Here is a 72,089-nt window from a genome sequence, read left to right as displayed (position 1 = left end):
CACACGTGATCAGGGGTTTGATTTTAAAACTTTCCCCTGTGACGTTGGACTTGAAATGTGTGATCTTCTTTTTTTCTCCCGGTTTTCGTGTGGTTTTACACGCTTTGCACCGAGTACAATGGTGAAACCCAGAACCGTCCAGAAAAGTAACAAGTTTCTTGGGTGGATCAGGCACATTAGGGGCTATTTTGTTCCTAAGCCCTGGGGCTTTTCTATAAATGAACTTAGGTACACTGGAAATGGTTGTTTTCAAATCTTTGTCTTTCATTAGAATGGGCCAGTGCCGTCTGAAAATGGCCTCAACTTGCCGGTATTGCCTATGAAACCCAGAGACAAAAGCGGCTTCACTTTTAAATTCTTTTTTTGGTTTGGAGATTAACAGAGATTGCCTGTCCAAGACCGCCACTTGATTATATACTTGTTCCAATGTTTCTGCTGCATACCCCTTTTCCAGGAATTTTTTTGTGAGATGTTCAGCTTGTGCTGAAAAATCTAAATCTGAATCACAGTTCCGTTTGAGGTGCATGTATTGCCCCTTAGGCACAGCTCCTATCCATAAAGGATGGTGACAGCTTTTGGTGGGCACAAATCCATTCCTGTCCGTTGCTTTAAAGTGTGTAATAGTCTGAAATTTGTCCTCTTTTTTACTTATTGTTAAATCTAGATAGTTTACCGTGGTCATACTGGTTTCGGCTAGAAAAGTCAGCCCATAATTGTTGTTATTCATTTCTCCAATGAAAACCTCTAAACCATCAGCTGAACCTTCCCAAAATAAAATCACGTCATCAATATAACGTCTGTAAAAACTCAAAGAATGATGTTTGTCCAAAAAAATAGTTTCATACTCCCACTTATTAAGGACAACATTAGCCACACTCGGCGCGTAGCGGGCCCCCATGGCTACTCCGCCAATTTGATTATAATATTGGTTGTTCGCCCAGAAATAGTTATTTGACATTGCTATTTCTAACCCTTTAATCAAAAAATTGATTTGGGTTTTCTTCAGTTTTGATTCACGCTTTAGGGCCCAGAGGAGTGCTACCAGAGCATATTTGTGTTGAATGTTAGTATACAGTGACTCGATGTCTACTGTTACCATTATTGTATGGTCAGTGGCTTTAAGATTCTGTAAATCTACAATTAAATCTTTACTGTCTTTGAGATATGACGGACTTTGTGACACCAACGGTTTAAAGAACCCATCCAGGTACTCTCCCATGCGTGAAAAGAGTGATCCTATGTCGCTAATTATGGGTCTCCCTGGAGGGTTTTCTTTATTTTTGTGGACTTTTGGCAAAGTATATAGGACTGGAATTTTGGGTGCGTGGAGGATCAGATAGTCTGCTTCCTTTGGATTCAGAATCTCTCGATCTAGTCCCTCATTCACCCAATCAATAAGTAAATCTTTAAGTTTTAGTGTAGGGTCCCCCCTCAAAAGTTTATATGTATTGGAATCATCAAGCTGTCTCTGCATCTCTTGATAGTAGTATTCTCTTTTTAGTATAACAAGCCCCCCCCCTTATCGGCCGGTCTGACCACTATGTTTTTATTACTCTCAATGGACTTTATTGCTTCTTTGAACTGTAAATTAGAACTGTGACGAACAAATTCCAATTCTCGTATATCATCCTGTACTAAAGTGCGAAAAACTTCAATATGATGGTTGGAACTTTTATATGGATTGAAAGTGGACTGATTTCTCAAGCCACTATGCACAAATTTTTCCGGACTTTTCTGTATAGCATCTTTAGTGTTCCCAGCAAAGTGTTTTTTAATATTTAACTTTCTAATATGTTTTTCCACGTCTATAAAGAGCTCAAATTTGTCCAGATCCTTGTTCGGGGCAAATTTGAGGCCTTGTTGGAAAACTTCCAACTCGTGATCTGAAAATTTTACTTCTGTCAAATTGTAAATCCCTTCATTTAACTTGTCCTTTTTCTTTTTCTCTCTGCCTCTCCCTCGTCGTCCTCTTCTTCTAATTGGTCTTTGTGATATTGGGGCGATTTGGGGGGGATACGATAGGTATCCTTCCACCCCCTCCCATCCCCCCCCTGGTACTGATTGTGATAAGGTGCTGGCCTTCCACGGAAATTCCCTCTAAAACCCCCTCTCGGGGGCCTGGGGGGATATTGAGGACGGTATGGTTCGTAGTATTGGTAATCCTGTCCTCTATGGTCCAAAGGACAATACCATTTATAGGTCTCAACAGGTGGGGGGTATGGATATCCACCGTGGTTTGATGGAGGATAATTGGAGGGTTTAGAATGGGAATTTGGAACTTTAGGATAGCTTTTAATGGTTGATTTTTTAGGGGTACCGGCGGTCTGTACAGTTTTTTTCTTTTCTACACTTTTAGGTGGTGGACCTGACTGCCCTCTGTCCATATTGGATTCGGGAGATTGTCCTAATTGTAGAGTATCCTGCCATTTGTACACTCTATTTTCTTCAAAGTCCTTAATGTCCCTCTGATATTTTTTCAATTTCTTTGTTTTTACTTCTCCATCATATTTGGACAAATGTACTTGTAAGAGTTTAGATTTCTCTACATAATCGCTACTGGTTTTGAATGGCTCCATTTTACTTTTTAAATCTGCAATTTTACTTTCCAAAGTTACATTTTTTGCCTTTCGCCTTCTGATCATAAATTGCATTAATTTCTGCTCACAGGCGTTAAAAAATTGATACCATTCATCGATGGACTGTAAATTGTCGGCACAATCACTAGGACCGACGTCCCATCTGAGATGTCTGGGTGTGAGGTTTTTCCCTATGTATAGTTCAAATGAGGCGATATCCCACCACAATCTGATCTGCTTTTCCATACTGAACTGTAATTCTATAAACCCCCTTTCAAGATCTATATTGGGACTTGGGGTCTCTTTAAATATTTCGTCTAGATTGATATGTCTCTCTTTCATGACATCAAACACATCCATGGCTGCGTGAACAAAATGGTTCAGAAATATCTAAAATTCTGATTCCTTAAAAAGTGAAAAAGTGAAAATTCAGCGCCAAAAATATATAAAAAAAATATAAATATAAAATAAGCTGCTCCATAAACGCAGTTGCTGTTAATGCACGTGGGCTATTTAATTGCACATAAACACAGTTGCTGTTACTGCACGTGGGCTATTTAATTGCACATAAACGCATTTGCTCTTACTGCATGTTTGCTGTTTTTTTGCCCATAAACGCAGTCGCTCTTACTGCACGTTTGTTGTTTTTTTGCCCATAAACGCAGTCGCTCTTACTGCAAGTGTGCTATTTAATTGCACATAAACGCAGTTGCTGCACGTGGGCTATTTAATTGCACATAAACGCAGTTGCTATTACTGCACGTGGGCTATTTAATTGCACATAAACGCATTTGCTCTTACTGCACGTCTGCTGTTTTTTGCCCATAAACGCAGTTGCTCTTACTGCACGTGTGTTGTTTTTTTGCCCATAAACGCAGTCGCTCTTACTGCACGTTTGCTGTTTTTTGCCCATAAACGCAGTCGCTCTTACTGCACGTTTGCTGTTTTTTGCCCATAAACGCAGTCGCTCTTACTGCACGTTTGCTGTTTTTTTGTCCATAAACGCAGTCGCTCTTACTGAACGTTTGCTGTTTTTTTAACCATAAATGCAGTCGCTCTTACTGCACGTTTGCTGTTTTTTTGCCCATAAACGCAGTTGCTGTTACTGCACGTTTGCTGTTTTTTTGCCCATAAACACAGTCGCTCTTACTGCACATGTGCTGTTTTTTTGCCCATAAACGCAGTCGCTCTTACTGCACGTTTGCTGTTTTGTTGCCCATAAACGCAGTCGCTCTTACTGCACGTGTGATGTTTTTTTGCCCATAAACGCAGTTGCTGTTACTGCACGTGGGCTATTTAATTGCACATAAACGCTGTTGCTGTTACTGCACATGGGCTATTTAATTGCACATAAACGCAGTTGCTGTTACTGCACGTGGGCTATTTAATTGCACATAAACACAGTTGCTGTTTGCTGCATGTGGGCTATTTAAGTGCACATAAACGCAGTTGCTGTTACTGCACGTGGGCTATTTAATTGCACATAAATGCATTTGCTCTTATTGCACGTGTGCTGTTTTTTTGCCCATAAACGCAGTCGCTCTTACTGCACGTATGCTGTTTTTTTGCCCATAAACACAGTCGCTCTTACTGCACGTGTGCTGTTTTTTTCCCATAAACGCATTAGCTGTTACTGCACGTGGGCTATTTAATTGCACATAAACGCAGTTGCTGTTACTGCATGTGGGCTATATAATTGCACATAAACGCAGTTGCTGTTACTGCATGTGGGCTATTTAATTGCACATAAACGCATTTGCTCTTACTGCACGTGTGCTGTTTTTTTGTCCATAAACGCAGTCGCTCTTACTGCACGTGTGCTATTTAATTGCACAAAAACGCAGTTGCTGTTATTGCACGTGGGCTATTTAATTGCACATAAACGCATTTGCTCTTACTGCACGTTTGCTGTTTTTTGGCCATAAACGCAGTCGCTCTTACTGCACGTTTGCTGTTTTTTTGCCCATAAACGCAGTCGCTCTTAATGCACATGTGCTGTTTTTTTGCCCATAAACGCAGTCGCTCTTACTGCACGTGTGCTATTTAATTGCACATAAATGCAGTTGCTCTTACTGCATGTTTGCAGTTTTTTTGCCCATAAACGCAGTCGCTCTTACTGCACGTTTGTTGTTTTTTTGCCCATAAATGCAGTCGCTCTTACTGCAAGTGTGCTATTTAATTGCACATAAATGCAGTTGCTGTTAATGCACGTGGGCTATTTAATTGCACATAAACGCAGTTGCTGTTACTGCACGTGGGCTATTTAATTGCACATAAACGCATTTGCTCTTACTGCACGTCTGCTGTTTTTTGCCCATAAACGCAGTTGCTCTTACTGCACGTGTGTTGTTTTTTTGCCCATAAACGCAGTCGCTCTTACTGCACGTTTGCTGTTTTTTGCCCATAAACGCAGTCGCTCTTACTGCACGTTTGCTGTTTTTTGCCCATAAACGCAGTCGCTCTTACTGCACGTTTGCTGTTTTTTGTCCATGAACGCAGTCGCTCTTACTGAACGTGTGCTGTTTTTTTGCCCATAAACACAGTCGCTCTTACTGCACGTGTGCTGTTTTTTGCCCATAAACACAGTCGCTCTTACTGCACGTGTGCTGTTTTTTTGCCCATAAACGCAGTCGCTCTTACTGCACGTTTGCTGTTTTGTTGCCCATAAACGCAGTCGCTCTTACTGCACGTGTGATGTTTTTTTGCCCATAAACGCAGTTGCTGTTACTGCACGTGGGCTATTTAATTGCACATAAACGCTGTTGCTGTTACTGCACGTGGGCTATTTAATTGCACATAAACGCAGTTGCTGTTACTGCACGTGGGCTATTTAATTGCACATAAACTCAGTTGCTGTTTGCTGCAGGTGGGCTATTTAATTGCACATAAACGCAGTTGCTGTTAATGCACGTGGGCTATTTAATTGCACATAAACGCAGTTGCTGTTACTGCACATGGGCTATTTAATTGCACATAAACGCATTTGCTCTTACTGCATGTTTGCTGTTTTTTTGCCCATAAACGCAGTCGCTCTTACTGCACGTTTGTTGTTTTTTTGCCCATAAATGCAGTCGCTCTTACTGCACGTGTGCTGTTTTTTCCCCATAAACGCATTAGCTGTTACTGCACGTGGGCTATTTAATTGCACATAAACGCAGTTGTTGTTACTGCATGTGGGCTATATAATTGCACATAAACGCAGTTGCTGTTACTGCATGTGGGCGATTTAATTGCACATAAACGCATTTGCTCTTACTGCACGTGTGCTGTTTTTTTGTCCATAAACGCAGTCGCTCTTACTGCACGTGTGCTATTTAATTGCACAAAAACGCAGTTGCTGTTATTGCACGTGGGCTATTTAATTGCACATAAACGCATTTGCTCTTACTGCACGTTTGCTGTTTTTTTGCCCATAAACGCAGTCGCTCTTACTGCACGTTTGCTGTTTTTTTGCCCATAAACGCAGTCGCTCTTAATGCACATGTGCTGTTTTTTTGCCCATAAACGCAGTCGCTCTTACTGCACGTGTGCTATTTAATTGCACATAAACGCAGTTGCTGTTACTGCACATGGGCTATTTAATTGCACATAAACGCAGTTGCTGTTACTGCATGTGGGCTATTTAATTGCACATAAATGCATTTGGTCTTACTGCACGTGTGCTGTTTGTCCATAAACGCAGTCGCTCTTACTGCACGTGTGCTGTTTTTTTGCCCATAAACGCAGTCGCTCTTACTGCACGTGTGCTTTTTAATTGCACATAAACGCAGTTGCTGTTAATGCACGTGGGCTATTTAATTGCACATAAACACAGTTGCTGTTACTGCACGTGGGCTATTTAATTGCACATAAACGCATTTGCTCTTACTGCATGTTTGCTGTTTTTTTGCCCATAAACGCAGTCGCTCTTACTGCACGTTTGTTGTTTTTTTGCCCATAAATGCAGTCGCTCTTACTGCAAGTGTGCTATTTAATTGCACATAAATGCAGTTGCTGTTAATGCACGTGGGCTATTTAATTGCACATAAACGCAGTTGCTGTTACTGCACGTGGGCTATTTAATTGCACATAAACGCATTTGCTCTTACTGCACGTCTGCTGTTTTTTGCCCATAAACGCAGTTGCTCTTACTGCACGTGTGTTGTTTTTTTGCCCATAAACGCAGTCGCTCTTACTGCACGTTTGCTGTTTTTTGCCCATAAACGCAGTCGCTCTTACTGCACGTTTGCTGTTTTTTGTCCATAAACACAGTCGCTCTTACTGCACGTTTGCTGTTTTTTGTCCATGAACGCAGTCGCTCTTACTGAACGTGTGCTGTTTTTTTGCCCATAAACACAGTCGCTCTTACTGCACGTGTGCTGTTTTTTGCCCATAAACACAGTCGCTCTTACTGCACGTGTGCTGTTTTTTTGCCCATAAACGCAGTCGCTCTTACTGCACGTTTGCTGTTTTGTTACCCATAAACGCAGTCGCTCTTACTGCACGTGTGATGTTTTTTTGCCCATAAACGCAGTTGCTGTTACTGCACGTGGGCTATTTAATTGCACATAAACGCTGTTGCTGTTACTGCACGTGGGCTATTTAATTGCACATAAACGCAGTTGCTGTTACTGCACGTGGGCTATTTAATTGCACATAAACTCAGTTGCTGTTTGCTGCAGGTGGGCTATTTAATTGCACATAAACGCAGTTGCTGTTAATGCACGTGGGCTATTTAATTGCACATAAACGCAGTTGCTGTTACTGCACATGGGCTATTTAATTGCACATAAACGCATTTGCTCTTACTGCATGTTTGCTGTTTTTTTGCCCATAAACGCAGTCGCTCTTACTGCACGTTTGTTGTTTTTTTGCCCATAAATGCAGTCGCTCTTACTGCAAGTGTGCTATTTAATTGCACATAAATGCAGTTGCTGTTAATGCACGTGGGCTATTTAATTGCACATAAACGCAGTTGCTGTTACTGCACGTGGGCTATTTAATTGCACATAAACGCATTTGCTCTTACTGCACATCTGCTGTTTTTTGCCCATAAACGCAGTCGCTCTTACTGCACGTTTGCTGTTTTTTGCCCATAAACGCAGTCGCTCTTACTGCACGTTTGCTGTTTTTTGCCCATAAACGCAGTCGCTCTTAATGCACATGTGCTGTTTTTTGTCCATGAACGCAGTCGCTCTCATTGAACGTGTGCTGTTTTTTTGCCCATAAACGCAGTCGCTCTTACTGCACTTTTGCTGTTTTTTTGCCCATAAACGCAGTTGCTGTTACTGCACGTTTGCTGTTTTTTTACCCATAAACACAGTCGCTCTTACTGCACGTGTGCTGTTTTTTTGCCCATAAACGCAGTCGCTCTTACTGCACGTTTGCTGTTTTGTTGCCCATAAACGCAGTCGCTCTTACTGCACGTGTGATGTTTTTTTGCCCATAAACGCAGTTGCTGTTACTGCACGTGGGCTATTTAATTGCACATAAACGCTGTTGCTGTTACTGCACGTAGGCTATTTAATTGCACATAAACGCAGTTGCTGTTACTGCACGTGGGCTATTTAATTGCACATAAACTCAGTTGCTGTTTGCTGCACGTGGGCTATTTAATTGCACATAAACGCAGTTGCTGTTACTGCACGTGGGCTATTTAATTGCACATAAACGCAGTTGCTGTTACTGCACATGGGCTATTTAATTGCACATAAATGCATTTGCTCTTATTGCACGTGTGCTGTTTTTTTTCCCATAAACGCAGTTGCTGTTACTGCACGTATGCTGTTTTTTTGCCCATAAACGCAGTCGCTCTTACTGCACGTGTGCTGTTTTTTTTCCCATAAACGCATTAGCTGTTACTGCACGTGGGCTATTTAATTGCACATAAACGCTGTTGCTGTTACTGCACGTAGGCTATTTAATTGCACATAAACGCAGTTGCTGTTACTGCACGTGGGCTATTTAATTGCACATAAACTCAGTTGCTGTTTGCTGCACGTGGGCTATTTAATTGCACATAAACGCAGTTGCTGTTACTGCACGTGGGCTATTTAATTGCACATAAACGCAGTTGCTGTTACTGCACATGGGCTATTTAATTGCACATAAATGCATTTGCTCTTATTGCACGTGTGCTGTTTTTTTCCCCATAAACGCAGTCGCTGTTACTGCACGTATGCTGTTTTTTGCCCATAAACGCAGTCGCTCTTACTGCACGTGTGCTGTTTTTTTCCCCATAAACGCATTAGCTGTTACTGCACGTGGGCTATTTAATTGCACATAAACGCAGTTGCTGTTACTGCATGTGGGCTATATAATTGCACATAAACGCAGTTGCTGTTACTGCATGTGGGCTATTTAATTGCACATAAATGCATTTGCTCTTACTGCACATGTGCTGTTTTTTTGTCCATAAACGCAGTCGCTCTTACTGCACGTGTGCTGTTTTTTTGCCCATAAACGCAGTCGCTCTTAATGCACATGTGCTGTTTTTTGCCCATAAACGCAGTCGCTCTTACTGCACGTGTGCTATTTAATTGCACATAAACGCAGTTGCTGTTATTGCACGTGGGCAATTTAATTGCACATGAACGCATTTGCTCTTACTGCACGTTTGCTGTTTTTTTGCTCATAAACACAGTCGCTCTTACTGCACGTTTGCTGTTTTTTTGCCCATAAACGCAGTCGCTCTTAATGCACATGTGCTGTTTTTTTGCCCATAAACGCAGTCGCTCTTACTGCACGTGTGCTATTTAATTGCACATAAACGCAGTTGCTGTTACTGTTACTGCACGTGGGCTATTTAATTGCACATAAACGCAGTTGCTGTTACTGCACGTGGGCTATTTAATTGCACATAAACGCATTTGCTCTTACTGCACGTCTGCTGTTTTTTTGCCCATAAACGCAGTTGCTCTTACTGCACGTGTGCTGTTTTTTTGCCCATAAACACAGTCGCTCTTACTGCACGTTTGCTGTTTTTTTGCCCATAAATGCAGTCACTCTTACTGCACGTGTGCTATTTAATTGCACATAAACGCAGTTGCTGTTACTGCACATGGGCTATTTAATTGCACATAAATGCATTTGCTCTTATTGCACGTGTGCTGTTTTTTTCCCCATAAACGCAGTCGCTGTTACTGCACGTATGCTGTTTTTTTGCCCATAAACGCAGTCGCTCTTACTGCACGTGTGCTGTTTTTTTTCCCATAAACGCATTAGCTGTTACTGCACGTGGGCTATTTAATTGCACATAAACGCAGTTGCTGTTACTGCATGTGGGCTATATAATTGCACATAAACGCAGTTGCTGTTACTGCATGTGGGCTATTTAATTGCACATAAACGTATTTGCTCTTACTGCACATGTGCTGTTTTTTTGTCCATAAACGCAGTCGCTCTTACTGCACGTGTGCTGTTTTTTTGCCCATAAACGCAGTCGCTCTTAATGCACATGTGCTGTTTTTTGCCCATAAACGCAGTCGCTCTTACTGCACGTGTGCTATTTAATTGCACATAAACGCAGTTGCTGTTATTGCACGTGGGCAATTTAATTGCACATGAACGCATTTGCTCTTACTGCACGTTTGCTGTTTATTTGCTCATAAACACAGTCGCTCTTACTGCACGTTTGCTGTTTTTTTGCCCATAAACGCAGTCGCTCTTAATGCACATGTGCTGTTTTTTTGCCCATAAACGCAGTCGCTCTTACTGCACGTGTGCTATTTAATTGCACATAAACGCAGTTGCTGTTACTGCACGTGGGCTATTTAATTGCACATAAACGCAGTTGCTGTTACTGCACGTGGGCTATTTAATTGCACATAAACTCATTTGCTCTTACTGCACGTCTGCTGTTTTTTTGCCCATAAACGCAGTTGCTCTTACTGCACGTGTGCTGTTTTTTTGCCCATAAACACAGTCGCTCTTACTGCACGTTTGCTGTTTTTTTGCCCATAAATGCAGTCACTCTTACTGCACGTGTGCTATTTAATTGCACATAAACACAGTTGCTGTTACTGCACATGGGCTATTTAATTGCACATAAACGCAGTTGCTGTTACTGCAGGTGGGCTATTTGCACATAAACTCATTTGCTCTTACTGCACGTGTGCTGTTTTTTGCCCATAAATGCAGTCACTCTTACTGCACATGTGCTGTTTTTTTGCCCATAAATGCAGTCGCTCTTACTGCACGTTTGCTGTTTTTTGCCCATAAACGCAGCCGCTCTTACTGCACGTGTGCTGTTTTTTTGCCCATAAATGTAGTTGCTGTTAGTGCACGTGTGCTATTTAATTGCACATAAACGCATTAGCTGTTACTGCACGTGTGCTTTTTATTTGCACATAAACGCAGTTGCTGTTAGTGCACGTGTGCTGTTTATTTCTGATTTTGTCCTGTGCAGGCCATTACAATGTCTGGAAGGACAACAAAGAGAGGCAGAGAGTCATGAGGGTAAGCAGGCTCTGCATCTAGAGGCAACGCTGGTGGTGGACACGGTGCATCCTCTTCAGCATGTGGCTGTCCTGACACGCTCGTCCTTCTTTTCGGGAGCTGGCCGTGTTGAGCCTCAACATGCAGAGAAATTAGTAGAGTGGATGACCAAGCCGTCCTCATCCTCCTCATCCTCTCTCACCCAGGCTGAGCTTAGTTTGTCTGGCAAAGCAGCTGCCAAGGCGTCCTCTTCCCTCTGCACAATGGCATCACACAATCCTTCCCTAGTCCCACCATGTCCTCCTGAGGAGTCCCCCGAACTGTTTCAACACAGTGTTGGGTACATGCTGCATGAAGATGCGCAGCGTTTTGAAGGCTCCGATGACGGAACACAGATAGAGGAAGGCATTGATGTGAGCCCAGAGAGAGCGGGTGCCCGAGAGGGACAGCAATCTGGCAGTCATGTTCCCCCAGCTGCAGCATACTGCCAGGTTTTCGACAGTGATGAGGAGGGAGGGGATGATAAGGTCACTGACTCTACGTGGGTGCCTGATAGGAGAGAGGAGGAGGAAGAGGAGGAGGAGAAAGAGGCACAGGCACATCTCCAAAGAGGCAGGATGCCCTCCAGGGACCAGCTTAAGGGCAGCACACCAACTGCATTACATCGCAGAGCTACGCCTGTGCAAGGCGCTGCTGTGTCTCAACGGTACTGCAAAAGTTCTTTGGTGTGGGCCTTTTTTGAGATGTGCATCAGATTGCACCGTTGCTATTTGCAACATATGTCTCAAGCGTATCTCGCGTGGCCAAAACATCACCCGCTTGGGCACCACATGCTTGACCAGACATATGTCGACCTGCCATGCAGTTCGTTGGCAAGCGTACCTGAAAGACCCACACCAAAGAACAAAGCGGACCTCCCCCTTGCCCCTCATCAGCTGGGAGCTCCAACCCCACTAGACCCTCAGTCCTCTCTGAAGCCTGCACTGATAAGACTGAAGGTGTAGAAATAGGTGTGTCACAACCTAGTAGTACATGCAGGAAATCTACTGATGGTAGCAGACAAATTTCCCTGCCCCAGCTGCTGCAGCGCCAAAAGAAGTACTCTCCCAGCCATCCACATGCCCAGCGGTTGAATGGTAGCTTAGCGAAATTGCTAGCACTTCAACTGCTACCTTTTCAGTTGGTAGATTCTGCCCCCTTCCGTGAGTTTGTGGAATGTGCGGTACCTCAGTGGCAAGTACCCAAACGCCACTTTTTCTCACGGAAGGTGATTCCCGCTCTCTACCGGCATGTGGAAGGCAATGTCCATGCCTCACTGGACAGGGCGTTCAGTGGTAAGGTGCATCTTACCGCTGACTCATGGTCCAGCAGGCATGGACAGGGACATTACCTCTCTTTCACGGCGCATTGGGTGACTCTGCTGGCAGCTGGGAAGGACGCCGGGCAATGTACAGTAGTGTTGGAGGTTGTTCCGCCACCACGCCTCCAAAACACTACTACTGGTTGTGACACACCTCTCTCCTCCACTCCCTTCTCTTCTTCTTCCTCTGTGGCCTCTTCCTGTGCTGATGTTTCCTCTGAACCAGCCGTGCTCTGTAGGCGTACAAGGGGCTACGCAGAAATGCAGGCAAAGAGATGCCGTCCGGTCCTAGAGCTGGTGTGCTTGGGAGACAGGAGCCACACTGGGGCAGAGGTTCTGTCAGCTCTACAGGGGCAGGCTCAGAGGTGGTTGACGCCACGCCAGCTTAAGCCAGGAATGGTGGTTAGCGACAATGGCACCAACCTCCTCTCTGCCCTGCGACAGGGAAAACTGACCCATGTGCCCTGTTTTGCTCATGTTCTGAATTTGGTGGCGCAGCGGTTCTTAGGCAGGTACCTGGGCTTACAGGATGTCCTGAAGCAGGCCAGGAAAGTCTGTGTGCATTTCCGAAGGTCATACAATGCTACTGCTCGGCTGACAGACCTCCAAAGGGAATACAACCTACCCAAGAACCGCCTAATCTGTGACATGCCCACTAGATGGAACTCTACATTGGCCATGCTGCAGCGGCTGCACACGCAGCAGAGGGCCATCAATGAGTACCTGTGCCAATATGGCAGCAGAACTGTGTCAGGGGAGCTTGGTTTTTTTTCCCCACGCCAGTGGGCCTTGATCAGGGGTGCATGCACTGTCCTGTCACCATTTGAGGAGGCCACGAGGATGGTGAGCAGTGACAGTGCATGCATCAGTGAGACTGTCCCTCTTATTCACCTGTTGGAGCACACGCTACGTGGAATAATGGACAGGGCCCTTGAGGCAGAACAGAGGGAGGAAGATGAGGACTTCCTTACCTCTCAAGACCCCTTTTATCCAGACAGTGGTCCTGCATGCCCGCCTAGCACACAGGAAGAGGATGAGGAGGAGGATGATTGTATCAGCAGCATGGAGGTGGAGCCTAGCACTCGGCAGCAGCAGTCTTCAAGGGATCACTTACAGTCCCAAGGAACCTGTGGACTTTTACGTGGCTGGGATGAGGTGGCTGCGGATCCTGTCGTCCTCAGTGACCCAGAGGACTGTGCCCCGAATGCCTCAGCAAACCTACGCTGCATGGCCTCCCTGATCCTTCAAAGCCTGCGTAAGGATCCTCGTGTTCGTGGTATCAAGGAGAGGGATCATTACTGGCTGGCAACTCTCCTTGATCCACGTTACAAGAGTAAGGTTGCGGAGCTTATCTTGCCGTCGCAGAGGGAGCAGAAGATGAAACATCTTCGGGAGGCCTTGCAGAAGGGTCTTTGCAACGCGTTCCCTGAACCTGGGGGATTACCAAATCCTGTTCCTGGACAACGTGTTGCTCAGGCTTCGGTGAGTCACAGAAGGAGCGGTGGAGAAGGTGGCCGTCTGACCGATGCGTTTAGACAATTTTTTAGTCCGCAGCCCCAAGGTATGACCGGTTCCAGCAACCATCGCCAGCTATTTGTTTATATGGTGCGTGAATACCTAGGGGCAAAATCAGACTTGGACACCTTCCCCACCGAAAATCCTCTGGCTTACTGGGTCTTGAGGATGGATCACTGGCCAGAGCTTGCATAGTACACAATTGAGCTACTGGCTTGCCCTGCATCCAGCGTTCTTTCAGAACGCACATTCAGTGCTGCTGGAGACTTCGTGACCGATCACAGGGTGCGCCTCTCCACCGACTCTGTCGATCGACTGACCTTCATACAAATGAATCAGGTTTGGATCAACACCAGCTACCAAGCACCTCATGCTGATGTAACTGAATATTTTTTTTAAAATGACAGATCCCTTGGAGACTGCTTATGCTGATGCTGAGTGACTGTCCTGTTATGCTGCTGACTGAATATCCTTTTCCTTCTCACTGATCTTGCTGATAGCTAGTAAGAAAACATTTTTGGGCTCCGCCACCAGTGCCTAAGGCCCAATTTTTCTGCCCCTGTTTAACAGGGGCGTCTAATAACAATTGTTGATGCAATACTTTGCATGTAGCTCTTTGCTGCGCTCCAATTACAGTATCTGTGAGGGGTTGCAGTGTTGTGCCTAAGGCCCAATTTTTCTGCCCCTGTTTAACAGGGGCGTCTAATAAAATGTTTTGATGCAATACTTTGCATGTGGCTCTTTGCTGCGCTCCAATTACAGTATCTGTGAGGGGTTGCAGTGTTGTGTTGTGCCTAAGGCCCAATTTTTCTGCCCCTGTTTAAGAGGGGTGTCTAATAACAATTTTTGATGCAATACTTTGCATGTGGCTCTTTGCTGCGCTCCAATTACAGTATCTGTGAGGGGTTGCAGTGTTGTGACACCACCACCAGTGCCTAAGGCCCAATTTTTCTGCCTCTGTTCTAGTACTTTTCTTTGTTTGATTCTTTTCTAATTTGAGTTCATTCTAGCTTTCTTCTACGTTATCATAGTGTCATGTTTATTTTCCTGTACTAAATACTCATCATTGTCAATGTAAACACCACAAATCTAGATTTGTTCTTTTAGGCAGCATTGATATAATAAGAAGCCACACATTGTTGAGTATCCAAAAATATTTATTGTATCACACTTAAAATGTGTAATTTTTATTTTTTCAAAAAATATCTTAATAGAAATTCTTTAATTTTTTTTTTTTGTCAAGAAATATATTTTTGCTTTGAAATACTTGTCTACATCTATTTTTTTTAAACCCTCCCCAGCACATCAATGAGATTCTTCAGTTTTTGGTCCACCTTTCGGTTTTTCTTTATAATCTTCTCTAAGGCGAGGTTTGTGTCCTCTATTTCTGCCCTGCAGGCATGATCTCACCAATTAGGACATGGGCACTAGATATGTGCATTCCCGTTTGTACGAATGTTGGTTTCGTACCCGCAGAATAATGTGTACACACGAAAAAATTAAAGCACCAAAATACGAAAACGACAGGATTACGAATGAGCCGCATAACTAACAACCTAAAATACGAACGAACGATCCGATGAAAATACGACAAAACGAAAACGGCAAAAGAACGAAAATTACATCTATAACAAAAGATTTGCATTCTGTATCCTGTTTGAATCCCCTCTCTGATCGTATCCTCAGCCGCATGTCCACATGACACCTACAACAAAAGATTTGCATTCTGTATTTGGTTTGAATCCCCTCTCTGCTCGTATGCTCAGCCGTATGTTCACACGACATCCACAACAAAAGATTTGCACTCTGTATCTTGTTTGAATCCCTTCTCTGTTCGCACCCTCAGTCGTATGCTCACACGACATCCACAACAAAAGACCCGCACTCTGTATTTTGAATTCCTTTTTTCTGTTCGTATTTTGCATTCAACAGAATGCAAATCTTTTGCCACAGATGTCACACGAACACACGACCGAAAACAAAAATTTTCGTTTTTTTGAATGGGCAGTGAGTGTAGTTAGTGAAGCAGCTTCTCTTTTGTGCTGAGTAGTACAGTAAAGCCAAATAAACTTTTCTGTGGATTTTCATCTGAAGGGAGATCAGTTGGCCAGACTTTTGAACCCAAAAATGGTTTTCTGATGGAGTTTAAAAACGAAAACATTTTCTGAGAACGAACGGAAAACGATCGTTTTTATGTTTGTTGTTAAAAAAGTCTGACCAAGTGTATGGGGCTTAACAATCGTTAATATGGATGAGCCGCGTGTTGAAAGTGCCGCGAACCCCGCAATATATTTACGAAAGTACAAAATGACGAAAATCCTTTTTCTGTTCGTATCTTCAGTCGCATGCCCACATGACATCCACAACAAATTGTCATAGATGTCACACGAACACACGACCGAAAACACGAACAGAAAAAGGAATCCAAAACACAGAATGCAAATCATTGACGAAAATTAATGAAAATTATTGTCTAACAAGTAACGAACATGAATTAAACAGAATAACGAACCATCCCGCATGTACGAAAATAAAACGGTAACGAAAATACAAAATGATCAGAATACGAAAAAATCTCGTCGTACGAAAAACGAACGGGAACGTACAGCAAAACGGTCGTCTTATGAAAAACAAACGGAAACGAACCCACGGAACGATACGAAACAGAACAAAAAAAACATGCACATGTCTACTGCAAAGTATTGCATCAAAAATTGCAATTACATGCCCCTGTTAAACAGGGGCAGAAAAATTGGGCCTTAGGCACTGGTGCTGGTGCCACAACACTGCAACCCCTCACAGATACTCTAGTTGGAGCGCAGGAATGAGCCCGCTGCAAAGTATTGCATCAAAAATTGTAATTACACGCCCCTGTTAAACAGGGGCAGAAAAATTGGGCCTTAGGCACTGGTGCTGGTTCCACAACACTGCAACCCCTCACAGATACTCTAGTTGGAGTGCAGCAATGACCCCGCTGCAAAGTATTGCATCAAAAATTGTAATTGCACGCCCCTGTTAAACAGGGGCAGAAAAATTGGGCCTTAGCCACTGGTGGCAGTGCCCAGAATCAACAATGTTCTTACAAGCTATCAGCAAGATCATTGAGGAGGAAAAGGATATTCACTCAGCATAACAGGATAGTCACTCAACATCAGCATAGGCAGTCTTGAAGGGATCTGACATTTCAAAAAAAATTACTCAGTTACATCAGCATCAGGTGCTTGATAGCTGGTGGTGTTCCAAGCCTGATTCATTTTTATGAAGGTCAGTCGATCGACCGAGTCGGTGGAGAGGCGCACCCTGTGATGGGTTACAAAGCCTCCAGCAGCACTGAATGTGCGTTCTGAAAGAACGCTGGATGCAGGACAAGCCAGTAGCTCAATTGCGTACTGTGCAAGCTCTGGCCAGTGATCCCTCCTCAAGACCCAGTAAGCCAGAGGATTTTCGGTGGGAAAGGTGTCCAAGTCTGATCTTGCCCCTAGGTATTCCTGCACCATGTAAAACAGACGCTGGCGATGGTTGCTGGAACCGGTCATACCTTGGGGCTGCGGACTAAAAAATTGTCTGAACGCATCGGTCAGACGGCCACTTTCTCCACCGCTCCTTCTGTGACTGACTGGAGCCTCAGCAACACGTTGTCCAGGACCAGAATTTTGTAACCCCCCAGTCTCTGGGAACGCATTGCCCAGACCTTTCTGCAAGGCCTCCAGAAGATGTTTCATCTCCTGCTCCCTCTGCGCCGGCAAGATAAGGTCCGGAACCTTATTCTTGTAATGTGGATCAAGGAGAGTTGCCAGCCAGTAATGATCCCTCTCCTTGATAACACGAATACGAGGATCCTTCCGCAGGCTTTGCAGGATCAGGGAGGCCATGCAGCGTAGGTTTGCTGAGGCATTCGGTGTGGAGTCCTCTGGATCACTGAGGACGACATGATCCGCAGCCACCTCATCCCAGCCACTTACAAGTCCATGGGTTCCTTGGGACTGTAATTGATCCCTTGAAGACTGCTGCTGATGCTGAGTGCTAGGCTCCACCTCCATGCTGACACAATCCTCCTCCTCCTCCTTTTCCTGTGTGATAGGCGGGCAAGCAGGAACACTGTCTGGATAAAGGGGGCCTTGAGAGGTAAGGAAGTCCTCCTCTTCCTCCCTCTGTTCTGCCTCAAGGGCCCTGTCCATTATTCCACGCAGCGTGTGCTCCAACATGTGAATAAAAGGGACAGTCTCACTGATGCATGCACTGTCACTGCTCACCATCCTCGTGGCCTCCTCAAATGGTGACAGGACAAAGCATGCATCCCTGGCGTGGAGAAAAAACCAAGCTCCCTGACCCAGTTCTGCTGCCATATTGGCACAGATACTCATTGATGGCCCTCTGCTGTGTGTGCAGCCGCTGCAGCATGGCCAACGTAGAGTTCCACCTGGTGGGCATGTCACAGATTAGGCGGTTCTTGGGCAGGTTGTATTCCCTTTGGAGGTCTGCCAGCCGAGCACTGGCATTATATGACCGTCGGAAATGCACACAGACTTTCCTGGCCTGTTTCAGGACATCCTGTAAGCCCGGGTACCTGCCCAAGAACCGCTGCACCACCAAATTAAGGACATGAGCAAAACAGGGCACATGGGTCAGTTGTCCCTGTCGCAGGGCGGAGAGGAGGTTGGTGCCATTTTCGCAAACCACCATTCCTGGCTTAAGCTGGAGTGGCATCAACCACCTCTGAGCCTGCTCCTGCAGAGCTGACAGAACCTCTGCTCCAGTGTGGCTCCTGTCTCCCAAGCACACCAGCTCAAGCACCGCATGGCATCTCTTTGCCTGCGTACCTGCGTAGCCCCTTGAACGCCTACGGAGCACCGCTGGTTCCAAGGACACATCAGCACAGGAAGAGAACACAGAGGAAGAAGAGGAGGGAGTGGAGGAGAGAGGTGTGTCACAACCAGTAGCAGCATTTTGGAGGCATGGTGGCGGAACAACCTCCAACACTACTGTACCTTGTCCTGCGTCCTTCCCAGCTGCCAGCAGAGTCACCCAATGCGCCGTGAAAGATAGGTAACGTCCCTGCCCATGCCTGCTGGACCATGAGTCAGTGGTAATATGCACCTTACCACTGACCGCCCTGTCCAGCGAGGCATGGACATTGCATTCCACATGGCGGTAGAGAGCCGGAATCGACTTCCGTGAGAAAAAGTGGCATTTGGAAACGTGCCACTGAGGTACCGCACATTCCACAAACTCACGTAAGGGGGCAGAATCTACCAACTGAAAAGGCAGCAGTTGAAGTGCTAGCAATTTAGCTAAGCTAGCATTCAACCGCTTGGCATGTGGATGGCTGGTAGAGAACTGGGGCAGGGAAATTTGCCTGGTACAATCTGCCATCAGTGTACCGATAGTAGGTTGCCCGCATGTACTCGTCTGTGACACACCTAATTCTACACCTTCAGACCTATCAGTGCAGGCTTCAGAGAGGACTGAGGGTATAGTTGGGTTGGAGATCCAAGCTGATGAGGGGCAAGGGGAGGTCCGCTTTGTTCTTTGGTGTGGGTCTTTGAGGTACGCTTGCCAACGAACTGCATGGCAGGTTGACATATGTCTGGTCAAGCATGTGGTGCCCAAGCAGCGAGATACGCTTGAGACATATGTTGCAAATAGCAGCGGTGCGATCTGATGCACTCGTCTCAAAGAAGGCCCACATCAAAGAACTTTTGGAATAACGCTGAGACACAGCAGCGCCCTGCACATGCGTAGCTCTGCGTTGTGATGCAGTCGGTGTGCTGCCCTTAAGCTGGCCCCTGGAGGGCATCCTGCCTCGTTGGAGATGTGCCTGTGCCTCCTCCTCCTCCTCCTCTCTCCTATCAGGCACCCACATAGAGTCAGTGACCTCATCACCCCCTCCCTCCTCATCACTGTAGAAAACCTGGCAGTATGCTGCAGCTGGGGGAACATGACTGCCAGATTGCTGTCCTTCTTGGGCACCCCCTCTCTCTGGGCTCACGTTACTGCCTTCCTCTATCTGTGTACCATCATCGGAGCCTTCAAAACGCTGCGCATCCTAATGCAGCATGTACCCAACACTGTGGTCAAACAGTTCGGGGGACTCCTCAGGAGGACATGGTGGGGCTAGGGAAGGAGTGAGTGATGCCATTGAGCAGAGGGAAGAGGATGCCTTGGCAGCTACTTTGCCAGACAAAGTACCCTGGTCCTGGGTGAGAGAGGATGAGGAGGATGAGGACGGCTTGGTCATCCACTCTACCAAGTCTTCCGCATGTTCGGCTCAACACGGCCAGCTGCTGAAAACAAGGACGAGTGTGTCCAACGGCCACGTGCTGATGAGGATGCACCGCATCCACGACCAGCACTGCTTCCTCTAGACGCAGAGCCTGCTTGCCCTCGTGACTCTCTGCCTCTCCTTGTTGTCCTTCCAGACATACTAATGGCCTGCAGAGGACAAAGGCAGTACACACACCGCCGCAACACACTACACAAGGCCGACATGCAGGCTGCCTTTTATAGTGTGGGGCGTGTACTAAACCCCCTGAGCCATAATTGGCCAAAGCCACCCTGGCTTTGGCCAATTATGTCTCCCTGTTTTTTGCGCACTGTGATTGGCCAAGCATGCGGGTCATAGTGCATGCTTGGCCAATCATCAGCCAGCAATGCCGCAGTAAATAATGGGCCGTATTGCGCCACTCGAATTTGGCGCGAGCGGCCCGTAACGTTCATATTTCGACGAACGGTCGAACATACGATGTTCCCTATTAGGCATATATTATTACCATTATGACTTTTATGGGCTTCTTTACAGGTTGCCTCTCCATTTTGTGTGACCTCAGTGTTTTTATCTGCCCTCCTTGGGGGACTGGGGAGGATTTGCTCGCTGCTGCATGCTCGATCCGGCTACAATACAGAGAATACAAACCTCTGGGGGGCCATAGAGCTTTTTCTATGACACGTAGTTTTTCTTTTATCCATACTCTATTTTTAAAATAAATTGTTATGCCATATACTTGATCTGATACAGATATATATATATATATATATATATATATATATATATATATATATATATATATATATATATATATATATATATATATATATATATATATTTGTCTGAAAAAATTATATATACTGAGTTACTGACATCTAATGTTCTCTACAATGATACAGATGTACAATTGTGTTTCCTAAAAGAACACCCCTGAAAAAAGAATCAAATTGAAATGTGTCAGTTGAAGGACCACAGTCGACAACTTGCTTAGTTACTGGTGTCTTTTTATTCAAATCTGTATACATTCCTTTTTGCTTTATTACCAAGTCTTTATAAGCTTTATATTAAATAAATACATTTGTTATACATTACATAATTTCAAGCATTTTTTTTTGTATAGATACTATTGCCTGAAGTCCACACAAGGGCAGTGTCATCTGTTCTCAAGCACTTCAACACTGGGCCAATTCTGACACCTCCACACATATGTAAAAATCTATATTTTTATATATATATATATATATATATATATATACAGGTATATATATATATATATATATATATATATATATAAATATAGATTTTTACATATGTGTGGAGGTGTCAGAATTGGCCCAGTGTTGAGGTGCTTGAGAACAGATGACACTGCCCTTGTGTGGACTTCAGGCAATAGTATCTATACAAAAAAAAAATGCTTGAAATTATGTAATGTATAACAAATTATATATATATATATAATTTTTTTTGAAGCAGAGACGCTAGAAAATAAAATGGTGGGTGTTGCAGTTTTTTATGTCACTTGGAATTTGCACAGTGGTTTTTCAAACACAACTTTTTTGGAAAAAAATAAATACACTTTTAATTCACAAAAACACAATATAATACTCAATTGTTTGCCAAAATATAAAAGATAATGTTATACCGAGTAAACAGATACTTAACATGTCACGCTTTAAGATTGTGCGCACTCGTGGAACGGCTCCAAACTACGGTACTTAAAAATCTCCATAGGCGACTCTATTTAAGTCTTTACACAGAGGTCGGGTGCTAAAATTATTGCTCTGGCTATAACGTAGGGCTGGGGAAAAAATCGTTTTGAATCGTGAATCCAGTTGCGAGGTCAAATCAATTCAGTTTTTCAGAAAATCGTTTTTTTTTCCCCAGTACCAGCGCTGAAGTTTTTAGGCGTTGCCGCGGACTAGGTCGAACCGCGACCTAGCCTAAAAAAAATTGCCCGCAGCTCCCCAGGACCGGCGCTGACACCGCGCCGATCCTCAGGAGCTGCGGGCAGGAGTTTTTAGGAGAGGCCGGATGCCGCGGACTAGGCTGAAGTGGCGGCCTCGCATAGAAACTCCTGCCCGCAGCTCCTCAGGACCGTCGTGGTGTCCATCAAAAAAAAAAACTTGATTCAAATCGTAAATCAAGTTTTTTATAAAAAAATTGCCGATTGTTTTAGGGAAAAAAATCGCCCAGCTCTACTATAACGCTTGTGGCAATACCTGACACGTGTAGTACGAACCAATCACGTAACTAGAACCTTCAGGACCCCGATGCAAGAAACCATGAAGGGCCCCCCTGACAGGGCCCTTTCTTCCAAGCCCGGTGAGGGGAACTCCAGTGCCCGGTCGCAAATGGGTGGCTGCATAAAGATGGAACCGATTTCTCAATTTCCCCCCTGCTTCTCCTCCTCTTCCTCCGGCAGGCATTCAGCGGCTGCAGGAGGAAAATGGAGAGATCTGTTCCTCTATGCCAGTGTTTCTTAATCTTTTTCCAGTCAGGGCACCCTTGAAGTATAACCCTAGGTGAATGGGGCTGCACTACAACCACTCCACAACTGTGTGCATTGCACGCAGCTGCAGCATAGTGATGATGCATTTAGGGGGGTTAAAACAGTCGGTCAGGAGGCCTACTATTTATTTTTCTTCTCTCATTACTTTCAGATCCTTTAGCACTGATCAGGCCAGCAAACCTTATTAACTTATAAATATAACTATATACTTACAAACAGGACTCCATTACAAAATGCCTGACTGTGAACTCTGCGCTAAGGGTAATCATGAGGACTGATAGCAGACCCCATATCCCCCCCCCCCAACTCCAGAATTGGGAACAATAATCTGATGACATTGGCTATAAGAAGCACTGTGATGTGTTTAGGTCAGCAACATACTTAAACGATAAGGTAGTGCAGTGCTAAGCCTTTTCTATGCAGTTGTGGCTGATATTACAATCAGTACTGAATTTCTGCTGTAGAAGATAGGAGGCAAAAAAAGGCTCTAGGAAATACAAAAGACCATGGGGAAGACTCCTGAAAATCCACGTGCATCAAGTATAAAGGCAAAGGGGAAGTGGATCTTTGGATACAACCAACAGCAGTTTATTAATGCCTACTCCTTATAATGGGATAATAATAGAAAAGCTCATTGGGTCACAACAGTGTAGAAGAAAAACGGAAAAAAAAAAAAAGAAAAGAAAAAAGGTTCAAGTACGTATTTAAATATAAACATTTTCATTCACGCAAACATTTTACTTTTAATATAGAGCTAAATAAAAACATTTACAAAAGAATTAGCCACAATACAGAGACAAACTAAATGTATCCATTGCAAAACAAAATGTTGTGGAGACCATGCTTTTAATGAGTGAGGGATGTGTATATGTTAAGGTAATTGGATCCATTGTACATTGCCCATTGTACTTTTTCTATGTATAAGTACTGTACATGCTCTGGAACATGTATTGTTTTGTGTAATTTTGCTTTGCTTCTCTTCAATAAACCTTTTTTTTTTTGGAGTTAAAAAAAGAAGAAGCCTATGGCCCAGATACACAGAGAGCAGGCACACATTACACCGCCGTAGCGCAAACAATGTACGCTACGCCGACGCAGCGCAGAGAGGCAAGCATGGAATTCATAGAGAACTTGCTCCCAAAACTGTGCTGGGTTTCCTAGGTGTAAGCCGGCGTAGGTGGAAGTGGGCATGAGCCATGCAAATGAGGCGTGACCCCATGCAAATGATGGGCTGCGCGCCAGACAGATACGTATAAAGAACAGCGCATGCGCCGTCCCGTGGACGCATCCCAGTGCGCATGCTCACAAACACGTTGGAACAACTGCCTAAGATACGTCGGATCACTGCCTACGGCGTGAACATAACCTACGCCTAGTCATATTCACGTCCAACGTAAACTAGTAAAATACGCTGGCTTGTATTCCTTGGTGCAGCCCTTTACATGTCTGCTGCTGGGTTACACCTCCTTTATGGGGCTTAACTTTACGCCGGACGTACAACTTACGCGCACCACTTGTAGCCTGCGTCGGCCGCACGTACGTTCGTGAATCGCCGTATTTTCCTCATTTGCATATTTGAATAGCTGATCAATGTGAGCGCCACCATGCGTCCAGCGTAAATATGCGCCCACTCTACGCCGGCGTAGGCAAGTTACGTCGGTGGGATGAAGCCTATTTTTAGGCGTATCTTAGTTTGTGGGTACGGCGCACAGATACGACGGCGCATATTTGCACTTGCGCAGCGTATCTGGAGATACGTCGGCGCAAGTGCTTTGTGAATCCGGGCCAATATTTTTTACTTTTTGCTATAATAATTATCCCAAACAAATATATAAAAAAAAAAAATTTCCTCAGTTTAGGCTGATACGTATTCTTCTACATATTTTTGGTAAAAAAATCGCAATAAGCGTTTATTTATTGGTTTGCGCAAAATTTATAGCGTTTACAAAATAGGGGATAGTTTTATGGCATTTTTATTAAAATGTTTTGGTTAACTACTAATGGCGGCGGTTTTCTTTGTTTTGGTTAGAGAATTTTATTTTCTCCTTCACTGACAGGCACTGATAAAGAGGCACTGATGGGTACTGATAAGGTGGCACTGATATGTAGAATTGATGGGCACTAATAAGTGGCACTGATGGGTACTGATAGGCGGCTGTGATGGGCACTAACAGGCAGCTGTAATGGGCGGTACTGATTGGCACTGATAGGCGGTACTGATTATCACTGACAGATAATGAGATACTGATGAGGTACTGACAGGTGTTACTGCTGGGCACTGATTGGAACTGTGATGGGCACTGTTTGGCACTGTGGTTGGCACTGATTGGCACTGATATGGGCACTGACATCAGTTTCTGATGGGGCACTGACTGGCAGCTGATGGCCACTTATTGGCAGCTGTGGTGGCACATATGATGGGGCTGTGCTGATAATCAATGTGCTGATTATCAGCACAGACCCCCCCTCTGACAGGGAGAGCCACCCATCGCCCATGTCAGCACGAACCGAGGAATGCCGTTTACTGTCGGGATAACAGAACTACTGCCCGGCCTTCATTCTGTTATAGGACAGGTGGGACGTGGTTAAAGTGATTGTAAACCCTCACCTTGTAAAACATCCCATTCAGTTTAAAAAATACATAAAAGGCAAATCATTTGTGTGTATATATATATATATATATATATATATAAAAACATTATAAATACCTTTTTTCCCTTTTTTATAAGTGATCACATATCCTCTGTTCTCAGCTGCATAAGACCTGGGGGAGGAGAAAAAATGAACACTGTGGCTGGGTAGAAGGACATGTCAAGACAAGTCTGATCATTGGAGGAGAGTAGGCTGAGTTCGCAGGTAGAGAACTGACCATGATGTGTTCTCCTACTTAGTGACTCCTGTCATCTAGATATAAAGCAATAATCTTAAAGCGGGGTTCCGGTTACGATTATTTTTTTGGGGAATTTAAATAAAATAATATTAAAGATCACTTTAATCCTAATTAATGATCCCCAATCGATCGCTAAAGCAATTAAAAAATTGCCTCCTCTGCAGCATTGAAAGACATGGCCGTTGCCAACCTATGTGTGGGCATCTGAAGCCCAGTAATTTTTTTTTACTTTTCTCAGTGGAGATGTGCATGCTGGTTACCTCTCGATCTCGCGCGTGTGCATTAGAGCGCCGCTCGTAGCGACGGTTGCTTGTGCCGTTGTCATAACAACGGACGGCAGCGGAGGAACGTCCCGCCCCCTTGTTATGACAACGGAGATAACAGAATCTCTAACAGTCCTAATCGCATCATTTCCTGTATCGAAATGCCACGATTTTTCGGCACATAGGAGCGCACAGTCTCCTGGGAAATTATGACACTACTTTCCCAGGAGTTTGTGCGGCGTAGGTTAGAGAGGAGAAGGACCGCGGTGCAGGAAGAAGGCAGATGAGGAATTCTGCCTAGCAACAGAGCTTTCAAGGCATGTAAAACATTTTTTTTTTACTTTGTTAATGATATTTATTGAAAGCTGTTAATGCATACTTTTATTTGAGGGTGAAGCTCCGCTTTAATGTACACCTGTAAATGGAAGTACACAATTTGATAAGTTACAGTTGGTATATTGGAGGGAAGAATGTCCACACTGGATCACTATGCAGGTAAGTTGGCTCAATTATAAGTGCCATGTCCTTGTATGGCATATTATTTAGAACATTTATGCACTACGTTTACACAAAAACGTTTTCTTTAAAATGATGTCATACTTTATTCGTACAAAAAAAATATAAAAATAATATAATATAGTAATACCACAACCCTTTTGTTTGATCCTGCCTGGTCAATCATTGATTAATGACCCATTTGTCTTAGTCTGTGAAACTTTGTTTAAAGTGATTGTAAACCCTTACCTTATAAAACGGGCCATTCAGTTTAAAATATAATTAAAATGCAAAATGTAAATCATTTGTGTGTGTGTGTGTGTGTGTGTGTGTATATATATATATATATATATATATATATATATATATATATATATATATATATAAAAAAATATATATATATATATATATATATATATATATATATATATATATATATATATATATATATAAATATATAAATATATATATATATATATATATATGTATATATATATATATATATATATATATATATATATATATATATATATATATATATATAAAACATTATAAATACAGTACCTTTTTCCCCTTTTTTTTATAAATGATTACATATATGCTCTGTTCTCAGCTGCATAAGAGCTGGGGGGGAGAAAAAGCAGCACACTGAGCTTCCCAGTGGTTGGGTAGAAAGGCATGTCAGGACACAGTCTGATCATTCGAGGAGAACAGGCTGAGTTTCCAGCACAGCTAAACTGACAACGATGTGTTCTCCTGCTTAGTGTGATCAGCTTTTTTTTTTTTTAAATCAGAAAAGTTTTTATTGCTCATAGAACAAACAAGAAAACAGCAGTATGACATCTCATACAAGGTATAAACAATACACTACACATACAACTCTTCGTCAGATACCAAGCATGTATGCATCCTACCCTATATTGCGTCCTCCCTTCCCACTCTTCCATATCTAGCGAATTTAGTTACCTCCTAACAATCTCATCTGGACGAGCTCCACAGGGCTCAGGCCGGGTGTGGCTAGCCATGGATCCCATATTCTGTCAAACTTGCCCACCCTACCCCTGTGCTGATAAATGTACCTTTCCATCACAAGCATCTTGCCCATATGTGTCACCCATAGTTTAAACGTGGGGGGCGCCTCCAGTTTCCACTTCAGGAGAATGACCTTCCTGGCCTGGAATAAAGCTCTATTGAGTGCTATTCTAGCTATCTCCTCCGACACCACCCCCTCCAGTACTCCGAGCAGGCAATAGACTGGTTCTAAGGGAACGGTAGTCTGGAAGACAGAGTTGAGCGTGTCCATGACCTCCCTCCAGAACCTGTGGAGTTTGGGGCAACGCCAGAGCAGGTGAATCAAATCACCCGTCCCTACCCTGCACCTGTTGCACATGGGGTCAGGGACCCTGCCCATTTTAAAGAGTTTCACGGGGGTGTAGTGGACCCGTAGTAGGATATATAGTTGCGATATTCTCTGTGCGACGTTAAGGGAGCAACTATTGACCACCTGCAGTGCCTCCTCCCACATGTCACCTGTCAATGGCCCAACGTCCTCCTCCCACTGATCTGCCACCTTCATAGGATGTCCCTCTAGAAAAGAGTCAAGCAGCATATTATAGCACAGTGAAATAATGCCCTTGGTCTCCGAAGTGTCCCGTAGGACGCGGAAGACCGGAGTGGGGGACTGAGCCCACTCCACCGCGCCCCCCTGGGCCCTGATTGCATGTTGCAGCTGGACATAGTAAAAAAGCATGTTTTGTGGGAGCGCAAATCTGGACCTTAAAGTATCAAATGGGAGCAAAGTGCCCCTATGAAAAATCTGTTTGAGTAGGCTAATACCCCGATGGCTCCACCGGGGGCCCTGATCTAGTTTGGCTAATTCCGTGTAATTGTCGTTATCCCATATCGGGCTGTATTCAGTAAACCCTGTGACCCCCTGGAGCTGCCTCGCCTTGTTCCACACCTTCTGGGTAAGTGCATATGTGGGCATTTTCCTATTGGGCTTCTGGAAGTGCTGAGCCTCAAGTCCCTCCGGAATCGACCGGGCCCCAGTGCCAAACAGTAAAAGCCTGGCCGAGGAGCCGGCCGGGGCCGGAGACATGGCACCAATTAGGTGCTGTAGCTGCGCAGCTAGGTAGTAGATCCATGGGTTGGGGAGTGCCAGGCCCCCTCCCTCCTTGGGCCGCTGCAATTGCTCCAGCTTTATCCTGGGCGTTTTGGTGTGCCATAGCAGTTGTCTAAAGAGTGAGTTTACCACTCTAAAAGTTTTGAGGGTGATAACTATCGGGGAATTGTGGAGCAGGTACAGCAACTGTGGCATCAGGATCATCTTAATGAGATTGGTCTTACCCGCGAGGGACATTTGCAGCCTATTCCATATATGGATCTTGTCTCTGAACCTGGTCAGTAGGGGAAAGATATTCAAGCGACTATAATCAGTCACTATGGGGGAAACATGCACCCCTAGGTATTTAAAAGAGGACACTACCGGGACAGGGGTTGAGGGGCCACCCTCGGACCGAGGAGGTCCGTCCAAGTACATCAACGCGGATTTAGTCCAATTTATGGTGAGGCCAGAAAAATGTCCGAACCTCACCACAAGGGACATCACCTGGCTCAGGGATTCATCTGTATCTTCCAGAAACAGGAGCATGTCGTCGGCGTACAACATGAGTTTCTCATGCATGTCTCCATATCGGAAGCCCCTAACCGCCGGGCAGGCCCGCACCAGGGCCGCCAGGGGCTCAATCGCCAAGGCGAAGAGCAGGGGGGACAGGGGACAGCCCTGCCTGGTCCCCCTGCCCAAAGCGAAGGCAGGAGACATCCGGTCCGACAATCGCACGGCCGCCTGGGGCGCGTCATACAACAGTCTCACCCACCTCAAAAAATTAGGGCCGAAGCCAAACTTGGCCAATATCACCCACAGATACCGCCAGCCGACACTGTCGAAAGCCTTATTGGCATCAAGTGACAACAGTGCCCGTTGGCCGACGGTGTCCGATGGGGTCTGCATGTTTAGGTACAGGCGGCGAAGGTTGGTCGCGGTGGAACTACGTGGCATAAATCCCGCCTGGTCAGGGTGGATTATGGATAGAATAATCGTGTTAACCCTCATGGCTAGTACTTTGGCTAAAATTTTAACGTCGCTCTGCAGCAGGGAGATGGGCCTGTATGAGCCTGGGTCTAGAGGGTCCTTGCCTGGTTTCAACAAAAGAATAATGTTTGCCCTTGTCATGGAGGGGGGTAGCTTCCCCTGTTCAAAAGCAGCATTAAAGACCTCTAGGAGTTTGGGGAGAATCTCCCCCCCATATTGGGTGTATACCTCCATAGGGATCCCATCGTCTCCCGGAGCCTTACAGGTAGGGAAGGAGGCAGCCGCCTTCGTCAATTCGTCAAGGGTGAGGGGAGCGTCCATTGCAGCTCGGGCCTGTCGGGACAACATCGGAAGATCCACGTCTTCTATGTAGGTTTGTAGCTCACTGTCAGGGTAGTCGTCACAGGGTTTATACAGATCCATGTAGAAGGTCGCCAGCACGGCAACTATCCGCTCTGGATCGTTCACTAGCCTCCCCTGAGAGTTGCGAATTGCTCCTATGGCCGGGGACGCCTGTTGGGACCTGGCAATCCTGGCCAAAAGTCTGCCCGTCTTTTCCCCCTCCTCGTAAAAAGCCTGCTTGGTAAAAAAACGTTTCTTTTCCGCGGTGGACGCTCTCAACCGGTCCAGGGAGTCCTGGCCCGACATCCAAGCGTCCCTCGCGGAGTCCGAGGGATCTGTTACGTATTGTAATTCCAGTCTCTGCACCTGGTCCCCGACCTGTTCTAGAAGTGCTGCGGAGTTGCGCTTAACGGCAGTGATTTCAGCAATGAACGTGCCCCTAAGGCAAGCCTTAAATGCATCCCACCCCTCGACTGCATCGCCCCCTTGGCCATTTTCCGTAAAGTATTTCCCTATCTGCAGCCCTATTCGCTCATGAGAGGTGAACAGTTTTAACCAGAATGCGTTCATTTTCCAGGGGGCCCTGGGCAGGGAGGAGGCCGGGCGGGTAATAAGGTGTACTGCCAGGGGTGAGTGGTCCGATACCCCTCGGGGGAGATATTCCGACTTGGAGACCATTTGCAGAACCTGGGTGGACCCCACGCATAGATCAATGCGTGAAAGCGACCCATGGGTCTTAGAAAAACAGGAGAATTGTTTGGTCGTCGGGTGTCTGACTCTCCAAACATCCATCCAACCCACCTCCGCCAGCAGGCGGCTCAAAATAGTGCCTCTGCCCCCCAGCGGAGGTATGGCCGGCGGATGCCTATCCAGCCTGGGGTCCAAGCACCCATTAAAGTCCCCCATAATCATGACAGGTATATCCGGCTTGTCCGCTAAATGTGACAGGAGACATTGTATAACCTCTCTAGAAAAGGGGGGGGGAATATATACAAAAGCAAGTATCATTGTCACAGTAAAGAGTTTGCAATGCAAAAAAACATATCTCCCTTGGGAGTCTATTACCGATTCTATTTCCTGGTAGGCCAAGGATTTGTGAACCAAAACACTCACCCCCCGAGAGTAAGAGGTGTGAGTGGAGTGGTATGCCTTGCCCACCCAGGAAAGTCCCAGGCAGCCTATAGTGTCTTTCGTAAGATGAGTCTCCTGGAGACCCACTACTGCAGGATGGAACTTCTTCAGGCATGAGCCAATCATAGTGCGCTTCAGGGGGTCATGGACACCACGGACATTCCATGATACTATAGGTGTGGTAGCCATGACCGTTGGGGATAAATGGCACCGCCGTACGGCGATAGCGTCTCAAGTCCACCCCGAGCACAGGAGTCCAGAACAAAAAATGCGTGCCTGTAGGCATCAGTCCATGCACGAAATGGGTGGAGGTATAAAAAATATAATGTGGGGAGAGGGGAGGTAGCGTAGCGTATAGTGAGATGAGCAAAAAACAACACAAAAACTGAGATGAAAAAACACAGTCTCCGGAACTCTGTGCCAACCGGGCACCTATCAGTCCTCCCCAGACTGCGGGGTCGTTCTCTAGCGTGTGCGACATAGAGGGGGGGCCTCCCCCTCCGCCGCTCAGATTCCAACATTGGAAAGGTAAATTTTCAAAAGCTCTGAGCTCGCGCTGACAAAAACAAAAAAAAAGAAAGAGAAAATAGCAATGTCCCGCAATTAGAGACATAAAAAACAGGCATTTCCCACAACAGGTGTCATACCTAGTCCATCTTGTGCGGTCAGGTGTTTCAGTCCCCCTCGTCTACGTCCCTTCTCCTGCGCAAATCTTGTTCGTTGCGGTCCAACCACTCCGCAGCATCCGCGGCGGATTCGAAGAAGGTGGCTTGGCCTCTGACTGTGACTCTTAGTTTGGCCGGGTACAGCATGGCGTATGTCACTTGAATCTTTTGTAGGCGCTTCTTCACATCAGCAAATTTGGCTCTCCTGCGCTGCACTTCTGCGGAAAAGTCCGGGTAGAATGAGACTCTTGCTCCATTATAGTGTACAGTCCCCTTCTCCCGCGCCAGCCTGAGCACTATTTCTCTGTCTCTATAATTGAGGAGCCTGGCGAGCATGGGCCTCGGCGGATTACCTGGCGGGAGGGGTCTTGGTGGCGTGCGGTGGGCTCTCTCCACCGCAAATAGTGTGGTAAATGCTTCCGCACCAAATATCTCCTGGAGCCATGACTCCACGAAGGCTGTGGGGTCCCGGCCCTCCACCTTCTCAGGGAGCCCCACGATGCGAACATTGTTCCTTCGTAGGCGGTTCTCGATATCGTCTGTCTTTGCGTTCGCCTGACCCGCTTGCTGCAGCGCAGTTCTGGTGTCTCTAACGAGGTGGGGCATCTGGTCCTCCACCTCACTAACGCGCCCCTCCACTGCCGTGGTGCGTTCTCTTATTTTCTGGATGTCATGTCGGATAAATGACACAGTTTCTGTCAGGGCCCCAAACTGCAGCTTTAGGCCATCCACGGACGCAGTCACAGATGTGGTGCAGCTTTGCACTGCCTGCAGGATCTCACTCAGCGTGGGTTGTGGGGCATCCTCTGGCCTCTCAAACAGGTCAGCTATCTGTCCTTGGGACACCTCCAGGGGCAGCGTGTCATCTAGGGTGGAGGCGCCATCCTGCCCCCCCGCCTCATGTAATGGTGTCGACAGCTGAGGGGGAAGGGAGCAGCTCGGGCCCTGGAGCTTTTGGGTATAGTACAGCATATCTTTGGGCTGCTCCCTCCCCTGCTGTTTTGAGGTCTTGGCCGGCTTACCCGTCTCCTTGTGTGTCTCCCAGCCGCGCGCGGCCTTCTGAGGGAGGACGGGGCCGGCGCCATCTTGGAGGGCCAGGGCCGCCACCACCGCCGCGTCTTTTTCGCCTCTACGGGCCATCTCGGGGATCGGGAAGGTCTCTGTGTGGTCGCCGCCGTATGGAGGAAGGTAGGGTGGGTCTGTCGGCGCTTTGTGTGGTACAGGATCGCCGCGGGAAGGATCGTTGCAGGATCAATAGCGGGAGCTCCGTGCCAAGCGTCCGCTCACATGCCTGTCCAGGCCACGCCCCAGTGTGATCAGCTTTTAATAGGAAAACAGAGGGACTGGCAGTAGCTCAAGAGATTTAACACAAAGGGACCAATACAAAGAGAACAGTATTATATTTTCAAGTACATGGTAAAGAAGGCACATATCAGAAATGTGAAATGCTGGGTTTACTCAAGTGAAGATAATGATTATGTTAAATTAAGACTAGTGGAATATTATAAGCTTGGATCACCACTGTAAACTATATAGAGGAGTTTGGGCTGAGCTTGCCAATCCTTATATCTCCCAGTGAAGATGGATTTAGCAGGAATATTTTATAAGGAAACCCTCCACAGTCAAATACTGTCAGTTTTGTTATAAAAGGTTGTATATATCAAACAGATGTGCCACTTCACATGCAGGTTGAGGACATCCCAGGCATATTATTTAAAGAAATTTTGCTTTTTTAACATGATTAAAAACGCTGCTCCCTGCAAAACTGAAATTTTAACCATTTCACCCCCGGAAGGATATACCCCCTTAACCACTTGCCTGCAGGGCACTTACACCCCCTTCCTGCCCAGGCTCTCACTCTCTCCTACTGGTTACTGGAAGTTCAACATGGCACCTCATGGCAAAGAACTATCAGAGGATCAGAAAAAAAGAATTGTTGCTCTACATAAATATGGCCTAGGCTATAAGAAGATTGCCAAGACCTTGAAACTGAGCTGCAGCACGGTGGCCAAGACCATACAGCGGTTTAACAGGACAGGTTCCACTCAGAACAGGCCTCGCCATGGTCAACCAAAGAAGTTGAGTGCACATGCTCAGCGTCATATTCAGGGGTTGTCTTTGGGAAATAGACATATGAGTGCTGCCAGCATTGCTGCAGAGGTTGAAGGGGTGGAGGGTCAGCCTGTCAGTGCTCAGACCAAACGCCGCACACTGTATCAAATTGGTCTGCATGGCTGCCATCCCAGAAGGAAGCTTCTTCTAAAGATGATGCACAGGAAAGCCCGCAAACAGTTTGCTGAAGACAAGCAGACTAAGAACATGGATTACTGAAAACAATGTCCTGTGGTCTGATGTGACCAAGATAAACGTATTTGGTTCAGATGGTGTCTAGCGTGTGTGGCAGCAACCAGGCGAGGAGAAAAAAATGTGTCTTGCCTACAGTAAAGCATTGTGGTGGGAATGTCATGGTTTGGGGCTGCACTAGGGAGCTACAGTTCATTGAGGGAACCATGAATGCCAACATGTACTGTGGTATACTGAAGCAGAGCATGATCTCCTCCCTTCGGAGACTGGGCCGCAGGACAGTATTGCAACATGATAATGGCCCAAAACACACCTCCAAGACGACCACTGCCTTGCTACAGAATATGAGGGTAAAGGTGATGGACTGGCCAAGCATGTCTCCAGACCTAAACCCCATTGAGCATCTGTGGGGCATCCTCAAACGGAAGATGGAGGAGCGCAAGGTCTCTAACATCCACCAGCTCTGTGATGTCATCATGGAGGAGTGGAAGAGGACTCCAGTGGCAACCTGTGAAGCCCTGGTGAAATCCATGCAGTGCTGGAAAATAATGGTGGCAACACAAAATATTGACACTTTGGGCCCAATATGAACATTTTCACTTAGGGGTGTACTCACTTTTGTTGCCAGCGGTTTAGATATTAATGGCTGTGTTGAGCAATTTTGAGGGGACAGCAAATTTACACTGTTATACACGCTGTACACTCACTACTTTACATTATAGAAAAGTGTAATTTCTTCAGTGTTTTCACATGAAAATATATAATAAAATATTTACAAAAATGTGAGGGGTGTACTCATTTTGTGAGATACTTTATTTTCAGTAAAAAATCCCAATAAGCGTATATTGATTGGCTTGCCCAAAAGTTATAGTGTTTACAAACTATGGGATAGATTTATGGATTTTTTTAATTGTTTTTACTGGTAATGGTGGAGGTCAGCGATTTTAAAGCGGGGGTTCACCCTATAAAAAAAAAAAATGTTTTTTTCCTCTAGCATAAAATTAGGCATAGTAGCGCGAGCTACAGTATGCCTGTATTTTTTTTTTTAGCCCCGTACTCACTGTGCAATCGTGTATTGAAGATTCCGACTCCCCGCGGGGAATGGGCGTTCCTATCCAGAGGGAAGGTGATTGACGGCCGGCTCTGGCGTGTCACGCTTCTCCGGAAATAGCCCGAAATAGGACTTGGCTCTTCACGGCGCCTGCGCATAGTCTGTGCGCAGGCGCCGTATAGCGCCGTGAAGAGCCGAGACCTACTCCGGCTGTCTTCGGGGAGCGTGATGTGCCAGAGCCGGCCGTCAATCACCTTCCCTCTGGATAGGAACGCCCATTCCCCGCGGGGAGTCGAAATCTTCAATATATGATTGCACAGTGAGTACGGGGCTAAAAAAATAAATACAGGCATACTGTAGCTCGCGCTACTATGCCTAATTTTATGCTAAAATGTTGTTATGGAGGGTGAACCACCGCTTTAAGCAGGACTGCGACATTGCGGTGGACAAATCTGACCCTAAGTGACACTTTTTGGGGACCAGTGACACCAATACAGTGAGCAGTGCTAAAAAAAATGCACTGATCACTGTATAAATGACACTGGCAGGGAAGGGGTTAACAGGAGCAATCAAAGGGTTGAATGTGTTCCCTGCTAGTGTTTTCTAACTGTGTGAGGGATGAACTGACAGGAAGAACACAGAGATTGCTGTTGCTGATTACTAGGTACAGAAGATCTGTGTACTTCCCTGTCAGAATGGGGATCTACCTTGTGTACATAGCCTCTATCCTCTGCCGGACCCTCTGTGCAGCGGGCTCGCGGGTGCTCACAGCATCTAGTGCAGGTATGTTGTTTCATGCAATAGAGCCACCCTGCCGCAATATATATGCGGTGGGCAGTCTTTAACCTCCCTGGCGGTATGATTCTGTCTGGAATTACGTACCAAAAGCGGTACAATTATTTGCAAGGAAATTTGGTGTTTTATACTGTAGGCCTGTGATTTTTAGGAATAACTCACTTAAATCTGACCAAACAAGAATCTAATAGGCATCCCGTATGACATTTTTTTAAAAACAAAATTTTAAATTATAATATAATAAATAATTATAAATAATTATAGCAAGTAATAATATAATTAAAATAAAAAATATTCAATAATGTAATCAACTCAAAATCACTGAAATTTGCTCAGTTGCAGAATTGTTGCTGTCATTATTTTTTTTTTTTTTATGACGAATTTCTCCGCAAATCGCTATCGCACAATTCTGCAAGTGATTATAATTTATTATCGCTGTTTTCTAGCTGATCTAAAACCATTTTTGACATAAAAAGAAACTTTTGGTTGCTATGGACAATCTACAGTAAAAATATAAATAATTATAACAAATAATATTATAATATTAATAATAAAAAAAAGTATTCAATAATGTAATCAAATCAAAAACACTGAAATTTGCTCATTTGCAGAATTGTCGCTGTCATTACTTTCAGGGTTGGCTGACGAATTTCCCCACAAATTATTATCGCTAAATTCTGAAAGTGATTCTAATTTATTATCGCTGTTTTCTAGCTGGTCTAAAAGCACTTTTGACGTAAAGGGACACTTTTTTGGTTGCTATGGACCATCTCCAGTTGCCAGGCAGAAAGAACAGTATATAATATAAAAGTGTATGCAGGGCACTGGACAGACCACTAGGGACAAAAGGGATGTGAAACTATTGTTAGCTTTTAAGCATTATATTATTTTCTGTTCAGACCTGAAATCACGGTTCTGGTAGAGGTCCATCAGCAACTTTCATTGTGACTCTGATAATGTGACAAAATGTTAAAGGAAGCTGATGCTGGAAGATAATAAAGTGTGTTTTAATTAGCTATGTCATTTTGGAAAATGTACCTTTTACCATGCCCACCTATCAATGTGGCACCGTGGCATACATCGCATGGTACACTGTTTTTATCCCACAAAAATCTGTCCCTGCCATGAAAGCACTAGTTGATTGTGTTTGCCCCCTAGGAACAATAATTTCAGTCCTCCCTTGAAAGAGACCATTAAAGTGGTTGTACACCCGTACAACCACTTTCACCTACATGCACACTTTAGAAAGGGCGCGCTGTGCCGTTTCTATAGGGGATCATGCCGTGACTGGCGGCTCCAGCATGCATGCACGGGAGTGACACCACACAACTCCGGCCAGTCAAAGAGCCGGAGTCCGCTGCCCCGGACGGAAGAGGGCTCTAGATGGACGCCTCCGGCCAGTGGGGACATCGCAGGCTTCGGTTTCAGGTATTTGACACATAATTGGGCGATGCATAGTAGCCCATTATGCTTTACCTTTGCAGGGAAATAAAGAGGAAGTAAAACCCATCGGGGTTTACTTCCTCTTTAACCACTTCAGGACCTGCGGACGACTATATACGTCCTCTTTTTGAAGAGGGATATCTCGGTAACGGCAGCAGCTGCTGCCACAACCAAGATATCCATCTCTTAAGGCCATAGGTGTGCCCAGCATATTGCATTAGGGTGTGCACCCCAAAGCTCAAACACACTTGTGTGTGTGTATAAATATATAGGGCAGTAGGGCAATGGAACGCGTCGGTAGAGCACGGGACGATGTCAGTAAGGCAGAGGTTGGTGTCAGTAGTTTATTTTTTAATTACATTTTACAATTGTATTGTTGTTTTATAATATGTTTATGCAATAATGTTAATTTTTTTTTTTTTTACATTTTTCTTAGGTGCCCCATTGGGGGGCTTTGGTGAAATATCAAGGGTCTAAACAGACCCCTGATGTCTCACTTTTGAGACAAAGAAAGGGACTGGGGACAGAGATTCCTCAGCCCCTTTCCCTGCAGCCAAGCAGCAGGGGGAATCTGCCCAGCACAGGGTGATTTTCAAATTACAATTTTTATGTATTTTTTTATTGTATTTTAGCTTAAATATGAGATCTGAGGTCTTTTTGACCCCAGATCTCATATTTAAGAGGACCTGTCATGCTTTTTTCTATTACAATTTGTAATAGGAATAAAAGTGATCCAAATATTAATTATTTTTAAAAACAGTGTAAAAATAAATAAAAGAAAGTAAAATAAATAAGATTTTTTTTATTTCTTTTAAAGAGCCCCTGTCCCGACGATCTTGTGCGCAGAAGCAAATGCATACGTGAGTAGCGCCCACATTCGTTAAAACCACACATGTGAGGTATTGCTGTGATCGTTAGAGCAATAATTCTAGCCCTCTTCTGTAACTCAAAACATGCAACCTGTAGAATTTTTTAAACGCCGCCTATGGAGATTTTTAAGGGTAAAAGTTTGATGCCATTCCACGAGCGGGCGCAATTTTGAAGCGTGACATGCTGGGTATCAATTTACTTGGCGTAACATTATCTTTCACAATATAAAAACAAATTGGGCTAATTTTACTGTATTAAAAAAAGTAATTTTTTTCCAAAAGAAATGTGCGCTTGTTAGACCGATGTGCAAATACGGTATGACAAAAAGTATTGCAATGACAGCCATTTTATACTCTAGGGTGTTAGAAAAAAATGTATAATGTTTGTGGGTTCTAATTTTCTAGCAAAAAAAAATGTTTTAACCACTTACCCCCCGGACCATATTGCTGCCCAAAGACCAGAGTACTTTTTGCGATTCGGGACTGCGTCGCTTTAACAGACAATTGCGCGGTCGTGCGACGTGGCTCCCAAACAAAATTGGCGTCCTTTTTTTCCCACAAATAGAGCTTTCTTTTGGTGGTATTTGATCACCTCTGCGGTTTTTAGTTTTTGCGCTATAAACAAAAATAGAGCGACAATTTTGAAAAAAATGAATAATTTTTACATTTTGCTATAATAAATATCCCCCAAAAATATGTAAAAAAACATTTTTTTTCCTCAGTTTAGGCTGATACGTTTTCTTCTACATATTTTTCGTTAAAAAAATCGCAATAAGCGTTTATTGATTGGTTTGCGCAAAAGTTATAGCGTTTACAAAATAGGGGGTATTTTTATGTCATTTTTATTATATTTTTTTTACTAGTAATGGCGGCGATCAGTGATTTTTTTTTCGGTATTGCGACATTATGGCGGACACTTCGGACACTTTTGACACATTTTTGGGACCATTGGCATTTTTATAGCGATCAGTGCTATAAAAATGCATTGGATTACTATAAAAATGCCACTGGCAGTGAAGGGGTTAACACTAGGGGGTGGGGAAGGGGTTAAGTATGCCTGGGTGTGTTCTTACTGTGGGGGGGGTGGCCTCACTAGGGGAAACACTGATCCTTGGTTCATACATTGTATGAACCGAAGATCAGCATTTCCCCTGCTGACAGGACCGGGAGCTGTGTGTTTACACACACAGCTCCCGGTCCCCGCTCTGTACCGAGCGATCGCATGTGCCCGGCGGCGATCGCGCCCGCCGGGCACACGCACGGGAGTCGGGGGCGCGCACGCCCCTAGTGGCGGCTGGGAGAGAGGACGTCATATTACGTGCTCTCGCCCAGCAGAGCCACCTTGTGGACGTATAATGACGGTGCGCCGTCGGCAAGTGGTTAAACTCTAAACACCGAGTCTTAAAAACAAACAAGGTCCTTAAGTGGTTAAGGGCCAGGATAAAAATAGCATTCATGAAAAATGAATTCCAGATTCTTTGGGGTTGTTTTACTAAAGCCAAACAGACTGTGAACTTTGCAAAGTGCAGTTGCTCCAGAGCTTGTTAAGTGAGGTAAGGCTTCACTTTGCAAAGAATATCCAATCACATGCAAGGAAAATAATAAGAAGAGTAGTTTTGCTTGCACATGATTGGGTGGTGGAAGTCAGCAGAGCTTCTGCTCATTTACTAAGCTCTGGAACATTTGCACTTGCAGAGGGCAACTACACTTTGCAAAGTGCACAGTATTTTTGCCTTTAGTAAATCAACCTCTTTATCTTTGTCCTCTGAAATCAGTTAGCCTAACTAGGAAACACACCAAACAAACCTATTTTCTTTTACAGGCCACATTCATTATTTAGCATCTACAAATAAATATGACATTAGAGAAGGAAACTTTTTTCAGTTTTTTATTTTTTATTACACGTGCTACAAATGGAACACACATTAATAGAGGAATTTATGCTGCTTTCTGTTCATGTTGTAGTTTACTGATAGCTGTGGCTAAGAGCATCAACCAGGACAGCAACAAACTTCTCCCATGCATGCTGGACTTGAGGGCTAAAGGCTTTTCCCAGTTTGGCAGCCAGGACAACAACAAACACTTCTCCAAGACGCTGCATAAAAAAAAGTAACATTTTGTTATTAGTATTTAGGCAAATCATTACATTATCAAATTATTTAATTAGAAGAAGAGTAATATATAACAGTGTTTTTAGTTACCCAAAGTAATGCGCAAAAAAGTTTGAAAATGTGTTAGTGTACTACAACCAAAGAGGGATCAGCAGTTGTTACTTATTCCTTGAGCTGCTAAAGAAGAATTATTTGCTGTGGATTACTATTGACCATTACTCTAGTTATTAAGACAATATCAAAGCCAATTCAAGTGCAAATTTTTCACTGAATTTGCACCTGAACTGGACCCAAAAACATACAGGACCCTTTTCAAAACTGCACCGCAGATGCCCAAGACATGTATGAACTGACTCCATTGAAAGCCGGTCACACTCACATGTTATGTGAATTGGATGCTGTCAAAAATGCATCCGGTTTATATATATGTAAACCCAGCCTTAGAGATTTGCTCACACTTCTTTATTAGTCTCTAAGAAGCACATGAAAATCCCCCCCATGAGACAAAGCAAAAAAAAAAAAAGAATGCCTGAATTTTTAACTATTTCTTACTCCTCAAAATGAGCAGAGTTTTGTATTTAAATATACACAAAGGTGACAAAGTAATACAGGACATTTCTGTTTGGTCAATAGAAAGCAATCAAGCCCAATGTTAAATAAAATATTAAGATTATTACCCTAAAGTTCTCAGGGTCCACATGCAGTTGGTTAGCATGTTTTTCACTGAGGTCGTGCAGAGTGCCCTTCACGTTGTCTAGGTGATGGATGGCATTGTCAATAGCTCCCAGAATCTTCTTGCCATGTGCGTGCACCTTAGCATTACCAGCAATTGCAGCTGGGCTGGAGAGATCTCCAAAGGTGCCGAAATACCTCTGGGTCCAGGGGTAGACTAAAAACAGCCTATAAAATATGGAAGAAGATATGTTTGATTAATATTTTCCACCAGGAACCTTCAAACATATATACATCATCAATTATTAACTACAACTTCATGGGTATGATGCAGTACCTGTATGAATGACTGGTATGTACTTGTGAACTTATACTAAATATTAATTGTTTATATATGTGCAAGGATATGAATAACAAAAAGATATTATGTAATCACACCGTGTAAAGATATTTGTTACTTTCAAAACTAATATTATTACAGTATCTATAATGTAGGAAGTCCCATGTTAGGAAAGGAAAATAACAGAAAGAAATATCAGTAAAGATAAAAAAATTCCAATTATCATTTTTCTAAGATTCTTTGAAAGTATTATTTTAATAAAAAAAAATGCCATTGGAGAGATTTCCCTTCACTTCCTGTCCTATAGCCACAACAGGAGAAGGAGAAGAAATGTCCCTGTAATGGTGAAAATCTCCTCTTAGACAGGTGTCCTCATTAGAATATTTTCCTTCCATTTCTGTTCTGGTGGCAACTCAAGCTTTGGGATTTTCTCTCATTTTCAGTCTAGGTGACAATGGTGACCAGGACAAACAGAAAAGGTGGTTACACCTATTGGGGACACAGGCAGCAGTAAATAACTGATTCTTCTTTTTTTTCAATTTGGATAAAGTGGGTAAAGATTGGAATCTCTCCCAGGTTGTTTTTTTCTGTCTGTGTCCCCACTGGAAAGATTTCCCATCGCTTTCTATTTTTCTAATTCACAGTCACAATGATTGGATTTGGACAATCCAAAAACAATAAAGGTGTAAAATATGCAATACATAAAGAACCTATTGAATCCCACTTTACATAGTGCCTTATTAGGCAATCCCAAATCTGGTTCATTGAAGTATCAAATTCATTTCTTTGTTAAGTTAAATACATTACATTTTGCGATTTGAAACCAAGGAAATAATATAACATTAGAAGACTGTTAAATGATTCAGGTTAGAAGATACTGGTAGCATAGTAGAGAGATTCTGAAAAAGGGAAGTTGTTATACCTGGTAAGTGCTTCATGTCCATCCTGTTCAATATCGACCTTCTGCCACACGGAGTTGATGGCGGCCTTCTCTTCAGCAGTCCAGTGAACCATGGTGTTGGATTGAGTCAGATGAGAGTAGCTCTTGCTTAAAGAAGTAGATGGTGGATGGCAAACACAACTTTCTCCCTATTTTATTTATAGTCTGCTTTGTAAGTCACACCTACATTTCATTTGTGCTTTGTCATAGTATTGTATCTCCGTTAAACTGTTAAGTGAATCATATCACTGACTATGCTGTTTTATATCATGCCTTGTTCATAGCTTATTTTCTATGGCTACATGCTGATCGCACAGAACTTGGTCTTACTATGCATACAGTGAAAGCAGATAAGACATAAACAGCTGTGCAACAGATACAATTCTTGACACAGAGCATCCAATTTTTACAGATGTCTTTCATGCAACATGGCAACAGATTTCATGTGTTACAGGTATTATACATAGGAATGATACTCTCAGGTCCCCATAGTATTACATTATATAGATAAATAGGATCATGATGATATCAACATCATTTTTAATTGCTTAGTAGTTTTTACAACACATTTTTTAATTAAATATATTGAATGTTATTCAAGTGTACCGTATATTTTGGGTACATACTTTCCATATACTTTTTATATTTTTAATTGCAAGGCTATAACAATACATATATATAGTATCTCACAAAAGTGAGTACACCCCTCACATTTTTTGTAAATATTTAAATTTTATCTTTTCATGTGACAACACTGAAGAAATTACAGCTTGTATAATAGTGTAAATGTGCTTTACCCTCAAAATAACTCAACACACAGCCATTAATGTCTAAACCGCTGGCAACAAAAGTGAGTACACCCCTAAGTGAAAATTTCCAAATTGAGCCCAAAGTTTTAATATCTTGTGTGGCCACAATTATTTTCCAGCACTGTCTTAACCCTCTTGGGCATGGAGTTCACCAGAGCTTCACGAGTTGCCATTGGAGTCCTCCTCCTCCACTCCTCCATGACGACATCACAGAGCTTGTGGATGTTAGAGACCTTGCGGTCCTCCATCTTCCATTTGAGGATGCCCCACAGATGCTCAATAGGGTTTAGGTATGGAGACATGCTTGGCCAGAAATTCACCTTTACCCTCAGCTTCTTTAGCAAGGCAATGCTCGTCTTGAAGGTGTGTTTGGGGTCGTTATCATGTTGGAATATTTCCCTGCGACCCAGTCTCCGAAGGGAGGGGGATCATGCCCTGCTTCAGTATGTCACAGTACATGTTGGCATTCATGGTTCCCTCAATGTACTGTAGCTCCCCAGTGTCGGCAGTGCTCATGCAGCCCCAGACCATGACATTCCCACCACCATGCTTGACTGTAGGCAAGACACACTTGTCTTTGTACTCCTCATCTGGTTGCCGCCACACACACACTTGACACCATCTGAACCAAATAAGTTTATCATGGTCTAATCAGAGTACGTGGTTCCAGTAATCCATGTCCTTAGTCTGCTTTTTTTCAGCAAACTGTTTGAGGACTTTCTTGTGCATCGTCTTTAGAAGAGGCTTCCTGTTGGGACGCCAGACCAATTTGATGCAGTGTGCTGGCAGCACTCATACGTCTGTTTCCCAAAGATAACCTCTGGATATGACGCTGAGCACGTGCATTCAACTTCTTTGATCGACCATGGCGAGGCCTATTCTGAGTGCAGCCTGTCCTGTTAAACCGATGTATGGTCTTGGCCACCGTATGGCAGCTCAGTTTCAGGGTCTTGGCAATCTTCTTATAGCCTAGGCCATCTTTATGAAGAGCAACAATTATTTTTGTCAGATACTCAGAGTTCTTTGCCATGAGGTGCAATGTTGAACTTCCAGTGACCAGTATGAAAGAGTAAGGCCGCGTACACACGATCGGTCCAAACCGATGAAAACGGACCGAAGTCCAGTTTCATCAGTCCAAACCGACCGTGTGTACGGGCCATCGGACTTTTGTCCTTCAGACCAAAGTTTTAGAACTTGCTTTAAAATTGAACCGATGGACGGCTAACCATCAGTCAAAACCGATGGTTAGTACACAAAAGCATCGGTTCAAAACACGCGCATGCTCAGAAATCGACACATGCTTGGAAGCATTGAACTTCGTTTTTTTCAGCACGTAGTGTGTTTTACGTCACCGCGTTCTGACCCGATCGGGTTTTGAACTGATGGTGTGTACGCACATCAGACCATTGGTCTGCTTCATCTGTGAACCGATTAAAAAAACGGTCCGTCGGACCATTCTCATCGGATGGATCAACCGTGTGTACGCGGCCTAAAAGTGATAACACCAGATTTAACACCTTCTCCCCCATTCACACCGGAGACCTTATAACACTAATGAGTCACATGACACTGGGGAGGGAAAATGGCTAATTGGGCTCAATTGGACATTTTCACTTAGGGGTGTACACTGTTATACAAGCTGTATACTCACTACTTTACATTGTAGCAAAGTGTCATTTCTTCAGTGTTGTCACATGAAAAGATATAATAAAATATTTACAAAAATGCGAGGGGTGTATTCACTCTTGTGAGATACTATATATATATATATATATATATACTGTGTATATATATATATATATATATATATATATATAGTAACGGTCAGGGGTTAACACCGTTTACGATATTCCATTCCACCAACCCAAGACAGCTTATCCGACACTCCACAATCCAGCAGACACGATCCATATGGATTTTCCCAGAATAACGAGACACAAGCTCTGTTCTCTGGTTCCAAACAAATGAATCCTTTAATGGTAAACTCAGCTCTTCTTATACAGTTAGCAAGCAAATATGGACAATGACTCAACTCCACCCACAACATGACACAATGGGTGCTCAATACACATTCCTTTAGATAATGACATTCAGATAATCTACATGAACTAATTACTAGTCATTTACCCAGACGTTCTGACTCCGCGATAAGCTATTCTCACCTGATACACAATACACATTCCTTTGTAGACGTAATTGACATGCTAATCCACTACAGCTAAAAAGTCAGCCATCTGACCTTTCAGACTGCCAACCCCCAACACATCTATCATCAATAGACTTTCACACAATGAAATATCTTAGGAGCCAGACTCAATTAACACCTCAACAGTATGTGTCCCCACATGAATGAGTCACTCTCCTATTGACCTGTTGGGGTCAGAATTAACCACCTGTAATATTTCAAGATATCCTGCAATACATGAATTATCATTACTGTCCCATCTCATGTAATCCGAGATATCATTTCTCAGTCATCCTATGCCCCTATTGGACATAGGATGACCCTAGACCCAAGAGTCACTGGTGAAGCTGGCACAGGAGTACCCCGCATCCTTCAAATGTCTCTGGGTATCACGGCCATTCCGTTACTTATACATATATATATATATATATATATATATATATATATATATATATATATATATGTATATAGTGCTGTGAAAAAGTTTTTGCCCCCTTCCAGATTATTTTTTTTGCATATCTGTCACACTTAAATGATTCAAATCATCAAACAAATTTTACTATTACACAAAAAGATAACCCGAGTAATTACAAAATACAGTTTTTAACCACTTAACCACTTCCCGACCGCCGCATGTATATGTACGTCCACAGAATGGCACGTACAGGCAAATGGGCGTACATTGCCTTTCCGCGGGTCGGGGGTCCGATCGGGACCCCCCCCGCTACATGCGGCGGTCGGGTTCCCTCGGGGAGCGATCCGGGACGACGGCGCGGCTATTTGTTTATGGCCGCTCCGTCGCGATCGCTCCCCGGCTTCCCCGTGCTTCACTGTCGCGGCGTATCGATCGAGTGATCCCTTATATAAGGGAGACTCGATCGATGATGTCAGTCCTACAGCCACACCCCCCTACAGTTGTAAACACACACTAGGCGAACCCTAACTCCTACAGCGCCCCCTGTGGTTAACTCCCAAACTGCAACTGTCATTTTCACAATAAACAATGCAATTTAAATGCATTTTTTGCTGTGAAAATGGCAATGGTCCCAAAAATGTGTCAAAATTGTCCGAAGTGTCCGCCATAATGTTGCAGTCACGAAAAAAATCGCTGATCGCCGCCATTAGTAGTAAAAAAAAAAAATTAATAAAAATGCAATAAAACTATCCCCTATTTTGTAAACGCTATAAATTGTGCGCAAACCAATCGATAAACGCTTATTGCGATTTTTTTTACTAAAAATATGTGGAAGAATACGTATCAGCCTAAACTGAGGGAAAAAACATTTTTTATATATGTTTTTGGGGGATATTTATTATAACAAAAAGTAAAAAATATTGCATTTTTTTCAAAATTGTCGCTTTATTTTTGTTTATAGCGCAAAAAATAAAAACCGCAGAGGTGATCAAATACCACCAAAATAAATGTCTATTTGTGGGGAAAAAAGGACGCCAATTTTGTTTGGGAGCCAGTCGCACGACCGCAGTGCTGAATCGCAAAACCTGGCCTGGGCATTTAGCTGCCTAAAGGTCCGGGGCTTAAGTGGTTAAAGAGGTTGTAAAGGTTAATGTTTAATTTTCTAAATAGGTTCCTTTAAACTAGTGCATTGTTGGTTCACTTACCTTTTCCTTTGATTTCCCTTCTAAATGTTTTTTTTCTTTGTCTGAATTTCTCACTTCCTGTTCCTCCTCAGTAAGCTTGCCCCCATCATCTGAGCCATTCTGGCTGGGGGTTAGCCAGCGTGCTCGCCCCCTCCCTTGGGACTACATCCCTGCAGGGGATGTGAACGTTCACAACATCTCCCCGCAGGGATGTAGTCCCAAGGGAGGGGGCAAGCACGCTGACTAACCCCCAGACAGAATAGCTTGGATGATGGGGCAAGCTTACAAGAAGTGAGAAATTCAGGCAAAGAAAAAAAAAATTTAGAAGGGAAAATGAAGGAAAGGGTAAGTGAACCAACAATGCACTAGCTTAAAGTAATCTATTTACAAAATAAAAAACAAACCTTTACAACCCCTGTAAGGACTGCCCGCCATCATTATATGTCCCTACTTTGAAGAGGAATACCGTTGTTATGGCAGCAGCTAGCTACCATAACCCCAGTATCCTCTTCTTCAGCGGGCAGTCCGCTTTCAGATAAAAGTGGTCTTTGCGCCATGAGATCACTTTTATCAGCAGCGGGAGGGGGGCTTCCCGCCGCACTCCAGTGCCCTCTCTGCCACTTAACGGAGCCATCGGTAGTGGTGGAGGCGATCAGATCCTTCTACTGGCTGGGTATGGAGATGAGTGAAGGGAAGATGGTCCCCACCCATCTCCATATCATTTCATTTTTGTGTAAATATGAGATCTGAGGTCTTTTTAAAAACCAGATCTCATATTTAAGAAGTCCTGTCATGCTTTTTTGTTGTTTGTTTACATTCCTTTAAAAAAAAAAGAACAGTTTAAAAATAAAAAATAAAAGGTAAAATAGATAATAAAAATAAAATAAAAAATTTGTAAACACGCCCAGTTCCGCCGAGCTCGCTTGCAGAAGCAAAAGCATACATGAGTAGCGCCTGCATATGGAAATAGTGTTCAAGCCACACATGTGAAGTATTGCCGAGATTGTTAGAGCGAGAGCAATAATTCTAGCCCTAGACCCCCTCTGTAACTCAAAACATGTAACCTGCAGAATTTTTTAAACATTGCCTATCGAGATTTTTAAGGGTAAAAGTTTGACGCCATTCCACGAGCGGGTGCAATTTTGAAGCGTGACATGTTGGGTATCAATTTACTCAGTGTAACATTATCTTTCACAATGTAAAAAAATTGGGCTAACTTTACTGTTGTCTTATTTTTTTATTCAAAAATTTTTACTTTTTCCAAAAAAAGTGTGCTTGTAAGACCGCTGGGAATCCCGGCGTGTGTATGCTCCATGGACACTGCCTCGAAGTGTTTCCCATAGAATATTAGTAAATCTGGCGGCAAAAAACCCGGCAAGAAAATAGAGAGCAGGTTCCCGTCTGTTTTCCTGATGGGAAAACTGCTAGGAAGCATACACATGTCCAAAAGCTCTCTTGCAGTTTTCCTGGCAGGAAAATTGGTCGTGTGTACGGGGCTTAAGAATGACTGGGCAAAAATTCTCTCGTGAGATAAAAGTTAAACTTTTTGGAAGGTGTGCGTCCCGTTACATCTGGAGTAAAACAAACACAGCATTTCATAAAAAGAACATCATACCAACAGTCAAACATGGGGTGGTAGTGTGATGATCTGGGGCTGCTTTGCAGCTTCTGGACCTGGACGACTTGCCATAATTCATGAAACAGTGAATTCTGCCCTCTATCGGAAAATCCTGAAGGAGAATGTCTAGCCATCAGGTCGTAATCTCAGGTCAAGTACACTTGGGTTATGAAGCAGGACAATGATCCGAAACACACCAGCAAGTCCAATCCTGAATGGCTCAAAAAATAATAATTAAGGTTTTGGAGTGGCCTAGTAGAAGTCCAGACTTAAGTCCAAGTGGGATGCCGTGGCATGAACTTATACAGGCCGCTCATGCTAGAAAAGCCTCCAATGTGGTTGAATTAAAACAATTCTGTAGAGAAAAGTGGGCCAAAATTCCTCTACAGCATTGTAAAAGACTCATTGTCAGTTATCGCAAACGCTTGATTACAGTTTCCGCCAAGGGTGGCACAACCCTTATCAGGTTTAGGGGGCAATTACTTTTTCAAAGTACTGTATACTTTTTGCTGAACATTCATAATAATGCTTCACAAGGTACATCTGTTTTTTTTGTTTTTGGACATAGTGTGGAAGGATTTGAATCTCTGTCTGGTTTTTATAGCTGTGTCATTATAAGGCAGCCTATTTACTTGAATTGGTTGCCCTACGTGCGACAAACGCCCCAAAGTAGCTACAAAACCTTTTTGATTGCAGAGTGCCTGCGCTTTTTCAGTGTGTGTTTTGGCGTGTTTTTAGCATGATTTGTAGGGATGAGCCGAACACCCCCCCAGTTCAGTTCGCATTAGAACCTTCGAACGGACCGAAAGTTTGCGCAAACTTTAGAACCCCGTTAAAGTCTTTTGGACTCGAACATTCAAAATCAAAAGTGCTCATTTTAAAGGCTATATGCAAGTTATTGTCCTAAAAAGGGCTTTGGGGACCTGGGTCCTTCACCAGGGAACATGTGACGAACATCTCGCAAGGACCTCTTAGTGTGGAAGAGACTGAACTATTATATAAGGGGCTCAATTTTTGCCCAACGAAACATTTTGATCCGTTTGGAACTACAGGGAGTGCAGAATTATTAGGCAAGTTGTATTTTTGAGGATTAATTTTATTATTAAACAACAACCATGTTCTCAATGAACCCAAAAAACTCATTAATATCAAAGCGGAATATTTTTGGAAGTAGTTTTTAGTTTGTTTTTAGTTTTAGCTATTTTAGGGGGATATCTGTGTGTGCAGGTGACTATTACTGTGCATAATTATTAGGCAACTTAACAAAAAACAAATATATACCCATTTCAATTATTTATTTTTACCAGTGAAACCAATATAACATCTCAACATTCACAAATATACATTTCTGACATTCAAAAACAAAACAAAAACAAATCAGTGACCAATATAGCCACCTTTCTTTGCAAGGACACTCAAAAGCCTGACATCCATGGATTCTGTCAGTGTTTTGATCTGTTCACCATCAACATTTCGTGCAGCAGCAACCACAGCCTCCCAGACACTGTTCAGAGAGGTGTACTGTTTTCCCTCCTTGTAAATCTCACATTTGATGATGGACCACAGGTTCTCAATGGGGTTCAGATCAGGTGAACAAGGAGGCCATGTCATTAGTTTTTCTTCTTTTATACCCTTTCTTGCCAGCCACGCTGTGGAGTACTTTGACGCGTGTGATGGAGCATTGTCCTGCATGAAAATCATGTTTTTCTTGAAGGATGCAGACTTCTTCCTGTACCACTGCTTGAAGAAGGTGTCTTCCAGAAACTGGCAGTAGGACTGGGAGTTGAGCTTGACTCCATCCTCAACCCGAAAAGGCCCCACAAGCTCATCTTTGATGATACCAGCCCAAACCAGTACTCCACCTCCACCTTGCTGGCGTCTGAGTCGGACTGGAGCTCTCTGCCCTTTACCAATCCAGCCACGGGCCCATCCATCTGGCCCATCAAGACTCACTCTCATTTCATCAGTCCATAAAACCTTAGAAAAATCAGTCTTGAGATATTTCTTGGCCCAGTCTTGATGTTTCAGCTTGTGTGTCTTGTTCAGTGGTGGTCGTCTTTCAGCCTTTCTTACCTTGGCCATGTCTCTGAGTATTGCACACCTTGTGCTTTTGGGCACTCCAGTGATGTTGCAGCTCTGAAATATGGCCAAACTGGTGGCAAGTGGCATCTTGGCAGCTGCACGCTTGACTTTTCTCAGTTCATGGGCAGTTATTTTGCGCCTTGGTTTTTCCACACGCTTCTTGCGACCCTGTTGACTATTTTGAATGAAACGCTTGATTGTTCGATGATCACGCTTCAGAAGCTTTGCAATTTTAAGAGTGCTGCATCCCTCTGCAAGATATCTCACTATTTTTGACTTTTTTGAGCCTGTCAAGTCCTTCTTTTGACCCATTTTGCCAAAGGAAAGGAAGTTGACTAATAATTATGCACACCTGATATAGGGTGTTGATGTCATTAGACCACACACCTTCTCATTACAGAGATGCACATCACCTAATATGCCTAATCGGTAGTAGGCTTTCGAGCCTATACAGCTTGGAGTAAGACAACATGCATAAAGAGGATGATGTGGTCAAAATACTCATTTGCCTAATAATTCTGCACTCCCTGTATACTGGATGTTAATAAATTTTCCCGTGGACTTCCCCTCAAAAAACACTTTCTCGCCTCTATTCCAGAAACAGAAAAGACAGATCTAATTTTTATCCAGTCGGGTCTAGGGGCAAGGATCTCAATTCATTTCAAAGATTGGTGGAGAGGGACCTCACAAACTTGGCCCGTAACCGATGTACTACTGTTTTTTCTAGCAATCTGTCAGAAAAGCTTGCTTTGAGAACTCTGGGAGAAGATCACAACATCATCATCATCAGAAATGCTGACAAAGGGGGCACAGTGGTAGTCTTATGCCGCGTACACACCATCGCTTTCTGCGATGGAAAAATGCGACGCTTTATGTGCTTTAAAAAAACGTCATTTTTCAAACTTCAATTTGAACAACGACGTAGCATACACACCATCGCTTTTTCACAACGCTCTAGCACAGCGCAGTTCCGTCAATCACGCACGACGTCACTATAAAGGGTCGTTTCCATGCGGAAGACGGCCTCTTTTGCTGATATCGTGTTGCTGCGTGTTAGTAAAAGTTTGGTGAGATACGATTCGTGATTTTCAGTGACTGTGCTTTAAATTTCGTTTTCTGTCGTACAGTTTGTCTATTTGTTGTCGGATCTGTGATACAGTGCTTGTACTAAGGACGTATTTGTTTTGGCATTACGTTTTGTGTGCACGGTGCTGTTTAGCAGGTCGTTCTTCAAAGGCCATTCTTTACTTCAGGGCGTAATTTTTAGTCTGATCTGATTTGACGACCGTTTTCTAGCCATGTTGCGGGTACGAACTCGTCGCCAAGATCGTGCTGTGCTTGTTGTTAGGATGTGTGCTGCATCCCAGCGACGGTCCATGAACAGGGTGAGGAGGAGGTTGTGGACCAAGAACTGGTTGCTACGCAGGGACCAGTTCTCTCATATGCCTCTGCTGCGGGAGATCCGAGAAAATAACCCTGATGATTTCAGGAATTTTCTTAGGATGTCTGACCCCGTATTTCAGCAGCTTTTGGCTTTGGTGTCGCCATATATCACCAGGCAGGACACCGTTATGCGGGAAGCCATCACTGCTGAGCAGAGGCTAGTTGCTACGTTGCGCTACCTTGCAACAGGGAGAAGTCTGCAGGACTTGAAGTTCTCGACGGGCATCTCCCCCCAGGCTCTGGGCCTCATAATCCCGGAGACCTGTTCGGCCATCATTCAGGTTCTTCAGGAGGACTATGTTAAGGTAAGTGGTGTTCCTTCAATGGTCAAACTATGTCCCAAAAAAAGTAAAAAAAAACCTTTTCTAATATGCTCAGAATGCTCACTTTGTCTCTATGTATGCTGTTCTACACAATTTGTAAAGCCCTACATGTTTATTTAATTTAGCCAACCTGTCCATCATTCTATGTTGTGGCCAAACCCACCTAGCATAGTCCCTATATCCTCGTTTATTTGTGGCCTCCATTGTAGTGCTGCATTTTGTGTGTCCCTATATCCCCGTTTATTTGTGGCCTCCATTGTAGTGCTGCATTTTGTGTGTCCCTATATCCCCGTTTATTTGTGGCCTCCATTGTCCAAACCCCCCCCCCCCCTAGATTTTTGAACTACATAATAATAATTTTTTTTCTTATTTATATTTTTTTTTGTGGGGTTGTTTCTCATGTGAGAAACTCATCTTGAGCCCCACTCCCCCTAAATATATTTTTTGAACATCAGAGGGGGTGATTAAAGCGGGGGTTCACCCTTAGAGGGCACTTTTCCCCCTTAGATTCCTGCTCGTTATTACTAGGGGAATCGGCTATTTATTTTAAAATATGTGCAGTACTTACCCGTTTACGAGACGCATCCTCTCTGTCGCTTCCGGGTATGGGCTTCGGGAATGGACGTTCCTTCTTGATTGACAGGTTTCCGAGAGGCTTCCGACGGTCGCATCCATCGCGTCACGATTTTCCGAAAGAAGCCGAACGTCGGTGCGCAGGCGCAGTATAGAGCCGCACCGACGTTCGGCTTCTTTCGGCTACGAGTGACGCGATGGATGCGACCGTCGGAAGCCTCTCGGAAGAATGTCAATCAAGAAGGAACGCCCGCTCCCGAAGACCCATACCCGGAAGCGACGGAAGAAGATGCAGCTCGAAAACGGGTAAGTACTGCACATATTTTAATATAAATAGCCGATTCCCCTAGACCGAACGAGCAGGAAGCTAAGGGGAGATTTTTTTTTTTTTTTAAATGGGTGAACTCCCGCTTTAATATGCTTAGTGTTCACATGTTATTTTTTAATACTAACCTTTTTTGTGGAATTGTTGGTGGGATCCCTTGTAATTTTAGCTATATTCTGTTCAAAATCTTTGTTTTAATGTATTTTTTATTTTCTTTCTATCCAGTTCCCCACCACGCCACAGGAATGGCAGACTGTGGCTGCGGACTTCTCCCAGCGTTGGAACTTTCCGAACTGCGGAGGAGCCATTGATGGCAAGCACATCCGCATTGTGCCCCCACCCCATAGTGGATCCCATTTCTTCAATTACAAGGGGTTCCACAGCGTTGTTTTGATGGCGGTGGTCTCTGCCAATTACGAGTTCTTGTACGTGGATGTTGGGAAAAATGGCCGGATGTCGGACGGCGGTGTCTTTGCGGAGACGGAGTTCGCCCAACGGCTTCGGTCGGAGGACCTAGGATTGCCACCTGCGGAGGAGAACGAAGAGGGTCTGCCCTTCGTGTTTGTTGCAGATGAGGCTTTTGGTTTGGGTCCCCACCTCATGAGGCCATTTCCCGTACGCACCCTCACCCATGAGAGGAGGGTTTTTAATTATCGGCTGGCCAGAGCAAGACGTGTGGTAGAGAATGCCTTTGGAATCATGGCCAGCCGATTCCGATTGTTTTTAACAGCAATAAACCTGGCGGAATACAAGTGGAATTACATCATCCTATGTTGTTGCATTTTACACAATTTTTTAAAACGAAATTCACAAACTTATCTGACGGTATTGCCTGATGAGGCTGATGTTGTGGCTCCGGAGCCGGGACATCAGGCTAGCCATAGAGGCTTGGCCCCCCAAACCGCACGTGCAGTGCGTCAATCATATGTGGACTATTTTATGGGGAGGGGGGCCATTGAAATGCCTGATCTTGACTAAAGAATAAAATTTTCTTTTTGTTTGATGAAACAGTGTTTATTTTTTAGATTTAATTTATTTGTAAGTTTTGGGGGGTAATGTTTCTTTTTCCTAGGTTCTCATCCAGCCATGTGTTTGGGATGTCATAAATTCCCATGAGTGTTAAATCTTAATAACTCTACAAATATGCCTGAGTAATTGAATGAGTCTGCATTGATACCAATAACTACACACAAATTGTTTGGAGTCCAAAATGTTATTTATTTTTTACTTTTTTCTTTTTGATTAGTACAAAATATAATCATTTTTTAATATATTTTTTTTTTTTTGATTAGTACAAAATATAATTTATTTATATTTTTTTTGTCTTTTTTTTGATTAGTACAAAATCTTGTTTTTTTTTTTTTTTTTCTTTTTTGATTAGTACAAAATATAATTTTTTTATATTTTTTTTGTCTTTTTTTTGATTAGTACAAAATCTTTTTTTTTTTTTTTTTTTCTTTTTTGATTAGTACAAAATATAATTTATTTATATTTTTTTTGTCATTTTTTTGATTAGTACAAAATCTTGTTTTTTTTTTTTTTTTTCTTTTTTGATTAGTACAAAATATAATTTATTTATATTTTTTTTGTCTTTTTTTTGATTAGTACAAAATCTTTTTTTTTTTTTTTTTTTTTCTTTTTTGATTAGTACAAAATATAATTTGTTTATATTTTTTTTGTCTTTTTTTTGATTAGTACAAAATCTTGTTTTTTTTTTTTTTTTTTTTTTTTTGATTAGTACAAAATATAATTTTTTTATATTTTTTTTGTCTTTTTTTTGATTAGTACAACAATTTTTTTTTTTTTTTTTTTTTTTTTTGTTTTTCAAATTCAAGGAAAAAATAAAATACACAAACAATTAAACCCTCCCCAAAACATTAATAAAATTTTTTAGCTGCCGTTCCAGCGTCTTTGCTTTGTGGCGTATTTCACGGCAGGCCAGACGTATGTCCTCGACTTGGGCCCTGCAGGTGAGAACCTCGCCGATGAGGAGCTGGGCACTATACGTGTCCAGTCCCTGACCAGCCCGATTTCCTCCTGAAATGTGGAACCAAAACATGTGTTAAAAGATTGTATGCCTATATCTATATTCACAGAAAATGTGGTAGATGTTACTTTACCGGATGTTGAGGCAGGTTCCTCTTCCTCTACATCCCTCGGGGGTGTGGCTTGATTGGCTTGTGCCTCCTGCCTTTCTGCTTCATTGTGCCCTACAAGATTGAAGAAAGGGAAAACATGAGGTTCAAACATTACGAGCGGCCTGAAATGACACCAAAAAATTACTAAATTATAAACAAAAGGGCAATATTGTTGATTTTTAAACAATTATCAAGAAAATAGACCAGTATTTAATCCATTCACAAAGTAATGTCAAATCTGTTGACCAAATTTTTATTATTAGATATGTAAGCTAACCAAGTCTCCCCTGGATCTGCTCACCCCTGTGTGTGACCCAACATAGGTTGTGATTGTGACAAACAATTGTGCTACTGAGTACACATGTTCAATAAAAAAAGGAGTAGCAAACGCTCCTTTTTGGGAATCTCAAGGTATTTACGTTTCTTCTAAAATAAGCTGAAACACATTTCCATCAATTCTAGAATTGAATACACCTTTTTTTTAAGCCCCAAAAATGTCACAACTTTCATATTTGTGTCGACTAATTGGTCATAGGAGTCGTCGTTCATTCGCCCACAATTCATAAATTTACGAATTTAGTTCAGATACAGTGCTTCAACTCCCCTTTGCACATGCAAACTAGGCATGATGCCATTTCTCATTAATATGGTATTGGATTATTGAAAGTCAGCGAATGAACGACGACTACGACGACTGCATCATGCGTCCACATTCATAATATTAATTTTATGGTCAACCTGCAAAAACTAAAAAAATGGCGCAAAGAACACAGCAAAATAATTAATACACATGGAAAAAAACTTACTTCTTCTTCGAATCACCCTATTAATTTTGTAAAGTTGGTGGGGTTCCCTTTTTTTTAAATCCGACCACCTTTTGCGCAGGTGCTCTCTGCTCCTGGTTTTCCCAAACTTCCGCTGGAGCCTACGGATGACCTTCTCCATAATTTTGGCTTTGACTTTATTGGGATGCATGTAGGGGCCATGCTTGGCATCATAGTCCTCCCTCCTCAATATGGTGACCATCTCCACCATTTCCTGAAAACTCATATTGGAGGCTCTGCAGCGGAATCTGCGGCGTGGTTGGGCCTGGCCTGCCTCCTGGCTTGAGCTAGAATACACCTCCATGTTGTCCATCTTTTCTCACTCACCAAACGACAGAGAAGGGGCGTGGAAAGGACGATACCGAACGTCAGGGGCGGGGTGTCGTGCGGAGCGTCACGCGTGCGTAGTGTAAAAGGGATGGGACGTGTTTGTAAACGGCGTGCATAGTCTGTGGAAGAAGGCGTAAATCACGATCTTTCCTAACGACGAGACGTAAGTTTTTTATTCCGACTTTATTATAGTGAATAGGGAATGAGTTTGTGGGCTAGTTAGGGGAAGTAAGCTAGTGGCTTTAATTACATTATGTTTTGGCTTCTGTTTCATGTGCAGAAAGAATGGATCCCTTCAAGGATGCAGAGTTCCTGACAGAATTCATACAAAAATGGAAGGAACATCCTGTTCTGTGGCAAACCAAAAGCACAATAAATAAAAACAAAGATGCCAGGGAGAAAGCTAGACAGAGCATGCTTGTTTTTGTGAAAACAAGGGTCCCCAACGCCACAACAGCCACTGTGAAAAGCAAAATAAATTCCATCAGGGGCACCTACAGGGCCCAACGGGTCCAAGTCCTGGCCTCAATGAGGTCTGGGGCTGCAGCTGACTCCATATACAAACCAACCCTGTGGTACTATAGTCAGCTGCAGTTCCTGGACGACCACATTGAGACCAGGGCATCCATGTCTACCCTTCCCCCAAGAGGTAGCTCCCAGCTTCCCAGCAGCCAATCCTCCAGTGTTCCCTGCAGACAAGAGCAGGCAAGCTCGGAGGAAGAGGAAGAGTTCCTGGAGGACCCCAATTGTGAGCCATGGAGAATGGTATGTGTTTTTTGTATGAATTTAGTTAGTATATGACAAGTATAGTAATAATGGTAAATGTATGTTACTATTGTTCTAAATTCTATGTGAATCTCGTAAGTTTAGGGATAGGATCAATAGTCAGTAGTGGGAAAACATGATGGGGTCAAAATGGGCAAATTAATAATGTTTATGAAGGAGTGGGTGGCATTTTCAGATAGGCCAGTAGGGGGGAGTAACGCAATACACCTGCAAGGGGTCCCAGATGGAAGACACCCTTTTTGAGTACTATCTAGTTGACACTAAATTGACTAAAATAATTTTTGGGGAAAAGGCCACTTATTTGCTAAATTAGGCATGCAACAACCCACATAATTCCAGGGGGACCATGTCTGAAGGTGTTTAAGGGGCCACATAATTAGGGATGGCGACCCTGTGTGTAATATATATTGACATTCAATTTGCATCACTCATGATTGTAAAAATGTGTGTGATTAATGACAAACACAAATAACATATGTTCCTTTTTTTGATACACAGGCAGACCCAAGCCAGGAAGAGCCAGGGCCCACAGGGAGCCAGGAAGAGCCAGGGCCCACAGGGAGCCAGGAAGAGACAGGGCCCACAGGGAGCCAGGAGGAGCCAGGGCCAACTGCAAGGCAGGAGGTGGCAGAGCCCACTGGGAGCCAGGAGGTGGCAGGCCCCAGTGGGACCCAGGAGGCACGCCGGCGGGATACCATCTCCCGGATCCCTCCATTCCGCAATCCCAATAAACGGCTCAGGAGTATGCGACAAATGGAGGAGGAGACCCAGGGCCTGCTTCGCCAAGCTACTGCAGCCATCCGAGAGCCACCCAGTGAAGTTGAGGGGTTCGCAGCGCTCATTGCAGCCAAGCTGTACAATCTGGAGCAGAGCCAGTGTGTGCGCTGCGAACTCCTCATCTTCCAAGCCATAACCATGGCATCCCTGGGGCAGCTCGATGACGACACCCACATTGTGCGGATTGCTCCTCCTGTCCTTGCTGCTCCTCCTGCTCCTGCTCCTGCTCCTGCTCCTGCACCTGCTCCTGCTCCTGCACCTGCTCCTGCTCCTCCACCTCATGAGGCTGCTCTGGCTCCTGCCACCTCATCTCCTCCAGGAACCCAGCCCCCAAGGACTCGGGCTACAGGGAAGGCTGCAGGGAAGACTGCAGGGAAGGCTGCTGGGAAGAAAAAGGCCAAGAAATAATACGGTGCCCCTGATGGAATTTTAATGTGGACTCACAGGCTGTATTTGTGGCTTCGGGGACCCTTGTTTTCAGAAAAAATCAAGCATGCTCTAAAGTGCTGCCTACCTTGGCATCTTTGTTTTTATTATGTTGTGTTTTTGGGTTGCCACCTTTTTTTTTTGAAATTTTTAGGAAGACTAAAATAAATGTTAATTTTTCAGCCAAATTTGACCATGTTTCTTTATTGTAGATTTGAGAGATCATTATTGAGTGGGCAGACCCATTACAAAATAAATAATGCAAACATTAACAAGGTAAAAAAACATGCTTGTGGGTGAGTTAACTAAAAAATTAGGTTGTTGCAGACACTTCACACATTCCAAAATAAACACAAAATAGAGATTACTAATCAAATTGGTGACAAAAAAAAAAAAAAAAAAAAAAAAAAGGTGGACCAATATATATATTTAAAATGTTTAAGATGGAAGATACAACTAAATAACAGAACACAAACATAAACATTATCAAACAAGAAAGAAACTAATTAAAAGCTTGTCATAACTATGTAACAAGATCAGCCGCAACAAACGTCCATTTCTGGGTAGCAGTTAAAAGCAGGGGTTAAAGAAGCGCTTTATTTTCTTGTCTATAAGCTGAAAAACACCTTAACGAATGTGCTGATTCCATTCTGAACAGTCGTTTTACATGAATGAGCGCTGCCGTCTCCTAACTTGCTTCTGAGCATGCGCGGGCTTAAATCGACGTTTTTACGTACACACGGTCAATGTTTAGAACACAGAAAACGACGTCGGCCAAAAACGACACATAAAATTGAAGCATGCTTCAATTTTTTTCTGTCGTTTTTTAGAAGACATAAAACGACGTTTTTGCCCACACACAGTCAATTAAATTGACGTTTTTGAAAATGACATTTTTTTCCATCACAGAAAGCGATGGTGTGGCATTAGATTCATTAGTTTACAAAGATGAGGCACTCCGACAGTTGTCGGATGAAAATACTTATCAGTCACTCAGATCGGATCCCACTGCCCCCTTTACTAAAGAGTTAACACCGCTCCTTGATAGGGCCGTGCAAGCAGGTATTTTTTCTGATTCAGAAAGAGATCTCTTTATCCCCAGCCATCCTATTATGTTGGTGTTTCACCACCTACTCAAGATCCACAAAGGACTGGACCCACTCGTTGGCAGACAGATTGTGGCAGGTATCGGTTCGCTCAATGAGCAATTAGAGGAATGGTTAGATGGACAGTTACAACCATTGGTAGTCGAGCTCCCAGGCTTTTTACGTGACACTAAGCAATTACTTTCCAAACTTGATGGCTTTGTATGGGACAAAATATTTAGATGGGTTAGTTGTGATGTTGCTAGTCTCTACTCAAGTACTCTTGATCATTTAGGTCTTTAAGCAGTAACTTACTTTTTAAAAGAATCTGGCAAATTTTCACTATCTTTACAGGAATTCATAGTGCAATCACTAGAGTATCTCCTCACCCACAATTTCTTCATGTTTGACAGGAGCTATGCCCTTGTTGACGGCTCTCTCAGCCGAAACACGTCGGGTTCGCTTTTACAGCACCCCATACTGCTTTTATTATACATTCACGTGATTTTTATGACTTTTAAATTCAAATAAAACCTGTCATGGTTTAATTTGACCTGCACCATTTGGAGCTCTTTTTCTTTTACATTTTTTGCATCCATCTACGTCCTGCCTATCCACTGAGGCCCCTATATGACCTGCATCGAAAGTCGCATCCTTTTGGTTCCAGGTACTGGTGGTATTTCGTCTTATCGAATTGATACGGCCATCGAGTGACCGTTCGTGCAGAGATCCAGGTCTGCTGAGACCATCACGCCTTTCAGACTTGCTGTTAGTAGTAACAGTTGAGTCCACACCTGTCGGTAAGAGTACCCATTTTGTTTACTTTTTCAAGTTTATGCCTTTGGTGATTTCTTCAGACAACTATACACCCCACGTGGTTACACCCAATCACCACTTTTGTATTGAACTGTGAATGCATCTACTCACTGGAGTCATCCACCCACCTTCATTACCTTTGAGATTTTTATCTCATTTGGACTTTATTTATACATTTTTGTATATACACTATTGTATATCTATTGTTGTGTCAATTTATTATTGATCACAAATTCATCAGTGCTGCACTTTTTGTTCCACTATGACGGGAGCTATTACCTCCAGAGATGCAGGGCCTCCATGGGAGCTAAATTTTCACCCTCCCTAGCCAACCTGTATATGGGATGGTGGGAGAGGTCCCGCATCTTTGGATGTGATAGACCCCGTCGTGATGACACCGTTTTTTATTGTCGTTATATCGACGATTTGCTATTTGTTAGTTCGGATGAGTCTGCCAATCTGGACACATGGCTTTCTTATCTGAATGACAACAATCTGAATTTGAGGTTTACAGGGAATTTACAGCTTACCACCGTTGACTTTCTAGATGTCAAACTTACAGGAACCAATGGGTGTGTAATCACAGGTCTACACAAAAAGAGCACAGCGGGCAACGTCCTTATTCGAGCTGATTCAGCACACCCTAAGCATACCATTAAGGGCATACCCTTCGGTAAATTTTTAAGACTTAAACGTCTTTGTAGTACATCTGAAGGTTTTATCAGAGAGGCAGCTAGCATGTCTTCCAGGTTTAAAGCAAGGGGCTATCCCACCAAGACCATCAATAGGGCTCTGTCCAAGGTCAATTCCATACCTAGATCTTCTTTATTAGAGGACAAAGGTCTTGATGGAAAACTGACCAAATTTCCCTTTAACAAAAACGTTCCAGTCTTCTCCACAGCCTACAGCTCAGAATTTAATAAAATAAGACAGATTGTTACTAAGTATCTTCCTGTCTTATACAATGACATAGCCTACCAGTCTATACTATCTAAAGGTATCAAAACAGTTAGCCGCAGAGCACCCACATTAGGGGGCATTCTCTCACCAAGCTTATTTTTGACGAAGGCAGCGAAAGAACATTGGTTACACTTTACAGGAACCTTTAGGTGTGGAATTAAAGGGTGCAGATACTGTTGTCACATCAAGACAGGACAGTACATGCGCTTGTATACCACAAACAAGGGTTTCGAAATAAAACAATTTATTAATTGCAATACCACTTTCTTGGTTTACGTAATTAACTGTAACCAATGCAATGTCCAATACGTGGGTCGAACCATTAGGAGACTGAAAGACAGGCTAAGTGATCACTTATATGATATACAGAAGAATCACAACTAGAGTTGAGCGGACACCTGGATGTTCGGGTTCGGACCCGAACCCGGACTTTGAAAAAAAAGTTTGGGTTCGGGACCGAACCCGAACCTGGACTTTGACCCGAACCCGAACCCCATTGAAGTCAATGGGGACCCGGACTTTTGACTACAAAAATGTCTCTAAAAAACTAAGGGAAAGGGCTGGAGGGCTGCAAATGGCAGCAACATGTCGGGAAGAGCATGGTAAGTACTCCGGAAATAAATGTGGATAGGGAAATATCTTAAAATAACATAAAAAAATAAAAATAAAAAATATAATGATTTTTGACCTTTGAGGACGAGGTCCATACAGTTTTGTTCAAAATTATTGAACCCCCCAATGCTGTAAAGGGTTTTAGGGAATTTAGTGTACATTTGTAATTGTATTCAGAATGAAATCCTACAAGGACTTCATAAAGAACCATATGCAACTAATATGACATCAATTGGTTTTGTAATACAGTAGTAAATGCAAAATTCAAGGCAATGGGCACTGTTGAAACGCTACCTGGTCGTGGCAGACAGAAGATGCTGACTTCGACTGCTGTGCGCTACCTGAAGCGTAGAGTGGAGAAAAGTCCCCGTGTGACTGCTGAGGAACTGAGAAAATATTTGTCAGATGTGGGTACTGAAGTTTCTGCTCAGACAATACGGCGCACACTGCGTAATGAAGGCCTCCATGCCAGAACTCCCAGGCGCACCCCCTTGCTGTCTCCAAAGAATAAGAGTCGACTGCAGTATGCCGAAAGTCATGTGGGCAAACCACACTCGTTTTGGGATTGTGTTCTGTGGACTGATGAAACAAAATTACAACTGTTTGGGCCCATGGATCAACGCTATGTTTGGAGGAGGAAGAACAAGGCCTATGATGAAAAGAACACCTTGCCTACTGTGAAGCATGGCAGGGGTCAATCATGCTTTGGAGCTGTTTTGCTTCTGCAGGTACAGGGAAGCTTCAGCATGTGCAAGGTACCATGAATTCTCTTCAGTAGCAGGAGATATTGGATGACAATGTGATGCAGTCTGTCACAAACCTGAGGCTTGGGAGACGTTGGACCTTTTAACAGGACAATGATCCCAAGCATACCTCCAACTCCACTAGAGCATGGTTGCAGATTAAAGGCTGGAACATTTTGGAGTGGCCATCGCAGTCACCAGACTTAAATCCGTTTGAGAACCTCTGGTGGGACTTAAAGAAAGCAGTTGCAGTGCGCAAGCCTAAGAATGTGACTGAAGGTGGAAGCGGTGGAGGAGGAGGAGGTAGCCAACACAGCAGGTTTTGGTTTTAAATTGATTTATTTTTTAAATTAGGGTAAACCCCAAAATAGTGAGACAGATCTAGGGTTGCTACCTCATCCCTTTAAACCTGAACACAGAGTTACACAGGTTCTGGGGCTAATTTGATGTCGATAAGGCACCAAGTGAGTTTAATTAGCAGCACCTTAATCAGCCAGAGAACCTGTGTAATTAATATGTTTTTGCTTTGAAAGGGATGAGATGGCAACCCTAGAAAGCTCAGAAAAAAACAATGGCTGGGTAAGGCCGGCCCGGTGTCTATTCTGCACAAGGTACGGACAAATCCTCTGGGATCCATGCCTGGTTCATTTTAATGAACGTGAGCTTGTCCACATTGGATCTGGACAGGCGGCTGCGCTTGTCTGTGATAACGCCCCCTGCCATGCTAAATACACGTTTAGACAATACACTGGCCGCAGGGCAGGCCAGCACCTCCAAGGCGTAAAGGGCAAGCTCAGGCCATGTGCCCAATTTGGAGACCCAGAAGTTTAAGGGGGCATAGCCGTCATTCAGTACGTGTAGGGCTGTGCTCACATACTGCTCCACCATGTTGCTGAAATGCTGCCTCCTGCTAAAACGTTCCATATCAGCTGGTGGTGCTGTTTGTTGTGGCGTGCTGACAAAGCTTTTCCACATTTCGGCCATGCTAACCCTGCCTTCTGAGGTGCTGGCGGTGCCCCTGCTGCGTTGGCGACCTCTTCCTCCTCCTCTGCCTTCGCCTTCTGCTTCCACTGTGGCTCCGCTGCCAGGTGGGAATTGCACCAGCAGCGCGTCTAACAGCGTGCGCTTGTACTCGCGCATCTTGCGTTCACGCTCCAGTGAGGGGATTAAGGACGGTACATTGTCCTTGTAACGGGGATCCAGCAGCGTGGCCACCCAGTAATCAGCACCTGTCATAATGTGCGAAACACGCCGGTCGTTGCGGAGACACTGCAGCATGTAATTGCTCATGTGTGCCAGGCTGCCCAGAGGCAACGAAAAGCTGTCCTCTGTGGGAGGTGTATCATCTGTGTCCTCTCCTCTGTATCCCCCCAGCCACGCACCAGTAATGGCCATGAGCTGGTCTGGATGCCATCCTGCTGTGAACATGGTTCCTCCTCCTCCTCCATGTCTTCCTCCTCCTCATCCTCCACCGCGTCATCCTCCAGAACTGTGCCCTTGCTAGACAATTGTGTACCTGGCCTTTGTTGGTGCACAAACCCACCCTCGGAGCCACTTGTGAATGACTGCCCTGAAAGCCTTGCAAATGATCCCGATTCCTCCTCCTGTGCCACATCCTCTTCCATCATCGCCCGTAGCATTTTTTCAAGGAGGCATAGAAGTGGGATAGTCATGCTGAGAGCGGCGTCATTGGCACTGGCCATGTTGGTGGAGTACTCAAAACAGCGCAACAAGGCACACAGGTCTCGCATGGAGGCCCAGTTATTGGTGGTAAAGTGGTTCTGTTCCGCAGAGCGACTCACGCGTGCGTGCTGCAGCTGGAACTCCACTATCGCCTGCTGCTGCTCGCACAGTCTGGCCAGCATGTGCAAGGTGGAGTTCCACCTTGTGGGCACATCACATATGTGGCGGTGAGCGGGAAGGCCGAAGTTACGCTGCAGCGCTGCCAGGCGAGCAGCAGCAGGGTGAGAACGCCGAAAGTGCGCACAGACGGCCCGCACTTTCTGCAGCAGCTGTGGTATATTGGGGTAAGTTCTCAGGAAACTCTGCACCACCAAATTCAGCACATGCACCAGGCAAGGAATGTGCGTCAAACCGGCTATGCCCAGAGCTGCTACGAGATTTCGCCCGTTATCGCACACCATCAGGCCCGGCTTGAGGCTCACTGACGCCAACCACTCATCGGTCTGTTGTTCCATGTCCCTCCACAACTCCTGCGCGGTGTGTGGTTTTTCCCCCAAACAGGAAAGTTTTAAAACTGCCTGCTGGCGTTTACCCATGGCTGTGCTGAAGTTGGTGGTGAATTTGTTACGCTGACTGGATGAGGAGGCGGTAGAGGATGAGGAAGCGGAGTAGAAGGAGTTAGGAACAGGAGGCAAACTGAAGCGCCCTGCAATCCTCGGTGGTGGAAGGACATGCGCCAAACTGCTATGCGCCTCAGGCCCAGCCGCCACTGCATTTACCCAGTGCACTGTTAGGGAGATATAACGTCCCTGACCGTGCATACTGGTATCCGTAGTTAGGTGGACCTTGGCACAGATGGCATTGCGCAGTGCACACCTGATTTTGTCCCCCACTTGGTTGTGCATGGAAGGGATGGCTCGCCTGGAAAAGTAGTGGCGGCTGGGCACGACGTACTGTGGGACAGCCAATGCCATCAGGCTTTTAAAACTCTGCGTCTCCACCAGACGGAATGACAGCATTTCAAAGGCCAGTAATTTTGAAATGCTGGCATTCAGGGCCAGGGATCGTGGGTGGGTAGAGGGGTACTTCATCTTATGCTCCAGTGTTTGGGAGATGGAGAGCTGAATGCTTCCATGGGACATTGTGGAGATGTTTGGTGACCCAGGTGGTAGTGTTGCTTGCCGGTCCTCTAATTGAGGGGTGGCAGGTGGCACTGTCACTATGGAGGTGGATGAAGAGGCAGAGAGGCCCGAGACTGATGCAGAAGAGGAAGCAGGAGGAGCCAGAGACCTTTCTTGGTTTTTGAGGTGTCTACTCCACTGCAGCTCGTGCTTTGCACTTAGATGCCTGGTCATGCAGGTTGTGCTCAGGTTGAGAACGTTTATGCCTCGCTTCAGGCTCTGATTGCACAACGTGCAAACCACGCGTGTCTTGTCATCAGCACATTGTGTGAAGAACTGCCACGCTAGGGAACACCTTGGACCTGGCTTTGGTGTGCTCGGTCCCTTGCTGCGTTGGGCAGTAGCAGGCGTACTGTCTAGGGGACGGACGCTCTGCTTTGGCACCCTGCTCCCTCTTCTGCTGTGCTGGTGGCTCTGTGCGACCACCGCCTCTTCCTCCGAGCTACATGGGTCACCTGAATGAGGTTGATTACATGTCAGGTCGAGGACCTCATCGTCCTCCACATCATCTTCCACCCAGTCTTCACCACTGCCCTCCTTGTCGGTCTGCACAATTGCAAAAGCACCAGCAGTTGGCAACTGTGTTTCATCATCATCATGCAAGATGTGCTGTGATGGTCCCCCCATGAACTCATCCTGAAATATAAGTGGTTGGGCATCGGTGCACTCAATCTCTTCCCCTACTGGGGCTGGGCTAGGTGGATGGCCCTGGGAACACATGCTAACAGACTCATCAAAAAGAAGAAGAGACTGCTGCATGCTTTGGGGCTCAGACTGCTTGGCTGATTTGCAAGGGGGTGAGGTGAAAGACTGATGGTGGACATCGGCTGCAGGCGCCAACTCTGAGCTTTCAGCACAAGACTGGTTGGAAAACAATGTGAAGGAACTGGAGGCAATGTCAGCAACCCAATCTACTACCGCCTGTTCTGCTCCTGGCCTCAACATTCGTAGAGCTGGATTAGGCCCGACCAAATACCGCTGCAGGCTCTGTCGGCTTCTCGCACCTGAGAAAGGTGTTTCACTTGTGCTTGTAGCTGGCACAGATTGACCACGTCCTTTCCCTGTAACAGGAGCTCCACCAGCAGCACCACGACTGCGGCCACGTCCCTTATTTGACGTTTTCCTCATATTTCTCAAATTTAGGGTCTTGCCCTAATTTTGAGAAATGTTAAATACAAAAATAGTGTAAGCTGGTAAAATAGGCAGAGATTCAACTATATATTTCTCTACCTATAGCAATAAGCAGGAAGCCAGCACTAAACAATGTACTGCACAGACAGTATATCACACGGTTTTGGGAATTTTTCTTTATCTTCTGGACTTAATGTGCACCCCTGTCATTCCGTCTGGTGGAGACGCAGAGTTTTAAAAGCCTGATGGCATTGGCTGTCCCACAGTACGTCGTGCCCAGCCGCCACTTTTAAATTATTATTTCTCATGCAAATGTTTTCCAATCAATCACATGAACTATTCATTTATCACTGATTAGCGCTGCATTCCCTTTTGTCTATTATATTTTGTTGGATTGTTGTACACAATTTTAATGCTAGCAGCTCATTATTCAGATCATTTATTTTTTAATCACTTATTTAATTCAGCGCAGCGCCAGCCTTTTTTTTTTTTTTTTAGTATATCACAGGGGACAGGTGGAGTGCTGGTGAAATGGGCAGAGATTCACCTATATATTTCTCAAATTTAGGGTCTTGCCCTAATTTTGAGAAATTTTAAATACAAAAATAGTGTAAGCTGGTGAAATAGGCAGAGATTCACCTATATATTTCTCTAGCTATAGCAATAAGCAGGAAGCCAGCACTAAACAATGTACTGCACAGACAGTATATCACAGGGGACAGGTGCAGTGCTGTTGAAATATACAGAGTCACCTATAGATTGCTGACTGCCCCTATAGGAAAAATATTTCAGGAAACTCTCCCTGACTATGTACTTGACAGAAACACAGTATATCACAGGTGCACAGGTGGTGTGGCAGGTGTACTGCTGTTGAAATACTCAGTCACCTATAGAGTGCTAACTGCCCCTATAGGAAAAATATTTCAGGAAACTCTCCCTGACTATGTACTTGACAGAAACACAGTATATCACAGGTGCACAGGTGGTGTGGCAGGTGTAGTGCTGTTGAAATACTCAGTCACCTATAGAGTGCTGACTGCCCCTATAGGAAAAATATTTCAGGAAACTCTCCCTGACTATGTACTTGACAGAAACACAGTATATCACAGGTGCACAGGTGGTGTGGCAGGTGTAGTGCTGTTGAAATATTCAGTCACCTATAGAGTGCTGACTGCCCATATAGGAAAAATATTTCAGGAAACTCTCCCTGACTATGTACTTGACAGAAACACAGTATATCACAGGTGCACAGGTTGTGTGGCAGGTGTACTGCTGTTGAAATACTCAGTCACCTATAGAGTGCTGACTGCCCCTATAGGAAAAATATTTCAGGAAACTCTCCCTGACTATGTACTTGACAGAAACACTGTATATCACAGGTGCACAGGTGGTGTGGCAGGTGTAGTGCTGTTGAAATACTCAGTCACCTATAGAGTGCTGACTGCCCCTATAGGAAAAATATTTCAGGAAACTCTCCCTGACTATGTACTTGACCGAAACACTGTATATCACAGGTGCACAGGTGGTGTGGCAGGTGTAGTGCTGTTGAAATACTCAGTCACCTATAGAGTGCTGACTGCCCCTATAGGAAAAATATTTCAGGAAACTCTCTCACACAGGTGGTGTGGCAGGTGTACTGCTGTTGAAATATTCAGAGTCACCTATAGATTGCAAACTGCCCCTATAGCTGAACAAAATTCCTAAACTATATGAAGCACAGCAGATGTCACAGGAATAGAGTGCTTGTTGATATTTCTGGAGCAACATACAACTAAAACTGTCTCTAAGCAGATTCAGCAGCCTTTGCCTCACATAAGTGAAGCAGTGACAACGAGCCAGATGCCATAAGATGATGCAGATATCAAAGAAATAAAGTGTGCTTCTTGATATTTCTGGAGCAGCATACCAGCATAGACCTAACACTGTCCCTGAGCAGATTCAGCAGCCTTTCCCTCACATAAGTGAAATACAGTGACAACGAGCCAGATACACCTAAGGCCTCGTACACACGACCGGATCTATCCGCTGGGATTTATCCGCAGATCAGTTCCAGCGGACAAATCCGGTCGTCTGTACGGCCTAGCGGATATTTATCCGCGGAGATTCGTCTGGCCGATCGATTTCAAGCGGATAAAAATTTCTTAGCATGCTAAGAAATCTATCCGCTGGGAACCTGCCCGCTGGACAGATTCGTTGGTTAGTACACAATATCCGCGGATAAAAACCCCACGCATGCTCAGACAAAATGAGGGGATGGGAGCGCTCGTTCAGGTAAAACTCTCGTTTGTTTGTGACATGGCACATTCGTCATTTTAAATATCTAGTGTGTCGTTTATTGCCTCGGTTTTTTTAAAGCGTTCTCTTGCTAGAATAAACCCGTTCTCTTGCTGATGCTATCTAGCCAGATGTTGTAGCTTTCTTTAGGTCCTCCACATGTATATATTTATGTTATGTTATTTTTAGTTAATGTTGATCTTATATTTTTTTTTTCTTTTTATTGTTGTCAAGTAATGTCAACATTGTTTTTTGGTGCCCTTTTTTTTTTTTTTTTATTGTTTGGAAAGTTATGTCAACATTGTTTTTTTGGGGTCCTTTTTTTATTTATTTTTTTATTGTTTGGCAAGTTATGTCAACGTTGTTTTTTGGGGTCCTTTATTTCTTTTTTTTTTTTTTGGTTTGGCAAGTTATGTCAACATTGTTTTTGTGCGTGTGTTTTTCCTTTTTTATTATGATTTACCAAGTTGGTACACCAAATGTCCCCCCCCCCCCCACCAAGGAGTTTGTGTCCTATGTAAATGACACATATTATTTTTTTAAATGTTTCATGCCTAATCACCACAGTATTAAAACACAATATACAAGGTTTTTACGTAAAGCAAAAAGCCATTTATTTTGGCCAAACATAAAATTTACATTAACTAGAACGGCAGCACTTGATCAGATAGCAACATACATGCAGACTTGTGTTCCAGACTGCACAGGCAACATAGTCAAGGACAAAATGGGAAACCTTGAGGAGCACATACCGAAAATAATATAAAGAACTACCAAACCAAAAAACAGAAGCAGCAGCAAGTGAGCCAATGGAGTCCAAGCTGTGGTAGTCCAAAAAAAAAACACTTTTTGGGTGAATCATCTGGAAGGCCGGGAATCACCTTCTCCTCTTCTTTGAAACCTTCCTTCCAGGCTGCATTGCAGCGGAACTTGCACGGACCCGTCCACGGCCCCTTGCAGGTGGGGATGATGTGGCAGCAGGAGGAGGTCGCAGGTGTTGGGCAGGATAGGCCGGGTCACTGAGCTCAGTCTCGCTGGTCAGCCTGCCCCGGTGCATCCACCAAAGGACCTGATTTATCATATCCTTGGCCATCCTTCTTTGCTCCTCCCCCACTTGGCTCATTTCATGTGCGACGTAGGCGCTGTATGCCTCAGTGGGGTTGAGGGGGGCCCTCATTAAGGCACTTGCCTCCCTGATCATCTCCAGGCTTGCGTCCTTAACTTGAATCCTGCGCCTCCTTAGGCCTGGTTCCCTCACCTGGAGGGGAGGGACTTGGCTCGTGGTTCTGAGCCTGGGCCTGGGGACCTGCTGACTTGTACTGGGCCCAGCCTCCTCCTGGCTGCCACTGACCCCTTCCGCCTGGCTGACATGGACCTCATCATCAGGAGCTGCCACCTCCTGGCTGGTCTGTTCTTCCTGTGTCAAAAAAAGGGACATGTTGTAATATTTAGCACAATCAAATCACACCCATTTTCATGCTCTAGATTGGTTTGTTTTTTCTTCCTTTAAACTTGAACAGACTCTCCTTCTGACCCCTGCACTTGGCATTCCTGACCCCTATTTTTATGCCCACGACTTATCTTTTCCATTTATTTTTTGGGATTACAATATCAACTCAAAAAAACAAACAATAATTAGCAGCCCAGAAATATGTTGCAAACTACTCTACCTCAGAACTGTAGACTCGCATATCTGGGTCCATGTCAGCCAGCCCCTCACCGGACTCTGCAGGGGTGTGGGGATCCCTGGAAGTTCCGCTGCAAGGAAGGCTGGAAGGAAGGCTTGAAGGAAGACTTGACATTGATTCCCGGCCCTCCATTTGATCACCCAAAAACTGGAGCTCCTTGTAGTACCACAGACTGGGCTCCGTTGACTCACTTGCTGCTGCTCCGGATCTTTGTTCATGTTGTTCTCTATATATTTTTCGGTATATGCTCCTCAGGTTAGCGATTTTATCCTTGACTATGTTGCCTGTGCAGGCAGGAATCCATGTCTGCATATATGTTGCTAGCTCATCAAGTGCTGCCGTTCGTAGGTTTCTTTTATAATACATTGGGTGTTTTGAATCCCACAGTATGGGCATTTCCCGGTACCTGTGGATGAGCCGTGTAATATTTTCTGGTCCTACTATATGGTCCATCGTTTTCTTTTTTTTGGGGAAGTTTTTTCTAGATTAACACTCTAAAATAAAAATAAAAATAGCGTTAAAAAAGGCTCAGCATTCAAATTGTCAGAATATGTGGCCAAAGATTTTCCAGCTACTATACAAACACAGTGTCTCCTGCAGCTAAAATGCTGGCCAACTCTGCCCCATTGTTGTTCCAAAAACTGATTTTACATGCAGACCCTTTGGTTCCATTTCTCAAAATACGTGGGATCCATAACCATCCCCAATTAGTAATAATTCGAGCATTCATCAAGGCACTATTTCATGTGTAGCCAGCATGCCCCTCAGCATTGCTGACATATAAATACACTTCCTAATTACCTCTGTCCAACCAACACAGAACAATACTTGCATGATCAGAATACACCAGGCAAAAATTAAAAAGAGGTAGAGCATTCTTCACATCTAGATTTAGTGATGAGTCAAAGCATTTGGAGAACAAAATACCATTTTCTTCCACAAGATACATAAGTAGCGTTAAAAGGGTGCAAACAACTGACAAAACGCCCATCCCATGGCTCTCAAGTTTCTAGGCCTCTGCTGATCCCATGTTGGAATTTCTTACCTTCGTCTCTCTAGCTCCTCGTTTAGCATGCTCGAATAATCTCCACGTAACCTACGTAATCACGTCGTTTTCCTTTTATACACTCCGCGTATGCCTGAAACGCCGCCCTCGTCACCTTTGCCATGCCCCTAATCAATGTAAATTTAAAAAATATGGCGTTAACTCTGTAGCTTCTGTAAAACGATCGAATAATCTCTGCGTAATCTACGTAATCACGTTGTATTCATTCTATACACTCCGCGTATGCATGAAACGCCGCCCTCGTCCCTGCCCATGACGGAACATTTCCTCTTTTCCACGCCCCTAATCACTGTGGGAAGGAAAAATGGCGATGTCACACGAGCGTGCACGAAGCTCTCAGGCCGCAAGTGAAGGGACAGAGGCAGGAACGTCCCAATCCAGGCCCAAACGCTATAAGGCCACTAATATGGCTTTTTCAGAAATGGTGGAGTTAGTAGACATACTGCGGAGGAAGGACTATGATGGGGAATATGGGCCATACAAGACCCCTAACCGCAGAAAGGCCAAAATAATGGACAAGGTGGCGAGGAGAATGAAGGAGATGTTTGGTGTCACCAGGTCCAAAGAACA

At 44.1% G+C, this 72,089-nt stretch overlaps 1 protein-coding gene across 1 annotated transcript; it reads right to left on the bottom strand.

Annotated features, from left to right (window-relative positions):
- Positions 1-39,861: 39,861 nt before the first annotated feature.
- LOC120943630 (hemoglobin subunit beta-3-like) lies at positions 39,862-42,184 on the bottom strand. The gene is made up of 3 exons (XM_040357030.1): positions 42,025-42,184; positions 40,768-40,990; positions 39,862-40,074 (listed from the first exon to the last, which is right to left on the bottom strand). The coding sequence occupies exons 1-3, from the start codon at positions 42,114-42,116 to the stop codon at positions 39,946-39,948; spliced, it is 444 nt and encodes a 147-aa protein (XP_040212964.1). The 5' UTR covers positions 42,117-42,184; the 3' UTR covers positions 39,862-39,945.
- Between the last annotated feature and the right edge of the window lie 29,905 nt (positions 42,185-72,089).

The sequence above is a fragment of the Rana temporaria genome, chromosome 6 (genome assembly GCF_905171775.1).
Source record: "Rana temporaria chromosome 6, aRanTem1.1, whole genome shotgun sequence".
In the NCBI taxonomy this organism is placed as follows: Eukaryota; Metazoa; Chordata; class Amphibia; order Anura; family Ranidae; genus Rana; species Rana temporaria.
The sequence above is the reverse complement of the archived record's forward strand: the minus strand, read 5'-3'. Positions and strand labels throughout refer to the sequence as shown.

Excerpts from the sequence above, each read along its gene's own strand:
- LOC120943630 (XM_040357030.1), bottom strand. The coding sequence starts at position 42,116 with ATGGTTCACTGGACTGCTGAAGAGAAGGCCGCCATCAACTCCGTGTGG. Across the intron at positions 40,991-42,024 it reads GGACATGAAGCACTTACCAG|GCTGTTTTTAGTCTACCCCT; the intron begins GTATAACAACTT and ends CATATTTTATAG. Across the intron at positions 40,075-40,767 it reads TGGACCCTGAGAACTTTAGG|CGTCTTGGAGAAGTGTTTGT; the intron begins GTAATAATCTTA and ends TTTTTTATGCAG.